The sequence below is a fragment of the Bubalus kerabau genome, chromosome 4 (genome assembly GCF_029407905.1).
Source record: "Bubalus kerabau isolate K-KA32 ecotype Philippines breed swamp buffalo chromosome 4, PCC_UOA_SB_1v2, whole genome shotgun sequence".
Taxonomy (NCBI): Eukaryota; Metazoa; Chordata; class Mammalia; order Artiodactyla; family Bovidae; genus Bubalus; species Bubalus kerabau.
Window position 1 is genome coordinate 163,374,188 of NC_073627.1, and position 71,533 is coordinate 163,445,720.

At 45.8% G+C, this 71,533-nt stretch overlaps 1 protein-coding gene, 1 long non-coding RNA gene and 1 pseudogene across 2 annotated transcripts; 2 read left to right on the forward strand and 1 right to left on the reverse strand.

The window, feature by feature from the left end:
• Window positions 1-6,410: 6,410 nt before the first annotated feature.
• LOC129651748 (rho-related BTB domain-containing protein 2-like) lies at window positions 6,411-18,992 on the reverse strand (annotated as a pseudogene).
• Window positions 18,993-52,195: 33,203 nt separating this feature from the next.
• On the forward strand, window positions 52,196-64,156 carry LOC129651749 (tumor necrosis factor receptor superfamily member 10B-like). Its single transcript, XM_055580330.1, has 5 exons — window positions 52,196-52,465; window positions 61,042-61,141; window positions 61,766-61,879; window positions 62,890-63,001; window positions 63,814-64,156. The coding sequence occupies exons 1-5, from the start codon at window positions 52,283-52,285 to the stop codon at window positions 64,133-64,135; spliced, it is 831 nt and encodes a 276-aa protein (XP_055436305.1). The 5' UTR covers window positions 52,196-52,282; the 3' UTR covers window positions 64,136-64,156.
• Window positions 64,157-65,846: 1,690 nt separating this feature from the next.
• Window positions 65,847-68,605, forward strand: LOC129651750 (uncharacterized). Its single transcript, XR_008714290.1, has 2 exons — window positions 65,847-66,398; window positions 68,301-68,605. It is a non-coding gene; the product is annotated as an uncharacterized LOC129651750 (long non-coding RNA).
• The last annotated feature ends 2,928 nt before the right edge of the window (window positions 68,606-71,533 follow it).

Consider the following 71,533-nt stretch of genomic DNA (forward strand, 5'->3'; position numbering starts at 1 on the left):
CTTGATCGCTCAGAGCTTTTGTGTAATAAAGTTTTATTAAAGTATAAAGGAGATAGAGAAAGCTTCTGACATAGGCATCAGAAGGGGGCAGAAAGAGCACCCCCTTGCTAGTCTTCAGTTGGATGTTATATAGTCACTAGCAGTCTGTTAATAAAAGAAAGAAATGTCTTATAATTCAGAATAGCACCAGGCCCCTCGCCCATAAGATGCATTTTGAGATAATCTTGGGCCATAAAATAATTAACTTGAATCTTAAAGAAGGGCAGACAACCATACAAATAGTTTCATTTACATAGATTAGGGGAACAATATCTGAGTATAACATACTGGTTTGTCAAGTAGGTTTTGGGCCAAGAGGCGGAACCAACTTGGAGACAGAGTTTGGGGTAAAGACATAGTACATTAGCATAGCTTAAGACAAACATTTCCATAAGAAAAAGACATTGGTTATCTCTAGGCTCAAGAATAGCTAACTTCAGGTGAAACCAGGTGTCATTATGGCAACACAGTATTTTAAGAGAAACCTCTCTTTAAATTTGTATAGAGAAGGAAAAAAATATTGCTAGTATGTTTCCTCCTGCCGCTTAAGAGAGAGATAAAAATGTCTGACACTTGTAGGCTATTTCTTCCATTTGGAGACCCCTTGCCTTCCTGCCTGTTACCCTCTCACTAACAGGCAGGGTTGGGGCCCAGTTGGTCCTAGGACAGGGTGTCACCTGCTGTGTACAGGTTGCATCCACAGTCTGCAGGACTGTGGTTTTCTTGCATTCTGCCCCTTGGTGGGTGAGGCTGTCTGGAGGCTAGTGAAGGTTTTCTGGAGGGCAGGGCCCTTACCTGCCCACTGGCGGGGGAAGCTGGGTCTTGGCCCACTGGTGGGCAGTGCCATGTCTAGAGGCATGCCTAGAGGTGGCGGTGGGCTCAGGACGTCTTTACTCAGCTGTCTGATGATGGGTGGGACTGTTAGTTGTTTGGCCTGAAGCATCCCAGCACTGTGGACAGTGACTGCAATCATGAAATTAAAAGACACTTGCAGTTTGGAAGAAAAGCTGTGACAAACCTAGACATTACTTTCCGACAAAGGTCTGTATCGTCAAGGCTGTATTTTTTCCAGTAGTCATGAACAGATGTGAGAGTTGGACCAAAAAGAAGGCTGAGAATTGAGGCTTTTGAACTGTGGTGCTGGAGAAGACTCTTGAGAGTCCCTTGGACAGCAAGGAGATCAAACCAGTCAATCCTAAAGTAAATCAACCCTGAATATTCATTGGAAGGACTGATGCTGAAGCTGAAGCTGAAGCTCCAATACTTTGGCCACCCGATGCAAGAGCTGACTTATTGGAAAAGACCCTAATGCTAGGAAAGACTGAGTGCAGGAGGAGAAGGGGGCAACAGAGAGTAAAATGGTTGGATGGCATCATTGACTCAGTGGACATGAATTTGAACAAATTCTGGGAGATAGTGAAGGACACAGAAGCCTGGCATGCTACAGTCCATTTACATGCTGCAAAGTGTTAGACATGGCACCCCACTCCAGTACTCTTGCCTGGAAAATCCCATGGACGGAGGAGCCTGGTGCGCTGAAGTCCATGGGGTCTCTAAGAGTCGGACACGACTGAGCTACTTCACTTTCACTTTTCACTTTCATGCATTGGAGAAAGAAATGGCAACCCACTCCAGTGTTCTTGCCTGGAGAATCCCAGGGACAGAGGAGCCTGGTGGGCTGCTGTCTATGGGGTCGCACAGAGTCGGACACAACTGAAGTGACTTAGCAGTAGCAGCAAGTGTTAGACATGACTTAGCAACTGAACAATAACAACAACCCAGCAGTGGTGACTACAGGCTGTTGGGTGGGGCTGATCAACCCCACCCAACTCATTAGCTACTGGGGCTATGAGCTAGTGGGAAGATCCCACAATAGTGCCTATGAGCACCCGTGTCCACCAACAGAAGAAGTTTCCAAGTATGGCTGTTACTGTTCAGTCGCTAAGTTGTGTCCAACTCTTTGTGACCCCATAGACTAGCCTGCCAGGCTCCTCTGTCAATCCCCTTTATGGATCACAGTCTTGTCATGGCAAAGGGGCTTGCATAATTCAATGAAGCTATGAGCTATGCTATGCAGTGCCACCCAAGATGGGTGGGTCACGGTGAAGAGTTCTGATAAAACATGGTTCACTGGAAAAGGAAATGGCAACCCACTCCAGTATTCTTGCCATGAGAATCCCATGGACAGTGTGAAAAGTACAGCTGTTACCAGTGTCTATACCCACAGCCTGAGCCACACCCACCCACTGCCCCTCTGGGACACTCTTTAAGACCAGCAGGCAGCTCTAACCCAGCTTTCCATCAAGTGACCACTTTTGCCCTAGGTCCCAGTGCATGTGTGTGCTCTTGAAGACTGAAGTGTCTGTTTCCTCCAGTCCTGTGGGACACGCAAAATTAGGACCCTGCTTGCCTTCAAAGCCAAAGGCTCTGGGGGTTCATCTTGCTGATGCAGGATCCCTGGGCTGGAGAGCCCACCTGGGGCTCAGAACTCTCCGGTGGAAAAACCCTGCAATATAATTCCCTACTTTGTGGGTTGTCCACCCAGGAGTATGGTACTTGATGATAGTGTGAGTCTGCCCACTCCAACCATCTCAGTGTGGTTCCTGCTTTATGTCTTTAGTTGTTGAAGATCTATGCTGGTGGGTTCCTGTCTTTTTTATCAGTGCTTGCTCTGCAAATAGTTGTAATTTGGGCTGCCCGTGAGAGGACCCAAGCTCAGGGTCTTTCTGCTCTGTCATCTTGCCCCATCTGTATTGTGATCTTGTTTTCAGAATGAAGACATGCAAGCGGGCTTCTCCTGGTGTCTCCTCCCCTTCTCTGGCTCCTCCTCCATTTGCCCTTCCCAGTTCTTCGTGGGAGGTCTCCTTGCTTGAGTACTCTTAGTGTGGAAGATGCACTGCAGCACCCTCAGCCCAGGGAGGGCAGATCACTTCCTCTTACTGTAAAAAATACTTTGTAAGCACTTCAGCCCTCCTTCCACCACACCTATCTCTATAGTATTCCAGTCATGGCAGGATGATGTTATGAAAGTAGTACTTCTCAGTTGATCTTTTCCATCTCAAAACTTTGTGTGCCCAAGACTGGCATGGCTGGACCCAAACTAGAATTGGCTGAATATTTAGGGACATTCAGGGTATGGTGCTCCAGTGGAGTTTGGTAAGGGTCCTACCTCAGTGGCCTTGGTGCAATAGTCCTTTCCTCTTCCCTTTCAGAGGTCCTGCCCTACTGCCCCCTGTTCCCTGGAAGTCACGTGTTTCTTGCTTTTGCTGTTCCTTTTGTGGAGGACACTCTGCCTTCATCTTCAGAGGAAGATAGAAATGAATTCTTGTCAATCAAGTGTCAGGTCACTTATCCCTTTCTCAGAGGACTTCCTTAGTGCCCACCTAAAGTATTAGCCTTGTCAGTGTTCATCATGTTTATTTAAGGTAAGCTTGATGAGAGCATGAAGGTGCCTTGTTTTATATCCAATCCAAAGAGCACCTGACCCACGATAGGCACTTAATTGTTTCACTAGTGGTTGTTTATCTTTTCACTCTTCTCTCCATTGGAAGTTCTTATTTTAGAAGAGTTTGTTGGAAATATCAAACAGTACAAGAAAGGCCATTAGGTACAAAATCCTCATGTGTTTATGAATTCATGACCAAATTAAATATGCAGTTTTATATAAAAAGAGGCATGTTTGTGTTTTCCTCCCCCATCCTCCCATTCTCCTCTAGAGTTCTGAGTGATACGGGTGCAGGTGTGTGTGTTCTTGCCGTGTGACCCACTCCTTCCTTCTTGCTTTTATGCCTCAGGCTCAAGCTTGCCCTGTATGAATGTGTCTCCCGCTCTGACTCAAGATTTCTGGGCACCAGGTTCCTGGGGGACTGGAATTCAGCCCCTCCTCCATCCCTCTCCTCCCTGCCCTTCCCCTGACTGGGCTGGCCCAGGTCCCTCACAGCCTCCCCAGGTGGTATCTCTGAGTCCCACCTGGGCTTGCTGGGCTCCTGGAGGTATGGACTGGCTCTGACGGAGCTATTGGGAAGGGGTGCCAAGACCCTGCCTGCTGGAATCCTGCTGTGGCCTCTCACTTGTGAGCCTCCTGCCACCCCTGAGCCGCCTTCCCTTTCTGTCCCTGCTGGCCTTTCTGCATCCTCATCTTTGGGCCAGACGACTCAGGCCTGCAAGCTCATGGAGACCTAATTCCCCTGCCGTTGGATTTCAGGTCCTGGCTCTCCCATCCCCCTAGAGTTCTTTTTTTTTTTTTTGGAACCCCCTAGAGTTCTTGAGAGGCCCCCACGGCCCCTCCTACAGCTTTCCCAGAGTGAAGGGGCTGGTGCAGAGCAGCACACCCCACCTCAGAGGGTCCCCTTCTGTCCCCTTCACCTCAGCTTCAGCCTGAGCTCAGCAGAAGTGAGCTGACCAGCCAGTAGAGGGCAGCACATGTCTGGTTTCCAAGCCTGCCACCTGGAGGACTTGGAGGGGAGGCAGCCACGGCCTTGAAGTCTAGGGCTCAGACACCAAGGGTCACAGCCATTCAAGACCTACTTGACCTGCCACCTCCTGCTCCTTCTCTTGACAAGGCCTTGACCTCAAATCTCTAGGTCTTGGCACCACAAAATTCATGCAGAGGTTCCATTTTGGGGGGGGTTGCTCTATGCCACATTATTGGGGGTGGAGCCCCCCACACTGGGCCCTGGGACCAAAACCCAGTTCCTCTCCCTAAAGCATCTTTCTTAGATGAGTCCTGAGTGCTGAGGACAGGAGCTCAGTCTCTCTGGCTCCACCTTCATCAGAGGGACCCTGTGTTCTGACTCTAACAAGGGTGTGTGGAATGAGATACAAATCAGAATCAGAAAAGGGGGACAGGGTCAGTTGTGGCCCAGCTTTCCCCCATGGGGCTGCAAGATACTGTCTTAATCCTCCACCATCCTCCAGTCTCCTCCCTCCTCTTCTTTGGACTGACCTTGGTTTTGCTCCTGTTCAATTCCCCCATTCTTCCCTGTTATCACCAACCAGCACTGGGTAAGGTCACGTACTTCATTACAATCCTTCTTTGCAAAGACTCCTATCCTCCATGTCAGTGCCCTTTTCCCTGACCTTTGACCCCTACCACATCCCACCCCTTCAACATGGTCATATCCTATGGAGTTACCTGCTGAAGTTGACAACAGACTGATTCTCACGATGGGTCCAACACCATGGTGATTCCCGAGCCCACCCTCCCCGCCCCTGCAACCTCATCCCCAGCATGCTGAAGGCCTGCACCGTGCCCTCCAGAGTCAGTCAGTGGGGCCAGGACGTCCTCGGTCACAGCCGGTGACACTGCTTTCCTGAAAAGCATCGGAGTCAATTCTCCCACCTCGACCATTGCCTCATCCACATGGGGTCCCCTGCTTGGCTTTATAAGAATGAGAGCCATCCAGGGTCTTTTTCTGCTTTTCTTCTTTTGAGGGGACAGAGGCCACAATGTTTTTGTCGGTAGTGATTTTGTTCATTGTCTGCGTATTTTTGCAAAATTTACCCTCTCCCCATTAGAAGCTGTGCTGGCCAGCAGCGGGGGGGAGGAGCCCAAAGGAGCATGGGATTGCTGTACTCAGGTCCCATCACCCTCTACTTTCTCTCCCCCTGTTCCAGTGTTTCCTTTTGTTTCCATTTCCAAACCTGAGCGGTTAAGGATGGGGGGAAAGAGAAGTTTCTCACTGCACCAAGAAGCACTGCTTCCAGGGCTGAAGCTCTGGAAAACCTCTGCCACCTTCTCAGGCCTGGTTGCCCACAGCCCCGGAAGCAATGCTGGCAGAGGGCAAGCCTTCTGCTTGCGGCTTCTGGCAGCTGCACCACAGAGGTGGAAGCCTGGAGTTGGGCTCTGAAGGCTTAATTTCTACCCTGACTTTTCCAGTGAGGGTTTGAGTAGGCTCCACGTGGAAAGGCCCACAAAGCCACTATAACCCTTCAAGTCCATAAATGGAGACGTGGGGCCAACAGAGGTAGGACCCTGCCTGCCCACTGCTGCTCCCTGGGAGGGGGCCGCCTGCGCAGACCAGGACACACAGCTTCCCAGCAGGAGAGTTTCCCCTTTGATGCTAGGGTTCTGCGACCCACAGACAAGATGCCACAGTCCTCAGCTCTCTCCCCGATGCCCGCCTCCAAGAGTTGTCTCCCGGCCAGCCATGGAATCAGGACCTCTGCACAGGGCCACTGCTCTGGTCCACGAGGCCAGGCTCCCTCCTCTCTGTGCTGAGCTATGTTGGCTGGTGAGAGCAGCTCCACCCAAAGGGTCCTGGTTATGCGAGTCCTCTGTCCCTGGGAGGTGGAGGCGGCGATGCGGAGGAGCAGAGGGGCAAAGACAAGTGGGGACAACAGCAGCAGGGTCAGAAGAGGGTGGCAGCATCTCAGACCACAGCCGAGGAGGAGGATGGGGATGCCGAGGAGGCGGCCGAAGAGGACGCCAAGGACGGACTGTTCCAGAACAGCCAGCGCCGCCTGGGCTGCCGCTTCAGGTGCAGATAGTCCTCCTTCTCGCGCTCCTTCCGGGCCCGCTGGTAGTGGTCTTCCTCCTTCAGGTACCAGACGGGTGGCCACCGGTGTTTCTCGAAATACTGCTGGTTTTCTGGGGCAGAACGGCAGTAGGGCTGGGTGAGGAAGATGCAGGAGGAGGGGCAGAGGGACTCCCACCCCTGCCCCGCTGCCATGGAACATGCCTCTGGTCCTCCTAGGCCCACATGCCAACCCCTGGGGACCAGAAGCGGAAGCCCTGCCTTCACTGAGCGCCCAAAGAGAGTCAGTTGCCCAGGGAGTGGAGCCGACAGTCCACACTGGGGAAAGGCATTTCCACTTGCATTTTTCTTCAAAGGCAGAGGGAAGATCCTATCAAGGCTTGGAGAATAAAGCAGGCTGCAACAACAGATGAGGGAGAAATGGTGAGAAGAGCTGTGGGCAAGAAGATGCTCAGCCTGGCTGGGCCAACAGCAGGTGCAGCTGGCAGAGATGAGGTTCTGAGAGGGGAGGTGTGGGGGGTGGGGGTATGCAGGAGGTCAGATGGGAGGGAAGGCTAGGCTGAGGGGTTTGGACTTCTTCTAGAAGGTGTGGGGGCTCCACAAAAGTTTGGGACCAGGGAAGTGAGGCAGTTGGAGCTGTGCTTTAGAAAGAAAATGCTAGAAGGGTGACGAGGAGAGAGCAGGAGTGGGAGACCTGGTAGAGCACTAGTGGGGAGTAGGGTCACAGCAGAGCAGACGGTGCCCAGTGAAGAAACTGGGGGAGGCCAGCCACACCTCTCCCTGGATCCCATGAATCCTGGACCCCTGGATTCCTGTCAGGCCCCAGGACCTGAGACATCAATTAAGCAGAGACCAAGCTGCAGGGACCCCAGAGGATGCCCAGATCTGTGTTGTCCAAGCTGTGACTTGTGCCCATTCCTAGGTTATGAAATTAATGTCATGAGTCGTGAACAGTATTAAAAACAACTGATAAATTTTTCAATATGTGTACTAGGTCACAAGATACAATGTAATTCTTGATAACCTAGAGGGGTGGGATGTGGGGATGGGAGGGAGGCTCAAGAGGCAGGGGATATATGTATAATTATGGCTGATTTGCATTGTTGTTTGGCAGAAACCAACCAACACTGTAAAAATTAACAAACAAACAAAAATGTTTTTCTTAATGTGGAGTTTGGTCCACAAACATCTAAAAAATACCACCTCTAGTCTGACTGTACCTGTGAAAAGCAGAAGCTCAGAGGGGCAGAGTGAATTGCCCAAGGTCTCTGGTGGGCCGGGGCGGGGGGGCCGCCCTCCCCACCAGCGCTTTTTCCAGGACCCCCTCCGCTGGGCTGGGTGCATGTTTGCAGGCTACTCCCCACCCACAAGGGTCTTTGGAAGCCTCTGGGCGCCCTGGGTCAGAGGCTTGGACCCAAGGAGAGGGAGATGACAAATGCCGCTGGGGATGCTCACCTGGGGACATGGCCTTCATGTCTCGGGGGAACTTGCGACACACATTGTTGTAGTTGGTGCAGATGTGGTGAAGACACCAGTCAGCCGACTGGTACGCACAGTGGAACTGGGAACAGACAGGAGCATGTGTGTGCTGGGACTCATGGGCCAAGGTCTGCACACAGATGTCTACTTTGGCCTTCAGAGCCAGAGCTTTGACGCAGGTGGGCAAAGGCCCTGAGTCACAAAGAACCCACTTCGAGAGGCAAGGCCACACAAAACCATGACGGAATGACATGGATTTGCTCCTTGGCCCCACCACCACCACCACCTCACCTGTGACCTGCCCCCAGCAGCCCCAGAAACCCACAGTCCTATGAGGTAGCCTCTTACTGGGTCTGCCCTCCTCAGATCTGACCCCTCATCCTCCATGCTGGACCAGAGCAGCCTGCATTAAGGTGCTGACAACCGGGCTTAGAGAGCTGACCTCCCAGGCATATCTGCCATATTTTAACTTCATAAACTAATCTTTAGAATGTTTGGCACCCTGAGGGCTGGTAGGGGAGATTTTGCTTGCCTGTTTTGGGTGGCTCAGACAGTAAAGAATCTGCCCGCAATGCAGGACACCTGGGTTCAATCCCTGGGTCAGCAGGATCCCCTTGAGGAGGAAATGGCAACCCACTTCAGTATTCTTGCCTGGAGAATCCCATAGACAGAGGAGCCTGGCAGGCTAAAGTGCACGGGGTCGCAGAGAGCCAGACATGACTGAGCAACTGAGACTATCACTTGGGAAAATGGAGGAAGGAAGTCCATCTTAGATGGAGAGTCCCCAGTGTGCCTTAAATGACCCCAGCAGGCAGCAACCACGTCTATACAGGGCTCTGGTTTCCCTCTCCGGCCCAACGGTTGCCTGAAGTCTCCGTCCCTTCCTGCCACAGCCAGCCTCTTCTCTTGGCATGTTGGGGTGAATCCTCTGGCCTGCAGGATAAGATGGGTCTGCCCACTGGGGGAACCAAGTCTGTCAATGGGTTCCCTTCCTACCCACCACCTCCCGAACCCTCCCCATTTGCTGCCAACAGGCAGAGCCCAGAGCTGAGAATGTTGGAGAGATTCCTTCCCTGTCATCCTACCTGAGCCAGTTCCAGGAACACAAGGACGTCCCCGTCGATGTCCACCATCATCTGAGTTGCTTCCATCAGCCCAGTCACTGTGTACTGCTCTGTGACACACACACAGCCAGGAATGGGCTGAAGAACCACAGGAGTGGACAGGCACTTGTTTATCCCCGCCCCGACCCCAGCAGGGGCCCACAGCAGGGCAAAGAGAGGTCCAGAGCAAGTCTCAACAGGCCAGGAAAGGCTACAGGAGATTTAAGTCGGCTCCTACCAGTGAGAAAACCAGGATTGGAGCAAGACTTTCCCACTGGAGAGGAGGTGGGAAGTGAAGGTGGAGACTAGAATAACCTATGAAGTTTTTTAAGCTACATATGTTGCAGCAAGGAGTTATACAGGTGGGGTGAAAGCCCCCAACCCTGAGAATCAGCCATTGATACTGATGGGAGGGGGTATTAAATCTCAAATTTGCTGAGAACTATAGATTAGAACTAAGGATTAAATCAAGTTGTTCATTTTAATTTAAATTTTGTAACAAATTGTGTACTAACCTTGCATTTCATGTTAAGACCTTTCTAGGGAAGAAGTAAACACTTTGAGTTCTGAATTTTAACTGTAGCAGTATAAACTGATAAAGTATTTTATCTTTAAAAGTAATATATCTCAGCTGAGTCCATGGGAAAAAACCTAGAAACAACAGCCATCCCAATAGCAAAAGCATTGCTAATGCAAATGCTGTAGCCTTGAAATCCCATTTCCAACTACAGGAAGCCAAGACTTCTTAGAGAAATGGCTGATACCGGGTATGGGGCAGGAAATGTACACAATGAACCTGGCACATCTTGTCATTCCTGAGCATCGAAAGCTCCTCTAGAGACTTTGCAGCCAACTTGAGAAGACTTCTACAGGTTAAAGGAACAGCAGAGTATCTGAGTTTCCATAAAGCTAATTGCAATGATTTAAAACCGATAGCTGGAATCAAGATTGCCGGGAGAAACATCAGTAACCTCAGATATGCAGAGGACACCATCTTTATGGCAGAAAGCAAAGAACTAAAGAACCTCTTGATGAAAGCGAAAGAGGAGAGTGAAAAAGTTGGCTTAAAACTCAACATTCAGAAAACTAAGATCATGGCATCCGGTCCCATGACTTCATGGCAGATAGATGGGGAAACAATGGAAATACTGAGAGACTTTATTTTGGGGGGCTCCAAAATCACTGCAGATGGTGACTGATGCCGTGAAATTAAAAGATGCTTGCTCCTTGAAAGAAAAGCTATGACCAACCTAGACAGCATATTAAAAAGCAGAGACATTACTCTACCAACAAAAGTCCATCTAGTCAAAGCTATGGTTTTTCCAGTAGTCATGTATGGATGTGAGAGTTGGACTATAAAGAAGGCTGAGTGCTAAAGAATTGATGCTTTTGAATTGTGGTGTTAGAGAAGACTCTTGAGAGTCCCCTGGACTGCAAGGAGATCCAACCAGTCAATCTTAAAGGAGATCAGTCCTGAATATTCATTGGAAGGACGGATGCTGAACCTGAGACTCCAATACTTTGGCCACTTGATGTGAAGAACCCACTCATTTGAAAAGATCCTGATGCTGGGAAAGATTGAAGACAGGAGAAGGGGACGACAGAGGACGAGATGGGTGGATGGTATCACTGACGTGATGGACATGAGTTTGAGTAGGCTTCAGGAGTTGGTGATGGACAGGGATGCCTGGCATGCTGCAGTCCATGGGGTCACAAAGAGTCGAACACGACTGAGCAAGTGACCTGAACTAAAAACCAATAGAGTATGTTCAAGTCCAAAAATTCATAATCACATGTAATATTAATAAAAAATCAACTGGTCACTCTCAAAGGATGATAGGAAACAAATGTGTGTCTTGAAAACTGGTAAACAGGGACTTCCCTGATGGTCCAGTGGCTAAAACTCTACACTTCCAATGCAGGGGACCCAGGTTCAACCCCTGGTAAAGGAGCTAGGTCCCACATGCCACAACTAAAGATCCTTCATGCCACCACTAAGACTCCACTGCAGCCAAATAAGTACATGAATATGAGAGAAAAGAAAAACAACTGGTAAATTAAAATGCCACATATTCACCTGCCTTTCCTACATGAACTATTCTACTGGGAAATCAAACTATAGGTGAGGGAAAGTTTCCCTCCTTTTGAAAGTATTCTAACAGATTAAAAAAGAAAAAAAAAGACCTGGAATATTACCATTTCACAACACTTAATAAATAAATGGATCCAGGCAATAAAACTCAAAGGCTGCTAACACCACAAAAAGAGAGAAAAGCATATGATCTATGTTTCTTGATGAAAAGCAGAAACAGCCTACAAAATGTAGTCTCACCAAAAGAAGACTGGATCTAATCTAGCCTCTAGACCTGAAGGCCAGTTGATAGGAAGGAAACATGGTGGATACAGAAAGGCGATCAGTAAATAAATCTAGGTTCCCTGGATCAGAGGGTTTTTCCAACATATCACAAGGGAAATTTCTGTTTTTGTTTTTAACAGACAAGGTACTTACAGATTAAAAAAAACCTTAAAAGATATACAAAAAATAAAACCATGCTATAGTGTTTCAGGATGCACACTTGGATGACATAACTATGAAGAAGAGTAAGGAAAAGCACTCATCAAATCTTAGCGCATTAGGCAGAACGGTTACTCTGGGGTGGGGAGGGCCTATGGTTGAGAGGGACAGACTGGGGGCTCCGGTGTGGCGAGCAAGGGCCACTTTGGTTTGTAATAATTTATTAAGATGAACACATATTACATGTTTTGTGCAATATTTAACATTTTAAAAATTAAGCTTAAACTAATAACTTCATAGTAAGCTTATATCACAAAACATGTCACTTATTATACAACATTTGGCATTTTCCACTGTTCCTTGACAAGGTACATAGAAACATATTTTTTAAAGATGATTTTTAGTGATTATGAAGCATTTCAAAGGAAAGGCCATTCAATGTTATTTTCTATAAGCCTTTCCATGCAGCAGTGAGAGGTAACATTTTTAATGGCTACCTTGCAAAATCCATCCACGTGTGCTTAACCAGTGTGCCTGTTTGACTTGTTTCTGATTGCTTGCTATGATGAAACAAACTTAAAGAAACACCTGAATACGTTTTTTTTTTCATTTGGGCCATTTCTTTGCAGCAAGTCTTTCAAAAGTTATTTAGTCTAAGAGTTTAGACTGTTTTCTGTGTTCTGGGAATGCTGTACCACTTTTTCAAATTGTTGCAGCTGTGATCTTATTTATTTTTTATTTACTTATTGGTGGCATCACTCAGCATGCGGGATCTTAGTTCTCTTACCAGGGATCGAACCCCTGCCCCCTTCAGTGGAAGTGCAGCCTTAACCACCAGACCACCAGGGAATTCTGCAGTTGAAATCTCTAGAAGCCTCTTACTCCCTGCCCTAAAGCCCTCAGTGTCCCCTGGCCTGCCTCTGCAGTCTCAGCTCTTAATATTTGATTCTGGTCTATCATTTCCACCTCTTCCAGGGACCAGGCGCCACTTTTCAACTCATTTATCATCATAGGATCGCTGCTTCCCTCATAGCCAAGTCCCAATCTTGATCATCTGCCAAGGGACACAGCAGGTCTAACACCAGGTCCTTCCCTGAACCTCAGCTCAGTATCTGAGGCTTTGCTCTCTGCCGCCGACCCACCCAAGGACATTAACCTGGACATCAATGCCAGTACAGGTACCAACACCAACATCAAAGGAACGCACATGCTGACTCCAGCTCAGGAGCTCCACCTGTCGGCGGGCACCAAGGGCTCCAGACGGCTTCTCATCTGCACTGCACCATCTCTCCTCCTGCCCTGGCACCCCAAGCGCTGCTCCTTGGTCTCCCTCCTGCCGCAGTCCCTGCTCCACCCAAGCCTCTGGGGTTGGTCCATCCTGAAACCTGAGCTCTAGCTCACAGGATCTTCCAGGAATCAAAGAATTAGGAGTGACCAACAATAAGGTCAATGTTTACTGTGTTTCTAGAAGAAGAAAGAGAAAGGGAAGGTGGAAGAGAAGAAGGAAATGAGAAAGGGGAAGAAAAAGGAAAGGCAGAAGGAGGAGATGCAAGGGTAGGAATGAGGAATGGTGTTCTGTTCTTTTTGGCTTCTTAAGCTTGCCTGAGTGTGGCCAAGCTGAGAACCTCGAGCCCTGGCATCTACTGGTGCCCACTTGCTGCACCGCAATAACCTCTAGAGAGACCTATAAGGTGACCCCACCAAGCATCCCTCTCACACATCTCTTTACATCCACGTCCTCACCGCAACCCCAATATGCACCGATGTATCTCACGCTATGTTAACATATCCCCTTGGTGCTGGTGGCCTGTCCCCTAGGAGGAGACAGGTGAGAGAAGAAATCATGACTCCCAGGGGATCCCCTGACTCCTCCTCCTCCTCCCTGGAGGCTCTTCCCCTGGGCTTAGCTACCTGTGAGAGTGACCAAGTGCGGCAGGCAGAGGCGGTTGGCCAGGATGATGAGTTTCATGTCGTCCAGGTCAGGGCTGGAGGTGAACATGCCAGTGTACAGGTACTCCAGCACAGCCCGCATGCAGCTTTTGCTTGTCTAAGGAAATACCACCTGTGGATGGGAAGGAATGGAGCAGGCTGCAGCAAGGTCCAGCTTTAGGGAAAGAACAGCAGTTCTGAAGAACTCAGAAGGCTCTGGCCTGGACAGTTGGTCTCCCATAGACAGGCTGCCACCCCTCTGCGGTCCCTGGACCTGCTCAGAACCCCTCCTTCCCTAAAGGCTAATCTCCCACACCAACAGCCTGCAATGAACCCATCTGCTGAGCACCTGTGAGCAGGGCTCCAACAGCTTTTAAAAGGACCTGGACTCGCGTTAGCATCTTTCTGGTTTGGAGGAACCATGAAGGAGTCCTTCTGGTCACCTGCACCCAACCCCACTCTATCCTTCGGGGAGCAGTGCAAATGGGATGTGGATGAATGGAGCGAACACCAGCTGGTCTCTCTGGGCTGCTCAAAGCTACAGCTCTGGGCCTCTGGGATCTCTCCAGAGCAGGACCAACACAAAAACTGCTTTCTCATCAGCCGCCAGCCTCTCCAGGCTGCACTGGGAATTGGCTGGAACTTTACAGATGCTTCTGTGGCTCTGAAGAGTTCCCATCTCACACTTTGCACATCTCAACCCACTCATGCTTCAGGGAGCAGAGGCAACTCAAACCTCGAACTCTCCTCTTCACCTCCCAGAAGGACTCCCTTTCCAGTGTGTGCTAAGTCGCTTAAGTCATGTCCGACTCTGTGTGACCCTATGGACTGTAGCCCGCCAGGCTCCTCTGTCCACGGGAATCTCCAGGTAAGAATACTGGAAAAGGGTGCCCTTCCCTCCTCCAAAGGATCTTCCAGACCCAGAAATCTTAGGAAATCCCTTCTCAGGGTTATAGGATGCTATGCTCTAACATTCTTTGTTCAGCTTTTCATTCAAGTGCTTGCTGAGCACTGGCTAAGGGACCAGAGCTGAGAAGGGTACTCAGCAGAAATAAAAGACCTCATCCCCATACTCAAGGGAAACCTCAGATCAGCTGGAGAAACTTGGTGTGGACCCTTGGAACTTTAAGTAGATTCACAAAGGAGGACACTGTTAACTACAAGGCTGAGGGATGGACAGTCAGTGTCAGAGTTCAGAGAAGGGCAGAAAGGAGATCAGACTTGAACTCCAGTCTTGATTTGGCTAGAACTCCCACTGACTCCTGATGTTTCCTCTTAGTAATTTTCTACCCTCTGACTCCCACCCTACACCTTGACTATAAACCCCACTTGATCATGCTCAATTAAGAATTAAAACCACTTCTATACTGAGGTCTCTCTTCCCCTATTGCAATAGTTTCTGAATAAAAATCTGTTCTTACTGCTTGAAGAAAAAAGTTTTTTCTCAACTATAGAGCTAGGATGTGACCATAATTGTCCATCTTGGTATACTGCAAAGTCCATGACTATAGGAGCCATCTCATAAACTTCTCTTGGGCCCATCACTTGGTGGTTTGTATAGAGTCAAGGCTGAAGGAAGTACTGTGAAGTAACAGATGCCTCAGATGGAAAGGGAGTAAACCTCTCTCCCTCCCAGCCGTTTCCATCCTAGCCTTACCTCCCTGGTGGAACTCTCCACAAGTGGCCCCCCAAACATGGCAGCCATCCAGTCACAGCTAGAAATCAACAGGGGCTTGTGGGCGCTGATGGTGCCATCGTCCAGGATGAAGGTCACATCTGTTGGGTGAGAGAAGATGCATCACGTGAGGATGGGGTGAAAGAATATGGGACAACCAGCCCCACGGGTCGACACTGCTCCAAGATGACTGCTTCCTCCTGAAGCCACACTCTGTGAGCACCACATGACCACAATCTCAAGCTGGGGGCTCTAGGTTTCAGGAGCAGAGCCGCAGTATCTCCAGGACATCAGTGGCTGAGATGACTCAGAATGCTACTCGGACCAACCCAGATTCTGCAGAAAGAGCCTGGAGGGAAGTCCCCTGCCTTTGGGACACCAGCTCCTAAGCCTGTTTCATACCTGAGAAGGTGCCTTTGGCCAAGCACTCCTTAACCCGGTTGGTCCGGCGGACATGGAAGGCCTTGGTGATCTCCTGGTTCATGAAGGCCTCGTTGTTGAGGATGTTGGCCACCATCAAGTGCAGATCAAAGACCTCAAGCAGCTCAGCGATGTGGGCGATGTGCATGAGGTCTCGCTCATTCTCGTCCAGCTCCCCTGTGTACAGGTACTTGAGAACAGTCTGGAACGGCCCTGGCTGGATGGAGTTGTCCATTTTCACCACCACCATCAGCCGGGATTTATAAGTCAGTGGGTCTTCTGTCATCTCTTCCTGGATGCTCACAAAGGCTCGGCTCCAGGAAGACAGCACTCGACCCCGCCCAGGCAGGTACCCTGTCCCATTGCCCCGTAAGATCCCGTCGCTAGTGGATGCCAGGAGCCCAACAGGCCCAGAGCCCCCGCCCTCCTCCACGCTCTCACACACGTCAAAGCTCGCTGCCCGGAGCAGGAAGTTCCGGCCATGGTGGTGGTGGAGGTGGTGGTGGTGGTGGTGGTGTTGATCAGGGTGACCCCGGTGGTCCTCTGAGCGGGGACCCCCTGACTCTGAGGGTCCCCCAGCTCCCCCTCACTCAGGTCCATGAGGAACAGGTCGTAGAACTTGGAGGAGGATGAGGAGAGGTAGATCTTGTGGGCAAAGATGCGCACCCGCTCCTGAAGCACAAGGATGACATCTGCACACAGCGGGTCCTCCAGGAGGTGGGCGGGGCACTCCTCGCTGCTGGGGGGGGGGGGGGTCGGGCACCACAATGAGCGGGGGCGGCGGCCTGGGGGGCAGGAAAGGTGCCTGTAGCAGGGGCTGCTGCACATTGCGGAGGTGGGACTTCCAGAACTGCAGGTGCCGGCGGGAAATAAGCGCTGCCCGGATGGCGTTGTCGAAGACATTCTTGATACCGAACTGCGCCCACACTTGTCTCGTAGTAGGGGATACCCAGCTCCTTGGCCACCTCTCAGCCCTTCTCTGGGGGAAGGATCTCATTGGGCTTCATGGGCCTGGCACGTTCAAGAAGGGAAGCCAAATTCATGTCGGTGGTGGAGGGCTGGGGAGCAGGGAGATGCATTCCCCCGATCCTGTGTGTTTTTCACCTGACTGGGGGCGTCCCTGCCGAGGATCTGGGTCTAAGCCCCGTTCCTGCCCTGCTCATTTCCACTCCCTTTCTCCTCTGTTTGGCCAGATCCTACCATTCTTTCAAGGCTGACTTCTAAGCCCTTCTTCTTCCAGGTAGCCCTCCATGGTAGGTAGGTCTCTATGGCAGGCCTGGGTGATCTCCCCGGCTCAGAGTAGTGGGAGGGCTGACGGCCTCTCTGGCAATTAGCATGCTGGTTTTTAACATATTCACCTATCCAGTTCATCTCCCAGCAAGATTATAAGCTCCTTTCATACAAAGATTACCTCTCCTTCTCCTTCTCTCCTCATGATGCTTAGCCCAGTATTGCCCACTCAGTGTGTAATAGATGGATGGATGGATGGATGGATGGATGAAAGAATGATCATTCTAACTGGCCCCCTATGTGAATCTGCTTCAAATGGAGGGAGAGAAGTGAGGCTCTGTGCATTCTCTCAGGGCTGAGCAGGGAGTTGAGAGACACACAACCTCCCTCCACCCCCTCTTCCCCTTCCCCATCTGCCACCTTTCCCTCCCTAGGCACCAGGACTCCCTACCTAGCCAGGGTCTCCTGGCCCTATTGACAGCATCCAGGTCAGCATAACGCAGGTCCAGCTGGCAGCCCACCAAGATGACAGGTGCTCGGGGGCAGAAGTTCTTGATTTCTGGGTACCACGTGGTCTTGACATGGTGGAGGGAGTTGGGGTTGGCAACGGAGAAGCACAGAACCACCACATCAGATCTGGGGGTGGGAGAGAGTGAGGTTATAGGCAAAAAAAGCTAGTGATAGGTTCCCTGCTGCTGGAACAAGGGAGAACACATACCCAAAGGCACCCCTACACTGCAATCCCACAAATGTCATATGGATCGGCTCACATGATCTTCCCCAAAACATTTAATCATAGCACCTCCTATTTCTATACCCCCAAGTTAGCACTTGAGAGCTTTCAAAGACTCTTGGGTTGACCTCACAGCTCTCTTGAGATTTAGACATGACCACTTTTACCATCTCATCTGAGAAAACTCATCTCAGAACAGCCTTCCTAATTGCTCAAAGTCCCAGCGTTACTGGTTAACAGGGGAGAACTGAAACCTGGCCTCCTGATTGCAAAGCCGGCTCCCTGCCCAGCCCGGGCTGCCTTCCCGTCAAGGGTCTCCCAAGGCTGTTTTCTCCACTCCTTCCTCCCAGTTTCACAGAGTGAAATTCCTTTAACTCAGTTTCACAGAGTGTCCTCATACCTCGGGGAAAAACCCCACCCACTTGGCTCCCTGCAGGCAGCGGGGGCCTTCCCTACCTCCCATAAGCAAAGTGCTGGTCTTTGTGGTGGTCTCCGAAGGTATCCCAGAGGTGGAGAGACACGCTCACATTGTCCACCACGTCTCGGGAACGTTCTAGCATCTGGTGGGGGTGGGGGGGGGGTGGGACAGGGAGGAGGGGGGGAAGCGAAGGCAATGGTTCCTGGGGACCCTGCATGCCAACTTGGGGTGGGGTTAGCTCACTCCTGGGTCCCACAGCATGGGGGCTTGAGGGACAACTAGTGTCTCCCTCTGTGTGTCCTAGAACACCTGAGTCCCCTAACAAGAGCTGGCCAGGACAGAAGAGACTCCAGAGGGCAGACAGTCACGGGAGTGATGCGATCTCCCAAGGAGCCCATCCTTGTTCCCAGCTGTACCTGCCATCAGATGTTTCCCAGCCTTGGGTCTTTGGGTATCATTAGCCAGCAGTTTCTTTTCTCCTGGCAGCTCTCATCTCTCCAAAGCACCACCCCTTTCCCAGCTCCAGGGCTTCCCATTACTGGGGTCTATGTTACACAAGATGCCCCAGGCTTCTGCTCAGACAAACACAAAAGGCTGGGGACTCCTCCCCTGGAGTGGGCTCCCTTCAGGCCTCTCCCAAGGAACTGTGCTCTTCAGCTGCCTCTACTCAACCTTTAAAGGGCTTCCGTGAGCTCAGCATAAGGCCCCTCTGGAGAGATCCCTGGGGAAGAAGCCCAGATGAGTGAGGCCATAGACTTGCAACCTTACCTCTTGGCATACCTGATACTGGTCAATGGCCCAAACCGTGGGCACGTGGGTAGCAAGCAACTGGTACTGGGTGAGGGTGGCATTGCAGGCCCGGGCACAGATAAGCCTGGTCTTGCCCACAGCATTGTCCCCCACCACCACACACTTGATGGTCTCTACGTTTGGCCTTTCATAATCCATGTCAGAATCCATTAATTGGGACCTGAGGGAGAGAAGAGAAGCAGTCAAGACAACTTCGCACACCAGCCCCTGAGGGACAGGGCCAGGGCCAGCAGCTCTTCTCTGCCGGGGCTGCCCCCTCTCTGAGCATTTGAGCAGAGAGCAGGACAAGGGAGTGGGTAGCTTTCCGGGCACAGGCTCCACATGGGCCTGAGGAAACAGGAGTCCCTTCAGGCTGAGAGGCACAGCTCCACTGGGTGAATCTCTGGTCTTCCTCCTGGTGTCTCCATCCTCCAGCAGCAGGGCTTCTGGTTGGGGAATGCCAGAGAGAGATCCCAAGGCGGAGTCTGCTTGGGGGCTGGTCCCCACTCTCCAGGGAAGAGAGGTGTCTGCCTAGGCAGCTCATTTATCATCTGCTCTCCTCCTCCAGCTTTGTCTTAATTTTATTTCTTCTTCAGGTCCCATTCCAGCTCATGTCTACACCCCTTCCCCACAGTATATGGTGATGTATTTTATAACTTAGAAAAATTCTGTATCCCTAAAACACGTAGTGTTTCTTTTGTGGAAAAAATATTTATGAATGAGATTGTATGATATTGTGGCAGGAGGTTGGGTGGAGGACAGTAGAGAAGTATCAGTGAGTATAAATTTCATATTTTGTACCCAGCACATAGCTCGACACTTAGATATTATTCCATTAAAAAAGAAAGAAAGAAATCACCTAGACCTGCATTCTGGTTTCATGTCTATTGGTAAAGAGCTGCAGGCACTCAGAGAGGCAGGTTTCCTCTCAGATTCCTCCTCTGTGAAGTAAAGGTTTCTACATTATGATCTTGAGTTTTTTCCCTAGCTCCTGCTTTCTGATTTTAAATGTAGTATCTCCTGTAAATGTGTGATTGCAGAAATCCTCTGGTTCTGGGGAGTCTGAAGAACAGAGTATCACCTAAACATCAGTGTGTCATGGCTGTGCTATTTCTATACTGATGCCCCAATATGTTTTTGGCCAGATACTGAAGCAGCCTAACTTCAGCCATAAAGTACAAACATTGCAGATATTTCAAACACTGCAATGCCTCTATGATGCACAATGCCCCATGTCATTTCTCCTGCTTATTGACAATGCCTCATCATTGTTGTATAAATATGTATACCCTGTTGCATTCCCCATTTATTTCTAGTTCTCATTCCTATGATTTACAGCCATTAGGACTTGGCAAAAAGAGTAATGAGAAGGAAAATACATTATTCTTAGCTTGTGAGATTTACTAAAAGATGCTTACTCCTTGGAAGGAAAGTTATGACCAACCTAGACAGTGTATTAAAAAGCAGAGACATTACTTTGCCAACAAAGGTCCGTCGAGTCAAGGCTATGGTTATTCCAGTGGTCATGTATGGATGTGCGAGTTGGACTATAAAGAAAGCTGAGCGCCGAAGAATTGATGCTTTGAACTGTGGTGTTGGAGAAGACTCTTGAGAGTCCCATGGACTGCAAGGGGATCCAACCAATCTATCCTAAAGGAGATCAATCCTGGGTGTTCATTGGAAGGACTGATATTGAAGCTGAAACTCCAATACTTTGGCCACCTGATGTGAAGAACTGACTCATCTGAAAAGACCCTGATGCTTGGAAAGATTGAGGGAAGGAGGAGAAGGGGACAACAGAGGATGAGATGGTTGGATAGCCTCACCGACTCAATGGACATGGGTTTGGGTGGACTCCAGCAGTTGGTGATGGACAGGGAGGCCTGGTGTGCTGAAGTTCATGGGGTCACAAAGAGTCAGACACAACTGAGCAACTGAACCGAACTGAACTGAACTGTGAGGTTTACAGAGGGAGAAGGCAGGCTTGTTAATATTCTGTTCAGGCACTGCTGTATTACGGGAGACTTTCCCAATCTCTTTCTTTCCTCTTCCTTCCTTCCTGCTCTAGGCTGGATTAGGTGTCGCTCCTTATCCTTCTGTAATCTTGTGTTCCTATCATTTATTGTGCCAGATTGTTTGCTTTCATTTACTTTATTATTACTGGCTGCACTAGATCTCTGTTGTTGGGCGGGTGGGAGGTTTTCTGTCGTTATAGCAAGTGGGGGCTACTCTGCGTTGCAATGCATGAGCGTCTCACTGCGGTTAGGTGGCATCTCTGTTGCAGGGCACAGGCTCTAGGGGCATGGGCTTCAGTAGTTGCAGCTCCTGGGCTCTAGAGTGTAGGCTAAGTAGTTGTGGCACACGGGTTTAGTTGCTTAGAGGCACTTAGGATCTTCCCAGACCAGGGATCAAACTCATGTCCCCTGCATTGGCAGGTGGATTCTTATCCACTGTACCACCAGCGAAGTCCCCCATGTTGTTTTCTAAGTTTCTGTTTTTGTGCCTGTATCTCTGACTAGCTGAAGTGCCCTCCTGTTACGGACTGTGTTGTTAATTATGTTTGTTTCTAGCACAGTGCCTGGCATATCCGGAGGACTTTGTTGAATGAATAAATGAATGAATTTAATTGACCAAACTCTGAATAAAGAAACAATTTAATCAAATTGTTATCCTTTATTGCATAACAATATTTACCTGAATACAATGTATTAATACAATAGTTGAATCTTTGATCTGTTCGAATGACTGTTTGTTTCTTAGCTGTTTGGGGCCGAAATACCTCTAAATTTAATTGCCTCCATGTTCAGACGGAGGAGTTTGAGCAAAGAACAGGTGTGGGAAATCCCTTTTCTTTCTTCAAAGCACCCAGACCACAGAGGCTGTTGCTCTCTACCTATTAACAGCCACGACTCTTTAGAATGACTCAGTGACCATTTGTGATTCTGTTCAATTTTACTCCAAAGAATTGATCCCTGTTTATTTTTTTAATATTTATTTATTTGGCAGTGTTGGGTCTGAGCTGTGGCATGCAGGATCTTTTGTTGTGGCACCTGGGCTCAGTAGTTGAGCTTAGTCACATGTGGGATCTTAGTTCTTTGATCAAGGATGAAACCCATATCCCCTGCATTGGAAGGCAGATTCTTAACCACTGGATCACCAGGCAATCCAAATGTATCACTTTTTCATCTCACTGTCTTCTCTTCCACTCTTTCCTTCTAAATTGTTCTATATTTCCAGTCCAGCATAAAAGTAACTTGGAAGCCATCATTTTGTCCTAACAAAGATCTGAAAAACCAATAAATGAACAACTCTTAGACCCATCAGAGAACTGAGGTCAAAGGGCAAACTTCTATCACCAAAACTGGGGAAACAGATAAGCTACAGAGAATCACACTTACCAGAGCAGACACCTGCAAGAGAAATCCTCCTTTGAAACCAGTATCAAAGTATCAAAAAACTATATGTGGATAAGTCTGAAAATTAAAAACACCAAAAAGGCCAGTCTTAGAAGGAATCCCTCGAAGTGAGGAGTTTTACTTCCAGGAGCTCTGCCAGGTTCTCACAGTGAAGATTAAAAAAAAATCCTGTTGCTTCCCGAAGGGAGGAGGGGGACTCTAGCAATTTGAAACAGGGTTTAGGAGAAACTTATTTTTGGTGTTCTTTGGAAGGAATGATGCTAAAGCTGAAACTCCAGTACTTTGGCCACTTCATGCAAAGAGTCGACTCATTGGAAAAGACTCTGATGCTGGGAGGGATTGGGGGCAGGAGGAGCAGGGGATGACAGAGGATGAGATGGCTGGATGGCATCACCAACTCGATGGACATGAGTTTAGGTGAACTCCGCGAGTTGGTGATGGACAGGGAGGCCTGGCGTGCTGCGATTCATGGGTTGGCAGAGTCGGACATGGCTGAGTGACTGAACTGAACTGAACTGTGGTTTTATTAACCATTCAAGTACAATAGGATCTGGGAGTGTTAGTCTCAATTGTATCCGACACTTTGTGACCCCCATGGTCTGTAGCCCACCAGGCTCCTCTGTCCATGGGATTTCCCAGCAAGAATAATGGATTAGTTTGCCATGCCCTCCTCCAGGGATTCTTCCTGACCTGGGGATCGAAACTGGGTTTCCCGCATTGCTGGCAGATATTTTACCGTCAAAGCCACCAGGGAAGTAGCATCCAGGAAGATGTGGGCAAAATCAGGATTTCAAAGTTTCAGCATCTTAACAGTATGAAGGAAGTCCCTACATACGCTCCTCAAAAATGCTTTTCTGCATCTTTTGATATGAGCAAACCATTTTCTTCTTTAGCTTGTTGATGTGGTGGATTATGCTGAATGATTTTCCGATATTAAACCAGTCTTGCATACCTGGGGTACATCCCACTTGGTCATGGTGTAGAATTCTTCTTATGCTTGATTAGATGTGCTAATGTTTTGTTGAGGATTTTTGCATGGACATTTGAAAGATATTAGTCTGTAGTTGTCTTTTCTTGTCATGTCTTTCGTTTTGATATTAGGGTAATGCAGGCCTCATAGAATGAGTTAGGAAATATTCCCTCTGCTTCTATTTTCTGGAAGAGACTGGAAAATTGGTAGAATTTCTTCTTTAAATGTTTGGTAGAACTCACCAGTGAACCCATCTGGGCCTGGTACTTTCTGTTTGGGTATTTTATTCATTACTGATTTGATTTCTTTAACAGATATAGGCCTATTCAGATTTTCTATTTCTTCTTGTTTAAGTTTTGGTAGATTTCCAATCTACCAAATGGAAATGGTCCATTTTATCAGGGTTATCAAATTCATAGACATAGTAGTAGTTCATAATATTACTTGAGTATTCTGTCAACATCCTGGGGATTAGTTGTTATGGTCTCTGCTTCTTCCTTGAAATTTGTCATTTCTCTCTCTCTCTCCACCACCTCCCCCCACTTCTCTCTATCCCATGAACCTCATGGGAGATTTCTCACTTTTACTGATCTTTTCAAACATCCAGCTTTGGTCTGGTTGATATTCTTTATTGATTTCCTGTTTTCAGTTGTGTTGATTTTTGCTCTGGTTTTTATTTGTTCTTTTCTTTCTCTTCCTTTGAATTTAACTTGCTCTTCTTTTTGCTAGTTTTCTAAGATGAAATCTTAGACTATTGATTTTAGATCTTCCTTCCTTTCTCACATGTGCATTCATTGCTACAAAGTTGCCTCCATGCACTGCTTGTGCTGCAGCCCACAAAGTTTAATACATTTTATTTTTACTTCCATTTAGTTCAAAATATTCCATTTCTCTAAATCCTTTTTCATGTGACCATGTGTGATTGAGAAATTATTATTTAATTTCCAATATTTTAGGATTTTCCAGTTGTTTCTGTTATCGATTTCTATAGTTTTATTCCATTGTGGTTTGAGAGCAGACATTGTAAGATTTTTATTCTTTAAAACTTGGTAAGGAGTGTTTTATGGCCCAGATGTGATCTATCTTGGTGAATATTCCATGTCAGCTTGAAAAGAACATGTATTCTGTTGGTTTTGGATGAAGTAGACTATAGATGTCACAGATGCAGTTGACTGATGGTGTTGTTGAGCTCAACTAGGATCTTACTGATTTTCTGCTTGATGGATCTATCTGTTACTGATGGAGGCTATCGAAGTCTTTAGCTATAATAGAGGATTCTTTTATTTCTCCTTGCCTTTCTATCAATTTTTGCTTCATGTATATTTTGACACTCTGTTGTTAGGTGCATTCACATTAAAGATTGTTATGTCTTTGGAAAAATTATGCAGAATTGACTTTTTTTTTTTTCATTGCATGTTGCCCCTCTGTAATCCTGATAATTTTCCTTACTCTGAAGTCTGCTTTGTCTGAAATTAATATAAGCATCCCACCTTTCTAGTTTTAGTGTTAGCATATTTTTCTCTACACTTTTACTGCTTGTCTGTATCTCCATTGCCTTTTTTTCCCCCAAACATCATGCAGTTGAGTGTTGTTTGTTTTTATCCACTTTGACAGTCCCTGCCTTTCAGTTGGGGTATTTCGACCACTGATGTTTTAATTATTATGTATATAGTTGAGTTATAAATCTAAAATATTTGTTACTGTTCTGTATTCATTGCCTTGTTGTTTGTTTCTTGTATTGACTTCCACTTTTTCTGGCTTCTGTGGGTTTAATTGAACACTTTATGTGATTTCATTTTTAACCTCTGTTGGCATATAAGTTTTACTTCTTCTTTTTCTATTTGTACTTTCTAAGTAGCTGTCCTTTGGTTTACAAAGGGCAACCAAGCCTGTGCACCAAAACTACTGAGCCCACCTGCTGCAACTAAGACAGTGCAGCCACATACACAAATGACAAGAACTTAAAAATAAAACTAATCCAAGTCCTTTTTCTAATAACACTATCACTTCACAGGCAGTACAGGTACTCAACAGCAATGCCATCCCAATCCCTCCCTCCCATCCTTCATAATACTGCTTTCATTCATTTCACTTATCAAGAAGTTATCATCACCACATACCTTTTGGCTAGTATCATTTGGAGCAAATTATTATCTGTGGCATCAAATGGGCTTCTCTGTGGCTCAGACGGTAAAGACACCTGCAATGTAGGAGACCTGGGTTTGATTCCTGGGTTGGGAAGATTCCCTGGATACGGGAACGGCTACCCACTCCAGTATTCTTGCCTGGAGAATTCCATGGACAGAGGAGCCTGGTGGGCTACAGTCCATGGGGTCACAGAGAGTCATACACAACTGAGTGACTTCACTCCAGAGTTTTTGTTGGACCAAACGAGAATAAGTAATCTTAGAATGTCATTTGTCTCTAATCTGGATTAAATAGTCAAACTTCATAGCAATATAATTAATATAGTTTTCACTGAAGAATCAGAAAGTGGTTTGTGGATATATTTACTAGTGGATAAGCTCCAGGATGACATTCTGGCTGTCCAAAGTCTAAAGAGTTACTGGTTCATAGTCGGTGTTCAATAAAGAACTGTTGAATATATAGACCTTCTTTCAAAAAACTAAGTACAAGATTTTAATTTGCCTTTTTAAAAAATTTGTCTTATTTTATTCCTTCTCTAAAGCTATTTTCTTTATGCAAATCTTAGTGTTTGACCTCTATCATTTCCTTTCTTTCTGGAAAAAAAAAAAACAAAACACCTTCCTAAAAGCATATCTTGCAAGGCCCAAGTTTCCTCAATTTTTGTTTGTCTGAGAAAGTTGTTACTTCTCTTTTACTTCTGAAGAACAATTTTCTTCCACAAAGAACCCTGGGTTGGTGGGATTTTCTTTCCTTTCACACTTTAAGTATTTTACCTCACTTTCTTCTTGGTTTTTTTTTTTTTTTTTACAATTCTTATTCTTCATCCTCTGCAGGAAAAATGCTTTTTCCTTCAGGATTTTTCTTTTTTAGAATTGAAATTCAGTTTATTCACAATCAATCATGAAACCATATAATTAAAAAAATATTTTAATTGGAGTATAATTGCTTTACGATGTTGTTAGTTTCTGCTGTACAACATCTTGAATCAGCTATCTATATATATGCATATATCCCCTCTCTCTTGAGCCTCAGGCCTCTTTTAAGATTCTCTTTTTTTTCTTTGGTATTTTGTAGCTTGGGTATGAGATGCCTATGCATAAATTTTTTTTTAACATTTTTCCTGCTTGGTGTTCTGCTTGTTTCCTACATATGTGGTTTGATGTCTATCATTTATTTTTGAAAATGTGAAGTCATTATTTCCTCGAATACTTCTTTTTCTTCTCTTTTCCTTTTCTTTCTGGTATTCCCCTTATGTTTATGTTACTTCCTTTTTAAATTGTCCCACAGTTCTTGAATATTCTGTTCTGCCCTTTTAATTCTTTTGTTTTCCCCTTTGTACTTAGGTTTCTAAGTTTCTGTTGACATTGATTCAAGCTCACTGATGCTTCCCCTTCCGCTGATTCTATTCATGAGCGCATGAAAAGCATCCTTTTTTTCTGTTACATTGTGGGGGTTTTTGTTACTAGAATTTCTTTTGAATTTTTTTCCTGAAGTGTCCATCTCCCTGCTTACATTTCCTATCTGTTCTTGCATGCTGCCCACTTTTCTATTAGAATCATTAGCATATTATGCCTAGTTGTTTTAAATTCCCGATGTGATAATTCCAACATCTCCACCATATCTGTGTCTCATTCTGGTGCTGGCTCTATCTCTTAAACCTCAATGAGTGTTTTTGGCTTTGGTCTTTTAGGATGCCATATAATTTTCTGCTTAAAGTTAGACATAATGTAACTGGTAAGGGAACTGAGCTAAGTAGGTGTTTAGGGTGAGGTTTTATTTATTTTTGTGATAGCGGTTGCTGTCAGAGACTAAAATTCCCTTGTTGTGCTTGTTTATCTATTCTCTGTTGTCTTTGGGTTTCCCTTTAGACTTCTTTGTCAATCAAGTATAATACCTTCTCTGTCGACTTTCCTGGTGGTTCAGACAGTAAAGAATCTGCCTGCAATGCAGGAGACCCAGGTTCAGTCCCTGGGTTGGGAAGATCCCCTACAGAAGGAAATGGCAACCCACTCCAGTATGTTTGTTCGGAGAATCCCATGGACAGAGGGATTTTAACATTTTCTGCTACCGATACTTCCCATTACATATCTCTTCCTTCCGGGTAAAGTTTATATCTTTTTACTGGTTCTCACCTCTAATTCATAATAGAATCTCTTTTGGGGAGCTTTAAAATATATGTTTGGCCTGTAGAAAAGTATTAAAATGAACAAAGTTAGGATATCTCAGCACAGAAGTGATAACTATAAAACAAGAACCAAAAGGAAATTTTAGAACTGAAAATCCCATTATCTGAAATTAAAAATTCACTTGAATGTTATTAACAGAGTTTGAACACTGCAGAAGACATAATGAGTGAACTTGAAGAGAGATTTGATAGATCTAAAGAGCATTCAATCTGAAGAGCAGAGGTTAAAAAAAAACTGAAAGAAAACAAGGAACAGAGTCTTGGTGACCTTCGGGACAACACCATGGAATATGTTTGGGATCGAAGACTGAAAAGAAATAACTGAACAAATGAGGAAAAAAATGGCCGTAATTTTCTCAACTGTAGTACAAAACACCAATTTACAAATTCAAAAAGCTTAGAAAGCCCCAAAGAAAGATAAATATAAAGAAAACACCACCTGGGCACATCATAGTAACAAAGAGAAAATTTTGTGCATAAAAAAATTTTTTTTTGCATTCAAAAGACCAATGAATGACCTGACGTAAACAATGGAGCTAAGAATTAAAGTGGTGAAAGAAACCTGTTGACTCATTACTCATTTATACCCAGTGAAAATATTGTTAAAAAAACAAAGGCAAAATGAAAAAATTGTGGCAAATCATATATTCCGAATAAAGCTACAACAATGAATGTAACTAGAATAAACATGTCATTTATAAGGCTAAGATTCTCCAACTGGAAAAAAGCAAGCTGAAATTATAAGCTGTCTAAAACATGCTCAGTCAGTCACGTCCCACTCTTTGGGACCCATGGACTGAAAAGAAAAACCAATCATCTCAACCATTGCACTGAAAGTAACATCAAAAACATTTGGGAATGCATTTAAAAAAGATGTATACAATCTGTACACAGAAAGCTTACCAAATGTTGTCAAGATTAAGTAAGAAAGGTCTAATATAAAACCATCTCATTGATTGCAAGACTCAATATTGTTAAAATGTTAATTCTTGTCAATCATCACTTTCAATGCAATATGGATTAAAATCCCAGCAGGACTTTTAAAATTATTTTATATAAAACATATCGAAACGCAAACAATTTCAGAGGAAAAAGAGAACAATTGGAGGACTTAAACTACCTGATTTCAACACTCACTATAAAGCTATGGTAATCAAGGCAACAGGCTTCCCAGGAGGCTTACTGGTGAAGAATCCGCCTGCCAGTGCAGGAGCAGCAGGAGACGCGGCTCCATCCCTGTGTCAGAAAATCTTTTAGAGAAGCAAATGGCAACCCACTCCCGTATTCTTGCCTGGGAAATTCCACAGCCAGAGGAGTCTGGCGGACTCCAGTCCATGGGGTCGCTAAGAGTGGACCACGACTGAGCACACACACACACACAATCAAGTAACGTGGTATTGGCACAGGACAGAAAATGAATAGACCCATGGAACACAATATAGAGTCCAGAAATGGAACATACAGATGGTCAATTGAATTTCAACAAAGGCAGAAATATTATTCAATGGGAAAAGAAAGTGTTTTCAATAAATGGTATTGGAACCGCTGGATAAACATATGGAGGAAAAAGGAATTTTAATTCCTACCACACCGACCTCACAAAACGGATACAAAAGGGTGGAGCTGGAGGCTCCCGGTTCGTGTCTCCCCTGCCCAGTCCCCAGCCCACAGTCGCCCTAGCCTTGTAGGACCTAGGCTTGAGCCGCTTACCCAATACTGGACTCCCCACAACCTAAGTCCAGCAGAGCGCAGATGTTTCGGGACAGCTGGACGCGCCTGACCCACGTGGGGACCTCCTCCTCCTGGCCCGTTTGGTTTCATATGCCAATTAGCGTCCAGCAGTTCTGTTTCCCAAAGGCTTTAAAGAATCTACGGGGAAGAAAAATTTCCAAGAAAGGCTGAATGGAGTGGATTCCTCTAGCTTGCCTGACTGCAAGAGCAGTAGGGTCGAGAGGAGATCCTATGAAGTCCTGCGTGTGAAAGGCAGACGTTGACCCTGGCATTACTGCAACGCACAGGTAGTGATGGAGGACATCCGAAGCCTATTTGTGACCTGAATTCAGACCCACCCATGGCCGTCTCTGTGACCTTCATTCTGTCCACCCACCTGTTCATTGAGTATCTACTCCAGTCAGGCACCTGGCTACTAAGATGCTAAGAGCAAACCTCTGATTCAACAACTTTCCCCTGGGACAGAGCTGCCATGTGACTCTGGAGACAGTGATACCCCTCCCTTGCACCCACACTGTCAATGAGCCTGGGAGGAGCAGAAGCTGAGAGCGGTAGTCAGAGGACCAGAGGTAGCTCAGGAGGGTCGTTGCCCCTGAGAAGGGATCCGGTTCAAGAAGAACCTTTAATGCCAACTCTGCGTGCTTCGGCCTTCCCAGGTGGCTCCCTGGTAAAGAATCCGTCTGCCAATGCAAGAGATGCAGGACAGGAGAGTTCCATCCCTGGATCGGGAAGATCCCTGGAGGAGGAAATGGCAACCTACTCCAGTATTCTTGTCTAGGAAAGCCCATGGACAGAGAAGGCTGGTGGGCCGCAGTCCATGGGGTCAGCAAAGTGTGGAACACGACTGAGCGACTGAGCACGCACAGGCTGCGTTCAACTCGCCGTCTAGAGAGAGAGACGGAGATTCTTATTTTTCCGGCACATCCTGAGTAAGACAAGGCGGGGCCACCTCTGCCTGCTTTCTCTGAAAGCGTGAGTACAGTGCGCGGGAGCGGAGGTATACAGAGGAGCTCCGCGGCGGCATACAGAGGAGCTCCGCGGCGGCATACAGAGGAGCTCCGCGGCGGCAAACAGAGGAGCTCCGCGGCGGCATACAGAGGAGCTCCGCGGCGGCATACAGAGGAGCTCCGACGTCTGGCCATCAGAGGCGGGTTTCCAAGTTCCACGGACGACCGTGAAGATTCCTCATGACTGTGCCATCAACCTGCGGGGACCTCGACAGCGAACGCTGCCCGACCGCAAGCGGCAGCGGGGACGGAAGGCACCGGCCTCCTCGAGCGCCGGTGCAGGGCGCCCCGGTGGCCCCAAACTTCGGTTCGGGTACCTCGTCTTCGTCATGGGTGTCGTGTTGTGGGTGAGTACCACCGCGGGTACCACTCCGGAACGCGCGCCGGGTGGCCGGTAAATGGCGGCGGGAAAAGACCCGGCGGTGCGCATGCCCGGGTCAGCTGCGGCCGGGGCATGTCCGAGCGAGATCTACCGTGGGCTGCATGCGGGGAAGGAGCAGGTTCAGGGCCTGGCGGGACCGACCCGGGCCCAGAGGGAGAAGAGCCTGTGTTCTCCGTCCCGGTCCTAGGCTTGTCTGGCTGTCCCAGAAGTAAATTCCAAAGGAAAAAGAATGGAAAACTCTTTTGCAAGCTTCTCCGCTCCCCTTCCTTCCCCTCTCCTCCCTCCCGTGTCCCTTGTTCTTTTTCCTCTCCCCTCCCCTTTTTTGTTGAGATTCTAGAATATGCTCATCGCATTTATTCTTCCCCTCGATTTGTACAGAAAAGTAGCTTTCCCACCCTCCCTTGCATTCAGCACCCCTTCTGGGCTGCTGTCAGTCATTTTGCAAATTCCTTCCACTTTCTTCCGCAGCAATCCACAGGGCTTACAGGGTAAATCCCCAGTAATCAGGCGACTAGCCTCAGGGGCTCTGTCTAGTTTAGGAGGAAAGGGTCTGAAGATGTTCTTTTGATTTCTGTTTTGAGTCTGAAACAGGTGTGGCATGCATCCTGAAAAAACTATTTAATGGCTGCCCTGAACTCCAGGCGGAAGGGTCTACTGTTAACCTAGCTGTCTTTTTACTTGTAAAAACAACCCCACAGCCACACCAATCTTAGAAGAAACAGGTCTCAGAGCACAGGAAGACCTTGAGAACAAGTCTGACACTATGGCTTTGTCACAGCTGATGAGGTTTAGAGTAAAAGAGAAACCCTGTATGATGTTACTTACACGTTACTTACACTTGCACGTGCAATAGAAAAATTACAACAAACTAGTGAGTAACACACAAAAAAGAAGCAGACTCAGGGATACAGAGAAAACCTGGTGGTTACCAGTGAGGAGAGGGAAGCAGGGAGGGGCAAGATAGGGATGAGGGGAAAAGAAGAGTTATTGTGAGATTATATGAAATCCTGTGTGTGAATCGCTTGAAAATTGTAAAGCACTATAGAATTTAAAGAATCTTTTGTTCAAAAAAAACCAAAACAAAACAAACAAAAAAACGAAACGGTGCAGCTTTTAGGGCCCATTTGTCCCCAGGGAGGAAAGAGTAGTGTTGTTTTGGGTGACCTATCAAGGGATAGTGAAAATCAAGCTCGACCCTAAAACAGTTACGTCAGCTCCGGGAAGTCACATGGGAACACAGCAAGGTCCAACTAGACTCTGCAAACCCAGCTAACAGTATTGCATCACTTGCGGGAAGTAAGTGGTAAGAAGCACGAAAGGAAATCCCCACTCGGGACTCAGCTCTAACTTCACCAGCTTGGTAGCGGTGGACAAATTGCTGAGCCGAACTGAAGACACTTCCACGACCCATCCTCCGTTCTCAGTTCCTTTCTTTCAATTGGCCAAGGCTCAAAGGCTGCAGGAATCTTAGTTCCCAACCTAGGATCCAGCCTTGACCCCCGCAGTGAAAGTGCGGCACCCTAACCACTGGACCGCCAGGGAAGTTCTCTCGTTTCCCTCTCTCTTTTGTCCCACGCTGCTGCTCCACCGCAGCCCTCCTGTCTCCCTCCTCTCTCTCTCTCTCTCTCACACCCCCAACCCACTCTCCACACACACACACCACAAGTCTGTGAGTGGCAAAGTCTCACATCTCCACCGCACCTGGTGCACCCCAGTGTTTGTCTCTCAAACAGCCCGAAATGGACATTACACACCAGGAAGCCTGCTCCTTGTCCATCCCAGCCCCACCCCCCCCCCCCCACTCCCGTTACTTTGACTTCGTTCTTGTCTGTGATCCTGGCACTGTGGGACTTTTCCCTCCATGTCCACACCTGTTCTCTGCCACTGGGAGTCTTGTCCCATCTGCCTTGCAGCCCTTCCAGGCTCTTTTCACCTTGGTGACTTTACGGGAATCGCTGTCTTTGCCTCAGGTTCCTGTGGCCAGAACTGCCCTGAGGAAAGCAAGGACCTCACCTTGTCCCCAGTGCCCCACAGCCCCTGCACAGGGCTACTCAGCAGGCTGCAGACAGGACTCCCCCTGAATGCGTGGGTGGTGTGGGTTCTAAGATGCCTGCACTAATGTTAGTGTTGTGTCCTGCTCTGAGGGGCATGGAGGGTATTGATCTGGGTGGTGGGAAATGTGACCGGCAAGCTGGGGACAGAATAGAGATAACTGAATGTCAATGTTGAAGGATTGCCCAGGTCCATAGAAGACTATTTCAAGTTTTCATCTGATTACATTGCTAGTCAAGAATGATCTCTAGAAAAGGACTCCAAAATTTGAATATTAAGCGACATCCTTCAAATCATTATGGTTCTTAGATGAAATCAAAAGAATATTTTTTTTGAATTTAAAAACAAATAGTAATGAATACATACTAAGTGGAAACTTGTGAAAAGCTGCTAACACAGTGCTTAAACTGCAGTTTTCAATTAAAGTGTGCTACCGCTGCTGCTGCTGCTAAGTCCCTTCAGTCATGTCCGACTCTGTGCGACTCCATAGACGGCAGCCCACCAGGCTCCCCCATCCCTGGGATTCTCCAGGCAAGAACCCTGGAGTGGGTTGCCATTTCCTTCTCCAATGCATGAAAGTGAAAAGTGAAAGTGAAGTCACTCAGTCGTGTCCGACTCTTTAGTGACCCCATGGACTGCAGCCTACCAGGCTCCTCCGTCCATGGGATTTTCCAGGCAAGAGTACTGGAGTGGGGTGCCATCACCTTCTCGGAATTAAAGTGTGAGTGCATGCTAAGTCACTTCAGTTGTGTCCTAGCCTTTGTAACCCTATGGACTGTAGCTCGCCATGCTCCTCTGTCCAAGGGATTCTCCAGGCAAGAATGGAGTGGGTTGTTGTGTCCTCCCCCTGGGAATCTTCCCGACCCAGGGACTGAACCCACATCTCTTTAAGTCTCTTGCATTGGCAGGTGGGTTCTTTACCACTGGTGCCACCTGGGAAGCTCTTCCAATTAAAGATGTTCTATTAAAAAGAATAGGGGGTTGGGAGAAGTGGGGAGTAAAATTTTTTTAAAGTAAAGAAAAAAAAGCGACCTGAAGATTCACATTTTTAAATCACCATAAAATAAGTGTAAATTAAACTCAGAAGAAGAGGGAAAAAATAATAATATGAGTAGAAATCAATGAAATAGAATACAAATAATGAAAGGAATTGACAAACCAAGTGTTGATTCTCTGAAATGATTAACAAAATTAACAAACCAAATTTTAAAAGAAAAAAGGCCAAAAAAACAAAAAATACCAATATCAACAATTAACGATAAGATATTATAACAAACTCTGCAGCCATAGAAAGGACAATAAGGGGAACTTAGGAATAATTTAATGTCAAATAAATTTGACAACTTGAATAAAATGGACAAATTCCTTGAGAATACTACTTAGCAAAACAGATACAAGATGAAAAGAAAATCTGATTAATCCTATATCTTTTTATGAATTAGAATTCATCACTTAAAATCTTACAGCAATGAAAACTGCAGGCCCATGTAGTTTCATTGAGGAATTCTATAAATATTCATAGAAAAAAATAATATCAGTCTTATACAAATTCTTTCAGAAAATATGAACAGGCAACAGTTCTTCACTGTTTTATAAAGCCAGCACAACCCTGGTATCTAAAACTTACAATCACATTACCAAAAAAAAAAAAATACTGACTAACATCTATTATACACGCAAAAATCCTTCATTAAGGAACTTCCCTGGTGGTCCAGTGGTTAAGACTCTCCCTTTCCAATACAGGGCTTCCCTGGTGACTCAGATGGTAAAGAATCTGCCTGCAGTGGGGGAGACCCAGAGTTGATCCCTGGGTTGGGAAGATCCCTTGGAGAAGGGAATGGGTACCCACTCCATTATTCTTGCCTGGAAAATTCCATGGACAGGGGAGCCTGGCTGGCTACAGTCCATGGGATCGCAAAGCTGGACACAGCTGAGCGACTAACACTTTCACTTGCATAGTTTGAAAGCAAGAAGCAAGATGCCACCAGCCTTCCTCATCTTTTCTAAAAAATTACTTTGGCTCTTCAGAGTCTTTTATGGTTCTGTAAAAAGTTTAATTCTTTGTCCTATTTCTGTGAAAAGTGCCATTGAAATTTTGATAAAAATTGCATCGAATCTATAGATTTCTATGGGTATATGGACATTTACAAATATTGATTATTCAAATCCATAAGCATGGACTATTTTTCCATTTATTTGTGCAGTTTTCAATGTACAGGTCTTTGACCTCCTTGGCTAAATTTATTCAACTTCTTCATAGGAATTTTATTTTTTTGATGCCACTGTAAATTAGATTGTTTTCTTATTTCTCTTTCTGCTGGTTTGTTATTCATGTAAAGAAATGCACCATATGTTTTCATATTGATGTTTATATCCTGTAACTATACTGGCTTCATTTATTAGTCTTAAGAGGTTTTTTTTCAATGGAGTGTTTAGCATTTTCTATACATAATATCATGTCACCTGCAAAATGTGACACTTTTAGTTCCTCCTTTCCAAGTTGGATGCTTATTTCTTTTTCTTACCTAATCGCTCTGGCTGGGACTTCTAATACTATGTTAAATAAAGATGACAAAAGTGAGTGTCTTTATCTTGTTCCTGATCTTAGAGGAGATAATTTCAGTTTTTCACTATGGAATGTGGTGTTTGCTGTGGCCTTGTCACATAGGGTTTTATTTGTTGAGGTGTATTTCCTCTATGTCTGCTTTGTTGAGAGTTTTATCATAAATCAATATTGAATTTGTCAAATGCTTTTTTTGTACCCATTGAGATGATCATATGATTTTTGTTCTTCATTTTACTAATGTGGTATATCACATTGACTGTGATTTTTTTTTTTTTGATTTGTAAATTTTGAACCATAGTTTGCATCCTTAGAATAAATCCCACTGATTATGTTGTGTGGTCCTTTTAATGTATTGTTGAATTCAGCTTTCTAAAATTTTGTTGATGACTTTTGCATTTGTGTTCATCAGGAATATTGGCCTGTAAATTTCTTTGTGTGTGTATGTGGCTGACTTCCAGTCAACCTGAATCTAGGCACTGAGATCTTCCTCTTTGGGATAGTGTTACTGCAAGTGTGTGTGTGGGTCTGGCTGCTCTCTGCCCAAAAGCCAATAAGCAGGCCAGGTTGGGGGTAAGGAAAGTTTGCTTTATTTCAGATGCTTACAACTGGGGGGCGAGAGTGGTGAACATCTCTCCGAAGGCCGACTCCCCGCCCCCACCGGCAACCTGTGGGCAAGAGCTTTTATAGACAGAAGTGAGGAGGGAGCCACATACAGAAACAGCAGAGTCAGCTCTGATAGTCATCTTCAAATTGATCATCGGTGGTCTGACCAGCATCATCTTGATTGTTTTAGGTACAGTTCCAGGGTCCATTTGTTTCCATTTCTCTGAGGCCAGTTCTTGGAATTGTGGCAGCTCATATCCTGGGCACAGTCTGGTCATCATGTAGTTAACTTCCCCACTTGGGGTTTCAGTATCTGTAAGACAGCTCACCATGAAGATGCTCAACATCACTCATTATCAGAGAAATGCAAATCAAAACCACAGTGAGGTACCATCTCACACAGATCACAATGGCTGCTATCAAAAAGTCCACAAACAGTAAATGCTGGCGAGGGTGTGGAGAAAAGGGAACCCTCTTACACTGTTGGTGGGAATGCAAACTAGTACAGCCACTATGGAGAACAGGGTGGAGATTCCTTTAAAAACTGGAAATCGAACTGCCATATGACCCAGCAATCCCACTGCTGGGCATACACACCAAGGAAACCAGAATTGAAATAAACATGTGTACTCGAATGTTCATCGCAGCACGGTTTACAATAGCTAGGTCATGGAAGCAACCTAGATGTCCATCAGCAGATGAATGGATAAGAAAGCTGTGGTACACAATGGAATCTTACTCAGCTATTAAAAAGAGTGCATTTGAATCAGTTCTAATGAGGTGGATGAAACTGGATCCTATTATACAGAGTGAAGTAAGTCAGAAAGAAAAACACCAGTACAGTATACTAATGCATGTATATGGAATTTAGAAAGATGGTAACGATAACCTGTATGGGAGACAGCAAAAGAGACACAGATATAAAGAACAGACTTTTGGACTCTGTGGGAGAAGATGAGGGTGGGATGATTTGAGAGAATAGCATTGAAACATGTATATTATCATAGTTAACTAGATCTCCAGTCTCGGTTCGATGCATGAGACAGGGTGCTCAGGGCCGGTGCACTGGGATGACCCCGAGAGATGGGATGGGGAAGGAGGTGAGAGGGGGTTCAGGATGAGGAACACATGTACACCCACGGCTGATTCATGTCAATGTATGGCAAAAACCACTACAATATTGTAATTAGCCTCCAATTAAATTAATTAAAAAAAAAAAAGACAGCTCACAGGATATGGCTCAGAGTATTATCTATAGCCCTTGAGAAAGAAAGAAAGATCCTTGACTAAGCTTAATGACTACATTATTATTATTTGGTCTCCTTTGACTATTTTCTTTAGTTTCTGCATTTCTCACTTCTTTAATGAAACTTATTCTTGGACTGAAGTTTTCCATAGGCAAGAGGCAGGCAAAGGACGTAGTCGGGGGAGGGGCAAGGACCATAGTGTCCTGCTCCGTTGCAATAGGACAGGTCTTGGCACATGCTCAACTACTGGGAACTCTTAAAAAATATAGTAGGCTGCTTCAACAATCCCAAGAGTTTGAGAGATGACTAAGAGCAGGCTGAATGAAAAATTCATTTCTTACACAAGGCAACTCCTTCAAGACTGGGAGAGAGGGGGTTTCATCTACTGTATAGAAAGAAACACAGAGATCAAGCAAAATGAAGAAACAGAGAAACCTGTTCCAAGTCACTAAATGCGATAAAGCCTTAGGAAGAAGCCTTAATGAAATGGAGATAAATAATTTAGTTGATAAAGAGTTCAAAGTAATGGTCATAAAGAAGCTTGCTGAACTGGGGAGAAGAATGGATGAACACAGTGAGAACTTCAACAAAGAGATGGGAAATATAAGAAATTGTCAAATAGAAGCCACAGAGCTGAAACATACAATAACTGACCTGAAAAACAATAGAAGGGTTCAGCAGCAGACTAGGTAAAGTAAAGAAAGGATCAGTCATCTCAAAGACAAAGCAGTGGAAACTTCCCTGGTGGCCCAGGGGTTAAGACTCCAGCTTACAATGAAGGGGAAAGTGAAAGTGAAAGTCGCTCAGTCCTGTCTGACTATTTGCGACCCCATGGACTGTGTGGATCACGATAAACTGTGGAAAATTCTGAAAGAGATGGGACTACCAGACCACCTGACCTGCCTCTTGAGAAACTGTATGCAGGTCAGGAAGCAACAGTTAGAACTGGACATGGAACAACAGACTGGTTCCAAATAGGAAAAGAGTAAGTCAAGGCTGTATATTGTCACCCTGCTTATTTAACTTCTATGCAGAGTACATCATGAGAAAAGCTGGGCTGGAAGAAGCACAAGCTGGCATCAAGATTGCCTGGAGAAATATCAATAACCTCAGATATGCAGATGACACCACCCTTATGGCAGAAAGTGAAGAGGAACGAAGAAGCCTCTTGATAAAAGTGAAAGAGGAGAGTGAAAAAGTTGGCTTAAAGCTCAACATTCAGAAAGCGAAGATCATGGCATCTGGTCCCATCACTTCATGGGAAATAGATGGGGAAACAGTGTCAGACTTTATTTTTTGGGGCTCCAAAATCACTGCAGATGGTGATTGCAGCCATGAAATTAAAAGACACTTACTCCTTGGAAGGAAAGTTATGACCAACCTAGATAGCATATTGAAAAGCGGAGACATTACTTAGACAACAAAGTCCGTCTAGTCAAGGCTATGGTTTTTCCAGTAGTCATGTATGGATGTGAGAGTTGGACTGTGAAGAAAGCTGAGCACCAAAGAATTGATGCCTTTGAACTGTGGTGTCGGAGAAGACTCTTAAGAGTCCCATGGACTGCAAGGAGATCCAACCAGTCCATCCTAAAGGAGATCAGTCCTGGGTGTTCTTGGGAAGGACTGATGCTAAAGCTGAATCTCCAGTACTTTGGCCACCTTATGCGAAGATTTGACTCATTGGAAAAGACTCTGATGCTGGGAGGTATTGGGGGCAGGAGGAGAAGGGGATGAGATGGCTGGATGGCATCACTGACTCCATGGACATGAGTCTGAGTGAACTCCGGGAGTTGGTGATGGACAGGGAGGCCTGGCGTGTTGCAATACATGGGATCGCAAAGAGTTGGTCACAACTGAGCGACTGAACTGAACTGGACTATACAGTCCATGAAATTCTCCAGGCCAGAATGCTGGAATGGGTAGCCGTTCCCTTCTCCAGGGGATTCTCTCAACCCAAGGATCAAACCCAGGTCTCCCGCATTGCAGGCGGATCCTTTACCAGATGAGCCATCAGGAAAGCCCAAGATTATTGGAGTGGGTAGCCTATCCCTTCTCTAGCAGATCTTCCCGACCCAGAAATTGAACTGAGGTCCCCTGCGCTGCAAGTGGATTCTTTACCAGCTGAGCTACCAGAAAGCAATGCAGAAGATGTAGGTTCAGTCCCTGGTCAGGAAACTGAGGTCCCATATGCCACAGTGCAACTAAGCGCACGCTGCGACTGCTGAGTTCACACACCACAACCTGAGAGTCCATGCACTGCAACAAAAGAGCCACGTGACAAAACTAAGACCTGATGCAACCAAATAAATAGACAAATATATATTTTTCAAAATGTTTTAAAAAAAGACAAAGCAGTGGAACTTGCCCAGTCAGAACATCAGAGAAGAAAAAGAATGAAATCAAGTGAAGATAGCTTCAGGAACTTATGGGACAACATTAAAGGACATTATAGGGCAATACTACATTATAGGGCTCCAAAGGAGAACTAGAAAGGGGCAGAAAACTTATTTGATTAAATAATGGCTGAAAACTTACCTAATGTGGGGAAGGAATCAGACATCTAGATACAGGAAGCTCAGAAAGTTCCAAATAAGGGCCTTAAAGAGATCATTGCTGCTACTGCTGCTGCTGCCTTAAAGAGATCCTTACTAAGACACATTATAATTAAAATGTCAAAAGTTAAAGATAATGGAGAGAATATTAAAAACAGCAAGAGAAAAACAACTTGTTACATACAAGGGAACCCCCATAAGGCTATCAACAGACTTTTCAGCACAAAAATTGCAAGTCAGAAGGGAGTGGCACAATATATTCAAAATGCTAAAAGGAAAAAAACCTCTAACCAGTAATACTCTACATGGCAAAGTGATTATTCATTAATCGAAGAGAGAGAAACAGTTTTCCAGACAGCTGGCCCTAAAGAATGGTCAAGAGTGGTAAAGAACTCGCCTGCCAATTCAGGAGACTCGGGAGATGCAGGTTCCATCCCTGGGTGGGGAAGATCCTCTGGAGGAGGACATGGCAACTCACTCCAGTGTTCTCTCCTGGAAAATTCCACGGGCAGAGGAGCCTGGTGGGCTCCAAAAAGTCACACATGACTGAGCACATTTTGGTTATGGTTACCAAACAAAAGCTAAAGGAGTTAATCACTAAACTGGCCTTAAAACAGATGTTAAAAAAAATTTTTTTAAGCTGAAAATAAAAGCCATTAAATAATAACAAGAACAGATAAGAAAGAATAAATCTCACTGGAAGGTAAATATTTAGTAACAGTACTGGTTTGATTACTTATAAAGCTAATATGAAGCTTAAAGACAAAAGCAGTAAAAATAACTATGATTACAATAATTAACAAAGGAATATTCAAGAAGAAAAGATGTGAAAAGTGACATCAAAAATGTACAATGTTGGGGGTAGGAGACTAAAAATGATGAGCTTTAGCATGGGATCGCACTTGTTATCAACTTAAAATAGACTGTTATAGATATAAGTTGTCATATGTGGGGCTTCCTGGGTAGCTCAGCTGGTAAAGACTCCCCTGCAATGCAGGAGACTCCGATTCAATTCCTGGGTTGGGAGGTTCCCCTGGAGAAGGGACAGGCTACCCACTTCAGTATTCTTGGGCTTCACGAAACAAACCCTATAGTTAATACACAAAAGATCAATGTCTTTTAAAACCTGAGGATAGTTCCTTAACATTTGATCCTGTAATCTGATTTTTTGTTTGTTTGCACTATGTATAATGCTTATTTGTAAAAGTGTGTGTGTGAGTGTGTGTATGTGTGTGTGAACTGCTTGAGGAGGGAGAGGGAGTCTCCTCATGGGCCAGGGTACCTGATTCTTGGTCCACACACTTGACATTGCTCCGGGGGTATAGGCCATGGCCACGAGCTTCCTCTCAGGGCACCTGGGTACAGACACAGGGATGACGTAGAGGACCCATCAGGGACAGCTGGCTGGATGAGGAGAAGGAAGGGGCAACCTCCTGTCCCAGGTCTCCTGACAAGACAGTGGAGAGGGGACAGGCTCCTGCTGTCTGCAGGTCAGGATCCCTTCACTCCCCCTCATTGGGCGGGAAGAGGATCCAGGCTTGTGCCCTGCAGCCCCCAGGCTCCTGCTGAGTGTTCAGAGCTGTCCTTGCAGGGCCTCTGCAAGGCCCACCCTGGCCTCCCTGGGCTGCAGGGGGAGTCCTGTGAGGGGAGGCCTCATCTAGGTCAAGGGTCACAAGGGTGTGGGCACAAGCTGAGCTTCATGCTTCAGTCAAGCTTTAAATACGAGGCCCTCGCGTCCTCCACCTGTTGACTCTTCCTGCCAACCTCAGCCAACACTGGAGTGTCAGAGGACTGCGAATTACTATTGACCTTCAAGTCCCTAAATAGGAAAGATTCAGGTGCTACTGGGGAACAGGGCTGGGTGTGAGGCCAGTCAAGTTGGCTCAGGGTTTTATGGGAACCTTGAAGGAGCACACTCGTGGCCTCATTATGACTTCTGTCTGCTGTCAGCACCTTTGGTCTTTCTAGGCCCCTTCTTGCTTACAAAAACAATTAAAGATTATATTTAGGACTCAATAGGTATAAAGATGAATATACCTGAGACTGAACTCTATGCAAATAGTTTTGTATGATTTCAAGATTTTTTAAAAAATTGGAGTATAATTGCTTTACAATATTGTATTATTTTCTGCTGTACAATGAAATGAATCAGCTATATGTATACACATAGCCCTCCCTCTTGGACCTCCCCAATCCTCTAGGTCATCACAGAGAATGAAGCTGAATTCCCTGTGATATACAGCAGGTTCCCACTAGTTACTTATTTAACACGTGGTGGTGTATATATGTCAATCCCAATCTCCCAGTTCATCCCATCCCTCCGTCCCCCACCTCCGCCTCCGTCCCGTGTCCAGATGTGTGTCCTCTACATCTGTGTCTCTCTTCCTGCCCTGCAATAGGTTCATCTGTACCATTTCTCTAGATTCTACAAATATACTGAAAAATTTTTCGTGGGCCACTGATGGGATCATGGGCTCTAACCTGCAGCCTGCTGTGCCCAGTGGAGAAGCTAGCTTGGCCTAAGGGGAAATGTGTTGAAGAGGTGTGGGGATGGACACTGCAAGGGGCAGTGTGGGGCCACACAGTCGGATGAGGAGGGGCCTCTGCAGCCTCAGAAGACCCCACCAGCATGGGAAAGCCTGGGGGCGGTTGGGGCTCTATAGGAAGAGGGGAGAAAATGGGGTACAGGGAAGCTCAGGAGTTTCCCTGGTGGCTCAGATGGTAAACAGTCTGTCTGCCACCCGGGAGACCCAGGTTTCATCCCTGGGTCGGGAAAATCCCCTGAGAAAGGAATGATCCCCTGATCCCCTGGAGAAGGCAGTGGCTACCCACTCCAGTATTCTTGCCTGGAGAATCCCATGGATAGAGGATCCTGGCAGGCTACAGTCCATGGGTTCGCAAACAGTTGGACATGACTTAGTGACTAAACAACAACAATCAATATAAAACATTGCTGGACTTTTTTTTCTTAAATACTGTCTTTGAAATTCAGAATGTATTTTTCACTTGCAACACATCTTGATTCAGAGAAGCTGTTTGAAGTGCTCCATTCCCATAAGGACCTGGTGATTACTCTATTGAACAGCACCACCTGGGCCTCTAGAACTTAGAGAAGGAAGTCCTAATTCTGGTTCTCAAGGAGCTCCTAGTCATTAAGAGACACAAAGAGGCACAGAAAAAATACAGTGATGAGGGAAGAGCCTTCAAACAAAGCTCATGCCATTGGGCCCTGGCGGGAAGACAAGAGGAAAAATGGGTCCGACCTGTAGCGAGTCAAACAGTGACCCACAGGAAGGGGCTCTGTGATCTGGAACTGAGCTGAAGACGTGGAAGAGCTGTCACAACCCGGGACCCCATGTCCCTAGGCTTGACCTTCACCTCCCGGGCTCTCCTCCTTCAGATGACCTCAGTCTTCCTTGCAGGATTTGTCTCTCTCATCTAACTCATATTTATTAATAATGAAAGATGCTCTTTAAAACACCCAACCTTTAAAACCTTTCCTTAATAATGTGTTATGGTGATGACACTTCCTATTAATGATAAAAAATTCACTCTTCAATAATGATGATACAGCAACTAGGATGCCTTCTGAAAAAGAATGATGTTTCTTCCTCATGCCCCTCTTATTGGATAATTAAAAGTAGGTGGATCAATGAATGAATTGTAATATATGAAACCAGAAGAGTACTGCAAAAATATGAGAAAAAATGTCTTACCACTTTGGAGAGGGGAAGAACTTCTTCAGTATGAAAACAAATTATAAAACTTGCCCAAAGCTATATAAAAATTAAGAAGAAAGCCAAAGGGAAGAAATCATGACAAAGATAAAAACAAACTAGAAAAAAAGTACTCAGAACACAAATCACACTTAGAAATGTAATTTCCTTAATCTGTAAGGATTCATAATAAACTGAAAGAAGATCAACGGGAAAATAGTCGACTTGAACAACATTATAAAACAATTAGACCAACAGACATCTATTGAATACTCCAGTCAATAACAAAATACATTCTTCTCAAGTGTGCATGGAACATTCTCCAGAATAAACCATATACTAGCTCATAAAACAAATATCAATATATTTAAAAGGAGAGCCATAATAGAACACATACCCTCCCACCACAATGGAATGAAATTAGAAATCACAAACAGGAAGGAATTGGGGAACTTCACAGCTATGATCAAATTTAAACAACACACTTTCAAATAACCAATTAGTCAAAGAAGATATCAAAAAAGAAATTGTAAAATCTTTTAAGATGAATGAAATTGAAGATACCATATACCAACACTTATGGGATATAGCTAAAGCAGCTGAAAACTTAGAAAGAAATTTATGCCTATAAATGACTGCATTCAGGAAGAAGAAAAATCTCAAATCAATAACCTAATACTATTCAGTGACACACTAGAAAATGAAGAACATACTAAAGGTAAAGTAAACAGAGGAAGGAAATAGTACAGATTAGAACAGAAAGTAATGAAACTAAAGCTAGAAAAGCAACAGAGTCCATGCTGATGAGCGTGTGGTGGACCTTGTGGGGCCCTGGCCCTTCTGCTTGCCCAGGACTGCAGTAGAAACAGGAAAAGGCCGTTCTGGTCCCATCTTGTGCCCCAAGAGGAAGTGGTAAAGGAGGGAGATCAGGTTCATGGAGGGGAAGGGAGCCAGCTGTGGTAGACTGGTTGCTCTAAGAGATGTTATGTTACTTATCACCTGTCTTGTTTTCACTAGCTGTCAATATATTCCTGAAACCTAAAGCAGGCAGCACAGAGCGGGTGCTCCTATGGTTGTTGAATGATTGAATAAAGGCTGCATGTATTCCACTGTGTGGTGGTTATAATATTTAGTAATAATCCTCCTAAAACTAAACATTTCTGATTTTTTTCAAAATTATTACATTGAATATATTTGAAAATAAAACCATATATGTTTTCTGATGACGTTAGTAGGTGACTTTCTAGAAGTGTAGAATCTGGGTCAACCCACGAAGCATATTTTGTATTTGTAAATATACAAGTGTATTTTTACTGTAACCCAGCTACACACACACTTGGGCACAGGTGCATCCAGCTTTGGTTCCTAGAATTCAGTAGCTTTGATCTGATGCTGTGGGTCTTTCTTTGTTTTATTTTCTTAACTGTGAAAAAAAATTTCATATGATCCATTTATTTATTTATATTTTTGGCTGCGGTAGGTCTTCATTGCCGCACGCGGGCTTGTTCTAGTTGCAGTGAGCAGGGGCTGCTCTTCAGTGCAGTGCCCAGGTTTCTCATTGCAGTGGCTTCTCTTATTAGGGAGCATGGGCACCAGGCACGCAGCCTCAGTAGTTCCAGCACTTGGGCTCATTAGTTGCAGTTCGAGGGCTCTAGAGCTCTGGCTCAGTAGTTGTGGTGCATGGGCTTAGTCGTTCCACAGCATATGAGATCTTCCTGCACCAGAGATCGAGCCTGTGTCCCCTGCATTGGCAGGCAGATTCTTATCCATTGTGCTCCCAGGGAAGTCCTAAATTAAGTTTTAAGAAAAGAATGAGGTTGGATCCTAGTTTCATGTAGAAATTCTTATCATTGTGGATGCAGCCTCCTGTTTTGAGATGGTTTCAAAAAATCAAAATTGGTACTTAATTTTATCTTTTCACCTTCCCTGGAGACTATCGCATGCTTTCATTTCCTTATTTAGACTACTGATAACGGTGCAAAGCATCTCCGCACTTGTTGAATAACTATTACTTCCGTTTTCCTAAGTGCCCTCATATATAGTCCTCATTTGAGTCACATATATCCTGGGATGGAGTGCCTGTCCTGATGGGGTGGGTGGGAAAGGACTACTGGGGCAGAAGAGACTGTGTGGGGTGCTGGGAGTGTTCTGTGTCTTGACTGGGTGATGGCTACTCAGCTGCATACAGTTATCAAAGCTGGAGCAGATACTTAAGGAGTGCGGATTACTGCAGGGAATGGTCTGTAAAAATAGAAACTATGAAAAGGAATCAACACAAAATTGTAGGGCTGAAAAGTCAAATAGCTGAAGTGAAAAATCCACACTACACGTGTTTAACTGTGCAATTGACCTGTAGAAGAAAGGAAAAGAACACAGGACAGATAGCCTCTGCATGTGCATTTCCTAAAGAAAGCACCGAGTCCCTGGTTTATCTCTTCTCCTAGAAAGGGAAACAATTGGAGATCCCTTTGAAGAGTTTGTTGATATTATCAAACAATACAAGAAATAGCTAATTATCCACTAGCTAGAAGAGACTCGTGTATTCATGAATCCATGACCTAAATACATAACTTTATATAAAAAGAAGCATGTGTGTACTTTCCTCCCCCTCCTTGCAGTCTCCTCTGGAGAAGCTGTGAGTGGCACAGGGGCAGGGGTGTATGTTCTTGCTGGGTGATTCACTCCTTCCTTCCCCTCTTTATGCCTGCATGGGTGTGTCTCCTGCTCTGACTCAAGATTTCCAGGCACCAGATTGGAGACTGGAATTCAGCCTCTCCTCCGTCCATCTCCTCCCTGCCCTTCCCCTGGGAAAGGGGCCCCAGCCGGGCCTGACTCCCCACAGCCTGCCCCAGTGGTGTCTCTGGGTTGCACCTGGGCCTGCTAGGCTCCTGGAGGTGCAGACTGGCTGTGACAGCTGTCAGGAAGGTATCTTGCTTGCTGGGGTCCTTCTGTGGCCCCTCACTTGTGAGCCTCCTGCCACTCCGGGGCCACCTTCTCTTTCTGTCCCCACTGGCCTTTCTGTATCCTTCTCAGTAGGCCTGGTGACTCAGCTCTGCAACCTCACAGAGACCCGTTTTTTTTTTTTTTCCTCTCGTGGACCTTAGGGCCTAGCTGTTCTCCCTTTTGAGTTGCTGGGAGGCTCCACAGTCAGGTTTCTGTCCCCTTCCCAAAGCCAAGGTGCTGAGTACAGAGCTGTATCCACTCCCAGGGGCTGCCCTTCTGCCCCTGCCCATTGGCCCCTCTGCCTCACCCTGAAGCCATGGGAGCACAACCTGCTGTTTTAATCCCCCACAGTCCTCCAGTGCCATCTGTCCTCTGCTCCACAGTCTGCTCCTGCTCATTTATCCCCGCTTTCCTCCAAACCAGCACCAGATGTCCTGTGACAGCTCACAGTAGGAAACTCCCATCCTCCAGCTCTGTACCTTTTTTCCTGACATTTCACTTTTTCCCCAATCTCCCCACCCCAACATGGACACTACATCTCCTGTGGGGCTGTCTCTGACAGGAAGATAACCGTGAGAAGAGAAGTGCATTCCCAAGATGGCATGTAACTGTTGTTATGTTGGAGCCCTTCAACCACCCTTTCTCCCAAAAACCTCAATCACCAGCATCCTGAGAGCCAAGAACTTGTGAATATATTTGAAAATAGATTATATTAGATTCTTGATCATCTTCTTACTAGAACATGAGGCTTCCTAGAAGAAATAGAATATCTGGGTTAACCTAGAGTGGTATTTTTTTCTACACACACAAATACCCACGCACTGTTTTGGTTCTTACCAAGAGTTTGTTCATTTCGGTCTGGAGATTGGGGGAGCTATGATGTCAGGGTTGCTCACAATTGATTCCGTGTACTTGTTCTGCCCCATGATGGAGAAAAGTCAGGCCCAGGACTGGAGTTGAGAAGTCAGAGGGTTTTATGTTTGGGCCGGGACAGGGGCAGGTCTGTACAGAGCTCTTCAGAATTCTGCAGGTGAATGAGGGCAGACCCTGGCAGAGTGTTCACACCTTCAGAGGGAGCATGAGATCCTCAGAGGGGGAATGTCATCACCGTAGGGAGGGAAGACCCCGTGGAAGGGAAGTGGTCCAGACAAAGCTCACCCCCATCCTGTATGCCCTGGTCTGTAGCGGAAAGCAGGGACCTGCATTTCCTGGCTTCCCTGGTGGCTTAGATGGTAAAAAATCTGTCTGCAATGCAGGAGACCTGGGTTCAATGCCTGCGTCAGGAAGATCCCCTGGAGGAGGGAAAGGCAACCCACTCCAGGATTCTTGACTGGGAAATCCCATAGACAGAGGAGCCTTGCAGGCTATAGTCCATAGGGTCGCAAAGAGTTGAGCAAGATTGCAACTAACACTAACGGTTATAGAAAATAAACATACCATTATGGCAACACTCAGATAATACATAAAGGTTCCTATGAGCAATCTCTCTCCAGCACTGTCCTGTTTGGCTCTTGACTGCAGCTAAGGACAGGGAGAAATCGCCCATGAAAAGATGCCCCAAAAAGGTGATGGGGTGACACATGACATCACCCATACCATTCTCAACTTCCCCAGGAGAAAGAGTAATGGCGGTTACAATGACTTCTCCCTCCAAAGCGCATGCATTCTGGTGTCTTCTTGTGTCCTTCCTCAAAAGGGGAGGATCCCACAAGTGACTGGGCTTTTGAAAGCTTAACTCCTTCACAAGAGAGCTCTGAGAGAAGCCTAGTGGTATTTGAATCTTGTTTGACATTTTTTGATTGTAACAAAAGGGCAATAAGAAGTACCCTTTGCTGATCAAGAGGTGTCTTCCTTATCTGGAAGTGCTCTGAGTGGCATAATTCACAGGAAATCTGAAAACTTTTCCCCTAAGATCAGGAAAAAGACAAGGATGCCCCACTGACAACTTTTATCCACATAGTACTGCAAGTCCTAGCCAGAGGAATTAGGCAAGGAAAAGAGGCATCCAAATAGGAAACCAAGAAGTAAAACTGTCACTATTCTCAGATACATGATATTATATATAGAAAACCCTCAAGACTCCATCAAAAACTCTTAGAATAAATGAATTCAATAAAGCTACAGGATACAAAATCAGCATGAAAAAACCTATTGTATTTCTTTATGTTAATAATAAACCAGCAGAAAGAGAAATTAAGGAAATAATGTCATTTACAGTTGCATCAAAAAGAATAAAATTTCTAGGAATAGATTTAACCAAGGAGGTGAAAGATATGCATATTGAAAAGAGGACATTGAAGAAGACACATCTGTGACAACATGGATGGGCCTTGAGGGCATTATGCTAAGTGAAATAAACAGGACAGAGAAAGCAACTACAATATAATCTCTATTATATGTGAAATCTTAAAGAAAAATCAAGCTCAGAGATACAGGGAACAAATTGATAGCTGCCAGAAGTAGGAGGCAGCAGGGTGGGGTGGGAGAAATGGGTGAAGAGGATCAAAAGGCAAAAAGAAAAGGAAAAAGGACTGGATGTAAACTGAGAGTTAACAGACTCAAGAGAGTGCATGGCTGCAGGCTTTAGCACAGGGACGGGGGAGGGTTTTGGGGGGCTGGTTAAAATGTCTCTTGCTTGCTCTTGGTTCTCAGTGTCATGGTAGGTGATGAGGCTGGGGGTTCACAGGACCTCCACCCGCCCGAGTCATCAGTTGCATCCAATCTGCCTTGGGTTCTCTCTGGCAGCTCCCCTCCCCAGGACCAGCTTAGACTCCCCTCTCCCCTAGTTGGACTGTTACCAAAAGACCTGCCTCAGGCCTCAGGGGTCAAGGGACAAAGTGTACATTTTTTTTTTTAAATTTTTAAATTAAAAACAAAACACGGGGATTCCCCGGTGTCCAGTGGTTAGGACTCTGTGCTTCCACTGCAGGGGCACAAGTTTGCTCCCTGTTCATGGAGCTAAGTTCCCACATGCCATAAGGCAGCCAAAAAATAAAATGAAACAAACAAAATCTTTCTCCGACTTCCCTGGTGGTCCAGGGGTTAAGAGTCTGCTTGGCAAAGCAGGGACAGGGATTCGATCCCTGCTCCGAGAAGATTCCATATGCTTTGAGGCAACTAAGCTTCTGCACCACAACTTCTGAAGCCTGCGCTCTAGAGCCTGTACTCCACAACCAGAGAAGCCTCGGCAATAAGAAGCCTGCCCACCAGGACCAGAGAGTAGCCCCTGCTCTCCGCAACTAGAGAACAGCCAGTGCGCAGCAATGAAGACCTGGCACAGCCAGAAATAAATTAATTAATTAAAAAAATTTTTCCAAACAAAACCCCAAACTTTCCTCAAGTCACACAGGGATTTATTGACTCTGGATGATCAGAACTCAGAGCTCTTAGTGGACATGTTGGTATTCTGGTCCACAATTAAAAAAAAGAAAAAAACAATCCAATACAGGGTCTGGCTGGGGGGGCACTGCTGTGACAAACAACACATACAAACGCTCTTCCCCACCCTGGGCCCCCACCAGGCTTCTGAGGGGGTCAACTTCGAGAACACCTCTCAGGGCTGCCCAGCAGCCCAAGACAGATACCCTTGTTTCCAGTCTGCGACATTCTGACAGGAAGCAGGCCTGTGGTGCTTCCTGTCCAGAAAGCAAAGGCAGAGAGGGATTTAACTCCTTTTGGAACCAGGCTGACCTGTGAGTAGATTATTCCTTTCAGTGGGAGAGGTTTTCATAATAAGGGTTCCTTTCTCTTTTATGTTGCATGACTAAATCTGAAAGGTGCTGTAACAGACTTTGATGGAACCTTTTTTTAAAAAGCAAACTATTTGTACTTGCCTTGCTGTCATAAGTACTCACACCCTCGTAGGATAGAGAGCCCAGCACCAGTGAAGTATGGGGGACAGACTTGGGCTCGGGAACAGCAGTATGGAGTCCATGGGAAGAGCTCACACATATCAGAGACCCTCTGGGAGGTGAGAGGAAGAGTAGAAGAAGATACTGGGAACCCTGAGGAGTGAATGCTACCTTTTTAGGTACCATCAAAGGCAGTATGCTACCTTTTTAAAAATAGATTTTATTTAAATGCCAGTATTTATTGATTTGTCTGCCTTGGGTCTTTGTTTCAGCAGGGGGGATCTTCCTTCCATCCTGTGGGTTTCTTTCCTTGTAGTGCATGCACTCTCTAGTTGTGGAGGGCAGGACTCAGTAGTTGGGGGTGTGCCAGCTCAGTAGCTTGAGGCATGTGGGATTTTCGGGGAAGGCGATGGCACCCCACTCCAGTACTCTTGCCTAGAAAATCCCATGGACGGAGGAGCCTGGTAGGCTGCAGTCCATGGGGTCGCAAAGAGTTGGACACGACTGAGCGACTTCACTTTCAGTTTTCACTTTCATGCATTGGAGAAGGAAATGGCAACCCACTCCAGTGTTCTTGCCTGGAGAATCCAAGGGACGGGGGGAGCCTAGTGGGCTGCCATCTATGGGGTCACACAGAGTTGGACACGACTGAAGCGACTTAGCAGCATCAGGGATCAAACTGGAGATCCCTGCATTGGAAGGCAGATTATTAACCACTGAAGCACCAGGGAAATCCTGATTTGGTAACTTGTTGATCCTGGCAAACTAGAGAGATGGGACAGTCCAGGGTGACTTGGACCCTTCTCTGAGCCTGATGATAGGAAGTGCTGCATTGCCTCAATGTGAATGGTGAGCCCAGTTTGTGAAATCAGAGACATTCAGAGTTGTTAACATAAAATAGGACTTGGTGGATGTATTCATCTGCAAATAAAGTGTTTCAACTACATAGTCACAGCCAGGCCACCTTCTTTCTCCTGGATGCCACTTATATTGGGGCCGGGAGTTATTCACCAGACTCCAAAATGTTCTGTTGGGTAGAACTTCAGGTTTATAAAATAAAAGTGACAAAAGTAAACTTATAAACCGTGTTAATGATACTTCAGATCTTTGAAAAGTAGAGTTCACAACAGGAAAATATGGTGTGTATCCTTTGCCTTTGGGGGCTTCCCTGGTGACTCAGTGGTAAAGAATCCACCTGCCAACGCAGGAGACTTGAGTTCCATCCTTGGGTCGGGAAGATCCCCTGGAGAAGTGAATGGCAACCCACTCCAGTATTCTTACATGGGAAATCCCATGGACAGAGGAGCCTGGCGGGCCACAGTCCATGGGCTCGCAAAAGAGTTGGCCATGACTTAGCAACTAAACAACAATTCTTTGCCTTTAAATAAATACTTACTTATAATTCTGTAGTAAAGTGATTATTAACACTATTTATATGAGATAGGCCCAGGGCAAAAAGGTTCACCAGGTTTGTCTCATTTCCTAAGTACTTAAATCTCAGAAAGTGCAAGTGAGTCTGGCAACCTACTCATTTTTCTAACAATTCAAGATTTCTTAGTTGACCCATCACTCCCCTACAGTACAGTACAGGGCACCTCTTGGATCTCCTTCTTGGCTGTCCATGTTCTCTGGCCTCCTTGGGGCCCTGGTCAATGAAGGGCGGGGCGGGGAGGAGCAGAAGCTGGGAGTGGGCAGAAGGCAGTAGTTAGAAGACAGGTGGTTCATTCCTTTTTTCAACCCGTGGGGCATTAGGACCTGGCTGGAACGCAGATTCTGAGTCTCTCCGGCACGTGGGAGGTGCCCTGCCCCCCCCCCTCCCAAAGGCACAGACCTGCCTGGCGCTGAATGAAAAACCGGGTCACATGCTGTTCGCTGGCGGAAATTCCCCTTTTGGTAAAGCCCGGGCTCCTCTCCTGAGCCACGCGTGATTGGTTGGAAGTGGTAATGATTATATCAGCAAGCACTGGCTCATTCGCTACCGCGGGTGACGCGATCCCAGGGCGGGGTGGTATAAAAGTAGAGGCACGCTCAGATTAAACAGCAGAGCTCCCCTCCGCGCAGCTCGCAGGGGTAATCTCGCGCCCCACGAAACACACTTTCATTTCTGATGGCTCTGGAGGCTGTCACCCCGCGGCAACCTGGACAGCGAACGCTCCCCGACCGCACCGTGCAGCGGGGACAGAGGGCAGCGGCCGCCTCGAGCTCCCGGGCAGGGTGCACCCAGGGCCCCAGGCCTCGACTCCGGGGCCCCTGGGCTCTCATCTTCACAGTCTTCGGTGTCTTGCTGTTGGTGAGTTCCCGCCGCGAGTCCCGGCTCCAAAAGGCGCTCTTGGTGGCCCGGAAAAGGCCCGGGCGCGCCTGGCTGGGCAAATCCTGGTAGGACCTGCCCGGCCAAGTCCAATACGCGGCGTGTTGGTGGGGGGCGCTAGAGTAAGGACCCCTGGCGTCTACTTGCTGCCTGGAAGATCTGGCTCCTTGGAGAACCTGACCTCTGGATTGGCCCCAGGCCCAGCGAGCATCAGATCGTCATTTCTTTCCTTTCCCTTCCCTTTTCCCTCTGCCGACTCTCCTCTTTTCTCTCTCTTTTGCTATTTTGCACTGCATGTATCTTCTAAAACGTGTCCTTTGTAAATCATTAAGTGTAGGCTCCATCTTCCCCCCTCCACTGCCTTAAGCACCCTTAACATTTCCTTTTCTCTGAAAGGAGAACAACTTCAAAATTGCTTCCAGCTCCTTACACTTTATGAATAGAAACCACCAATCAACTCAGCTTGGGTCAGAGTCTCACCACTTTCTTTCAGAGGGGAGTTGGAGGCTCTGGGTGTGGTTCAGCGCTGCTGCTGCTGCTAAGTCGCTTCACTCCTGTCCAACTCTGTGCGACCCCATAGACGGCAGCCCACCAGGCTTTCCCGTCCCTGAGTGTGCATTTTTAAGAAACTCACCATGGGGAAAAATGTGCACACTTGGCACCGCTTTCTTGCATTGTTTGAGGCTCTTTTCAAAGCTGCTTAGAGGGTCAAAGGAAAAAAAAAAAAAATTAAGGGTCTAACAAAGTTACAGAAATCGTGAAAATAGGCATCTTTCATTGAACAAATTAGTACCAAAAATCTGGAAAGAAATAGCATTTTGTATTCACAAGAAGTCTAGAATTCGTTTTTAAAGTATCGGTTTGTAATAGGTAGGACTCATGTTGAACACTACTTGATGAATGGGTCTGGGTGCCTGTCAAGTATCCAGTGTAGCCATGTGCATTGTCTGTTGGGTAACTCCTTAGAAGTGGAATTGCTGGGTCAGTGGGTTAGATGATTTTACACTTTTGCCTAGATAATGACAAACTGTTCTCCCAAAGAAGACTGGACCATTTTAAGTCACACCAGGAGTCCACAAGGGTGCCCTATTTCCCTGCACCCTTGCACACTGAGCTCAAACAGTAAAGGATCTGCCTGTGATGCAGGAGACCAGGGTTCAATCCCTGGGTTGGGAAGTTCCTATTGAGAAGGGAATGGCAATCCACTCCAGTACTCTTGCCTGGAGAATTCCACAGACAGAGAAGCCTGGCGGGCTACTGTCCATGGGATCGCAAAGAGTCGGAGACGACTGAGCGACTAACGCACGCACGCACTTGCACACTGAACTTTAACACTTTCCCAGTCTAAGAAGTAAAGATGGGGCACCATAGTGTCATGGTTTTGATTCTTCCATTCCAGTAGAGTGTTTTAAGGATCCGTGAGATTGCTGAGACTGGGAGTGGATAACCAGGAGACCCCAGGTTAGGACATAGGGGAGGGCACAAAAATTCAGACAATAAAAGAGCTAACAAAAATCTTTACACAAATTCTTTCGGACAACAGGAGTTCTTCACTAGTTCTTCTAAGGCCAACATAACCCTAATACCTAAACCTAACAGAAACATTTGAAAAGAAGAAAAAATACTTTTAAATACCCTTCCTAAAAACAGAGGCAAAATTCCTTTACAAAGCAAATAGTTAACTAAATTCTAGATCTTTAAAAACTATGGCAGAAACCATCACATAAAGTAACTATCCTCTAATTAAAAATTTAAAACACACACACACAAACCAGTGTAAAGGAGAAAAGCTGTATGAACAGCTTAACAGATGCAGAAAAAGAATTTGAACTGACACTTAACCCCCTGTAATGAAAAGGGGAAAGTGTTAGTTGCTCAATCGTGTCCCAACAATTTGCAACCCCATGGACTGTAGCCTGCCAGGCTCCTCTGTCCATGGAATTCTCTAGGCAAGAATACTGGAGTGGATTGCCATTCCCTTCTCCAGGGCATCTTCCTGACGCAGGGATTGAACCTGGGTCTCCTGCATTGCAGGCAGATTCTTTACTGTCAGAAAAAAGTCTCATTTTTTCAGGGTAGAAAGGACCTTCCTCCATATGATGAAGGCCACTCCCTCTTGGAGTCACATTAGAGACTAGGATAACTGAGGAAGGGGCATGAGGGAATGTGTTGAAGCAAGCTAATTTCCATGATCTAGATAGACGATTTGGATTTCCCAAGTGTATGCATTAAAAAAAAAACAAAAAAAAACTCTTTGAATGGTACCCTTAAGATTGTGCATGTCTTTCTTTGGAAATTTTTTTTTTTTTTTCTTTTTAAACTTTACATAACTGTATTAGTTTTGTCAAATATCAAAATGAATCTGCCACAGGTATACATGTGTTCCCTGTCCTGAACCCTCCTCCCTCCTCCCTCCCCATTCCATCCCTCTGGGTCGTCCCAGTGCACCAGCCCCAAGCATCCAGTATCGTGCATCGAACCTGGACTGGCAACTCGTTTCATACATGATATTTTACATGTTTCAATGCCATTCTCCCAAATCTTCCCACCCTCTCCCTCTCTCACAGAGTCCATAAGACTGTTCTATATATCAGTGTCTCTTTTGCTGTCTCGTACACAGGGTTATTGTTACCATCTTTCTAAATTCCATATATATGCGTTAGTATACTGTATTGGTGTTTTTCTTTCTGGCTTACTTCACTCTGTATAATAGGCTCCAGTTTCATCCACCTCATTAGAACTGATTCAAATGTATTCTTTTTAATGGCTGAGTAATACTCCATTGTGTATATGTACCAAAGCTTTCTTATCCATTCATCTGCTGATGGACATCTAGGTTGCTTCCATGTCCTGGCTACTATAAACAGTGCTGCGATGAACATTGGGGTACACGTGTCTCTTTCCCTTCTGGTTTCCTCAGTGTGTATGCCCAGCAGTGGGATTGCTGTGTCATAAGGCAGGTCTATTTCCAGTTTCTTAAGGAATCTCCACACTGTTCTCCATAGTGGCTGTACTAGTTTGCATTCCCACCAACAGTGTAAGAGGGTTCCCTTTTCTCCACACCCTCTCCAGCATTTATTACTTGTAGACTTTTGGATCGCAGCCATTCTGACTGGTGTGAAATGGTACCTCATAGTGGTTTTGATTTGCATTTCTCTGATAATGAGTGATGTGGAGCATCTTTTCATGTGTTTGTTAGCCATCTGTATGCCTTCTTTGGAGAAATGTCTATTTAGTTCTTTGGCCCATTTTTTGATTGGGTCATTTATTTTTCTGGAGTTGAGCTGTAGGAGTTGCTTGTATATTTTTGAGATGAGTTGTTTGTCAGTTGCTTCATTTGCTATTATTTTCTCCCATTCTGAAGGCTGTCTTTTCACCTTGCTAATAGTTTCCTTTGATGTGCAGAAGCTTTTAAGGTTAATTAGGTCCCATTTATTTATTTTTGCTTTTATTTCCAATATTCTGGGAGGTGGGTCATAGAGGATCCTGCTGTGATGTATGTCAGAGAGTGTTTTGCCTATGTTCCCCTCTAGGAGTTTTATAGTTTCTGGTCTTACGTTGAGATCTTTAATCCATTTTGAGTTTATTTTTGTGTATGGTGTTAGAAAGTGTTCTAGTTTCATTCTTTTACAAGTGGTTGACCAGATTTCCCAGCACCACTTGTTAAAGAGATTGTCTTTAATCCATTGTATATTCTTGCCTCCTTTGTCCAAGATAAGGTGTCCATATGTGCGTGGATTTATCTCTGGGCTTTCTATTTTGTTCCATTGATCTATATTTCTGTCTTTGTGCCAGTACCATACTGTCTTGATAACTGTGGCTTTGTAGTAGAGCCTGAAGTCAGGTAGGTTGATTCCTCCAGTTCCATTCTTCTTTCTCAAGATCGCTTTGGCTATTCGAGCTTTTTTGTTTTTCCATACAAATTGTGAAATTATTTGTTCTAGCTCTGTGAAGAATGCTGTTGGTAGCTTGATAGGGATTGCATTGAATCTATAGATTGCTTTGAGTAGTATACTCATTTTCACTGTATTGATTCTTCCAATCCATGAACATGGTATATTTCTCCATCTGTTAGTGTCCTCTTTGATTTCTTTCACCAGTGTTTTATAGTTTTCTATATATAGGTCTTCAGTTTCTTTAGGTGGATATATTCCTAAGTATTTTATTCTTTCCGTTGCAATGGTGAATGGAATTGTTTCCTTAATTTCTCTTTCTGTTTTCTCATTATTAGTGTATAGGAATGCAAGGGATTTCTGTGTGTTGATTTTATATCCTGCAACTTTACTATAGTCATTGATTAGTTCTAGTAATTTTCTGGTGGAGTCTTTAGGGTTTTCTATGTAGAGGATCATGTCATCTGCAAACAGTGAGAGCTTTACTTCTTCTTTTCCAATTTGGATTCCTTTTATTTCTTTTTCTGTTCTGATTGCTGTGGCCAAAACTTCCAAAACTATGTTGAATAGTAATGGTGAAAGTGGGCACCCTTGTCTTGTTCCTGACTTTAGAGGAAATGCTTTCAATTTTTCACCATTGAGGATAATGTTTGCTGTGGGTTTGTCATATATAGCTTTGATTATGTTGAGGTATGTTCCTTCTATTCCTGCTTTCTGGAGAGTTTTGATCATAAATGAATGTTGAATTTTGTCAAAGGCTTTCTCTGCATCTATTGAGATAATCATATGGTTTTTATTTTTCAATTTGTTAATGTGGTGTATTACATTGATTGATTTGCGGATATTGAAGAATCCTTGCACATTGATTGATTTGCGGATATTGAAGAATCCTTGCATCCCTGGGATAAAGCCCACTTGGTCATGGTGTATGATCTTTTTAATGTGTTGTTGGATTCTGATTGCTAGAATTTTGTTAAGGATTTTTGCATCTATGTTCATCAGTGATATTGGCCTGTAGTTTTCTTTTTTTGTGGGATCTTTGTCAGGTTTTGGTATTAGGGTGATGGTGGCCTCATAGAATGAGTTTGGAAGTTTACCATCCTCTGCAATTTTCTGGAAGAGTTTGAGCAGGATAGGTGTTAGCTCTTCTCTAAATTTTTGGTAGAATTCAGCTGTGAAGCCATCTGGACCTGGGCTTTTGTTTGCTGGAAGATTTTTGATTACAGTTTCAATTTCCGTGCTTGTGATGGGTCTGTTAAGATTTTCTATTTCTTCCTGGTCGAGTTTTGGAAAGTTGTACTTTTCTAAGAATTTGTCCATTTCTTCCTCGTTGTCTATTTTATTGGCATATAATTGTTGATAGTAGTCTCTTATGATCCTTTGTATTTCTGTGTTGTCTGTTGTGATCTCTCCATTTTCATTTCTAATTTTATTGATTTGATTTTTCTCCCTTTGTTTCTTGATGAGTCTGGCTAATGGTTTGTCAATTTTATTTATCCTTTCAAAGAACCAGCTTTTGGTTTTGTTGATTTTTGCTATGGTCTCTTTTGTTTCTTTTACATTTATTTCTGCTCTAAGTTTTAAGATTTCTTTCCATCTACTAACCCTGGGGTTCTTCATTTCTTCCTTTTCTAGTTGCTTTAGGTGTAGAGTTAGGTTATTTATTTGACTTTTTTCTTGTTTCTTGAGGTGTGCCTGTATTGCTATGAACTTTCCCCTTAGGACTGCTTTTACCGTGTCCCACAGGTTTTGGGTTGTTGTGTTTTCATTTTCATTCGTTTCTATGCAAATTTTGATTTCTTTTTTGATTTCTTCTGTGATTTGTTGGTTATTCAGCAGCGTGTTGTTCAGCCTCCATATGTTGGATTTTTTAATAGTTTTTCTCCTGTAATTGAGATCTAATCTTACTGCATTGTGGTCAGAAAAGATGCTTGGAATGATTTCTATTTTTTTGAATTTACCAAGGCTAGCTTTATGGCCCAGGATGTGATCTATCCTGGAGAAGGTTCCATGTGCGCTTGAGAAGAAGGTGAAATTCATTGTTTTGGGATGAAATGTCCTATAGATATCAATTAGGTCTAACTGGTCTGTTGTATCGTTTAAAGTTTGTGTTTTCTTGTTAATTTTCTGTTTAGTTGATCTATCCATTGGTGTGAGTGGGGTATTAAAGTCTCCCACTATTATTGTGTTATTGTTAATTTCTTCTTTCATACTTGTTAGCATTTGTCTTACATACTGCGGTGCTCCCGTGTTGGGTGCATATATATTTATAATTGTTATATCTTCTTCTTGGATTGATCCTTTGATCATTATGTAGTGACCATCTTTGTCTCTTTTCACAGTCTTTGTTTTAAAGTCTATTTTATCTGATATGAGTATTGCTACTCCTGCTTTCTTTTGGTCCCTATTTGCATGGAAAATCTTTTTCCAGCCCTTCACTTTCAGTCTGTATGTGTCCCCTGTTTTGAGGTGGGTCTCTTGTAGACAACATATGTAGGGGTCTTGTTTTTGTATCCATTCAGCCAGTCTTTGTCTTTTGGTTGGGGCATTCAACCCATTTACATTTAAGATAATTACTGATAAGTATGACCCCGTTGCCATTTCCTTTATTGTTTTGGGTTCGAATTTATACACCATTTTTGTGCTTCCTGTCTAGAGAATAGCCTTTAGTATTTGTTGGAGAGCTGGTTTGGTGGTGCAGAATTCTCTCAGCTTTTGCTTGTCTGAAACGCTTTTGATTTCTCCTTCATACTTGAATGAGATCCTTGCTGGGTACAATAATCTGGAAATCTTAACATTGAAGTAAACTGTAAAGAAATATTGAGCTCGAGTTACTGACATAATGTTGATGTATTAAGAGTTACAGATATGAATTTCATCATAAAAATAAGACACTTAGAATGGCCAGAGGGGGATGGTTAGAGAAAGAAATATGTGATACACCTAAGTTACAGAACTTAGGTGCTGAGCATGTAAGAGTTTAGTGAATGAATCTTAGAACTTTGTTGGATGTTTGAAACTGTTCGTAACAAAACAATGAGGGAGAGAGTCTGTGAGAGGAGAACCAGGGAAGAAAGGAAGGCATAGGATTGTTAGGGCCGGGAAAGGAGAGTCCACCAATTTGGGGTGACTCGGAGGAGGCCCAGACTGGGGAAGGGATGATTAGGGGACACATATGAGCTTAGCTGTCCCCAAATACTTAACAGGTGGCATTTTATCTTGTTTAGATCCAGGCAGTTGAACTGGGCTCAACATAAGCTGTTTCCACTTCAACTTTGTTTTTCTTTCTTTTTTTTCCTCTTCATGTCACTTTCTACTTTAAATCACTCCCAGATTAAGTTACAAAACTATACAAAACCCTTTGTTTCCTGTATCATCTGAAACATAGCTGCTGACATGACAGATCCCATGACTGGACACTTGAATGTATATTTCCCACAAATGAGGACAGTCTTCCCCCAAATGACAATACAATCCTGAACATCAGAACACTATCATCAACACATTAATCCTGGTGGAAGCCTCAGGCTCCAGTGATTTCAGACTGGCCCCATTGTGTCATTTTTAGCACAGCTGCTAACTGCTGCTGCTAAGTCGCTTCAGTCGTGTCCGACTCTGTGCGACCCCATAGACGGCAGCCCATCAGGCTCCCCCGTCCCTAGGGTTCTCCAGGCAAGAACACTGGAATGGGTTGCCATTTCCTTCTCCAATGCATGAAAGCGAAAAGTGAAAGTGAACTCGCTCAGTCGTGTCTGACTGTTAGCGACCCCCTGGACTGCAGCCCACCAGGCTCCTCCATCCATGGGATTTTCCAGGCAAGAGTACTGGAGTGGGGTGCCATTGCCTTCTCTGTTTTAGCAGAGAGACTTGGCTAAAAGCCCTGTATTGCTATTTCTTCTTTCTCCATGTGATTCTGGTATTTTGTGGAACACTGACAGCTTCCTTTTGGGGACCGCTTGTTGGATTAAAGCCACAAATCCATTACTCAATATGTGATTCTATATCCTGATTATGAAAAATTGTATGCATGACAGAACCCTCATTTGTGAAAATGTGTGTGTGTGTGTGCACGCACATGTGAGAAAGAAAGAGAGAGCCTAAGAATATTCACACATATGGTCAAATAGAAGTCAAGACACAAAATAATGGATGCTTTCTCTAATCAAGGGGATCTTTATGGTTTCTGTATTCTTATAAAAAAAATTTTCCTTGCCCATACTTTCTGGGCTTCCCAGGTGGTGCTAGTGGTAAAGAACCAGCCTGCCAACACAGGAGATGCAAGAGACTGAAGTTTGATCCCTGGGTCGGGAAGATCCACTGGAGGAGGAAATGGCAGCTCACTGCAAAATTCTTGCTGGGAGAATCCTATGGACAGAGGAGCCTGATGGGCTACAGTCCATGGGGTTGCAAAGAGTTGGACGTATCTGAGCACCTACTTTCTGGAATAAACATATTTTAAGAGGAAGGAATACAGGGGAAAATTAAATGTACATTACTTGCTGGCACAAAAGGCCAAAGAACAAATATGAATGAGAGTTTAGAGCTGGGAAGAAAGGTCCCAGTTCTGTTTCATTTGCAGGTAGTGGTCAAGGAAATGGGGGGTGGATCCTAGAAGGGGTGAGAGTGTGGAAGCCACTCATGCCTGTCCCTGCTTTGTCTCCATAGGTCAAACCTGCTTCAGCCATGTCTGTAAGGAAGGATGAAATTCACCAGCAGTCATCAGCCGCACTGGAACGGAGCCCCCAGCAGAAGTTATGTCCACCAGGTAGATTCTAAGACTGGTCTCCAACCCTTGTCTTCATGTCTGTATATTTATTTTTGGCTGTGCGGAGGCTTTGTTGCTGCACGGGCTCTCTCTAGTTGTGGAGAGTGGGGCCTGCTCTCCAGTTGCGGTACTTGAGCTTCTCCCTGGGGGGCTTCTCCTGTTGCAGAGCACAGGCTCTCGGGTGCACGGGCTGCAGTAGTTGCAGCCTGTGTGCTCAGTAGTTGTGGCTCCTGAGCTGTAGAGTGCAGGCTCAGTATTTGTGACACGTGGGCTTAGCTGCTCTGCAGCAGGTGGGATCTTCCCAGACCAGGGATCGAGCCCATGTATTCTGCATAGGCAGGCAGATTCTTTACCACTGAGCCACCAGGGAAGCCCCTGACCTTTCTTTTTACTGTTTAATGTGCCAGCTATGAGTGTGACTTGGATGTGTGGCTTGTAATATATTTCTGTTGGCAGTGCTGGTCTAGGGTATGTGGTAGATGAAGAATCAAAAGATGAGAGCCCGGTTGAGGAGAGTTCCCCTTGTGGATTCCACAGATGGCCAAAAGAGGCCTCCGCAGCCACACTGCCAGCCTCAGGGAATCCTGCGGGGATTTTCTCACCAGTTTTTCCCTTTCTTCCCAGGATTCTATATGGAAGAAGCCATTGGAGGTTGTGCCCCATGCACCGATGGGATAGACTACACCAGTCATTCAAACACCCTCCCTTCTTGCTTACCTTGCACGACTTGCAAATCAGGTACAGAGCCTGTGGTCCCCCATGCCTGCAGTTAGAGTGCTGGGTGACGAGATGGGATTTAAATGGGACGAGGAGTCAGAGACCTGATTTCCAGCCCAGCTAAGTCTTCATCCTGTCTTAGGTCAGTAGAATAATGAAAACAGAAGTTATTTGCATAACGCATGCCAACTGGTAGGGAAGTCTTTCAGAACATCAGCTGGAAAGAGGAGAATAACGTGTCCCCTGGTGGAGGGGGCTGGATGGTAACAGTGCAGAAGGCCTGGGGGAGTGGGGCAGGGCTGGGTTTGAGCTGTGTGATGTGTCTGATTCTGGGCCAGGCTCCTGCGGGCGCCATGCCCTCTGCTCTGGGGTCTCAGCCTCTCTCAGCCTTCATGACCTGAGGTCCCTCTGCCTCTCCAGCAGGCATCACCCGTTGGGACATCACCCAAGGGTTCCTCTCCATCCACAGCGTCTCAGATTACACCTCACCCCAGCCCACTTCTTGCTCCTCATTTGTGATCTAAAACATTTTTCTTCCCAACCCTGATGCAATCTGTAATGATGCACAGTGCCTTTTGTATGCCTCTGTTGGTGACACGTGAACAGTGGCTGTTCTATGGATGGTGTATGTATGTTGCCACAGAAAATGACCCCAAAATTATTTAAGAAAAAAAAAGATTAATTCATTTATTTTTGGCTGTTCTGGGTCTTTGTTGCGGAACAAGGGCTTTCTCTAGTTGTGGTGAGGGGGGCTGCTCCTTGTTGCTTCTCATCGTGGTGCACAGGCCCTAGAGCACAGGATCAGTAGTTGTGGCACACGGGCTTAGCTGCCCCGCAACATGTGGGGTCTTCCCAGACCAGGGATGGAACCTGTGTCCCCTGCTTTGACAGGCGGATTCTTAACCACTGGACCACCCAGGAAGCCCTTCGAATTACTTCTTCAACTGAGTGGATGGAGATCTGGGTGGTGAAGAAGGGTTGAGAGACATATGAGGGAAACACACCCTCAAAACCTTATCTTTGGTCTCTAGGAGAAGAAGAAAAAAATGGCTGCACCCCGACCAAGGACACTGAGTGTCAGTGCAAACCTGGCACTTTCCGTGGAGAAGATGCACCTGAATTCTGTCAAAAATGCAGCACCGGGTGAGACACAGGAGCCTAGGGGGGCTTCCAACCCACAGGAGACCCGAGTTTCCTTGTACCCATTTCTCTCTCCTGCTTCCGTGAAGCCCCTCCCACCTCCCAGAGCTCCCTTGTGCCTGTGGGGTCTCCTGAGCCTGCAGCAGTGCTCCCTACCACCACTGTTTGTCCTGCACGGCTTTCCCAGTGGCCCCTTCCCACGTCTCCTCGGGAGGGGCCTAGAAAGACCGAAGTGTTGACAGCAGACAGAAGTCATGAGGAGGCCACGTGTGTGTTCCTTCAAGGTTCCTATAAAACCGGAGCCAACTCGACAGGCCTCACACCCAGCCCCTTGTTCCCCAGTAGCACCTGAATATTTCTTATTTGGGGACTCGGTGGCCAATAGTAATTCACTATCCTCTGATGCTCCAGTATTGGCTGAGATTGGTAGGAAGAGTCAACAGGTGGATGAGAGGGCCTTATATTCCAATTTAACTGGAGGATGAGTCAAACTTGTGACTCTTGACCTGGATGAGGCCCTCCCCACCCCGCACAGAGCTTCCCGTGCAGCCCAGAGAAGCCAGACGGGCCTTGCAGAGGAAGCCCAGCTCCTGAAGGGCAGCTCTGAACACTCAGTAGGAGCCCGGGAGCCGCAGTACACAATCCTGGATCGTTCTCCCGCCCAGGGATGGGGAGTGAGGGGACCCTCCCCTGCAGACAGCAAGAGCCTGTCTCCCCTCCACTGTCTTGTCAGGGGACCCAGGACAGGAGGCTGCCCCCTCTTTCTCCTCATCCAGCCAGCTGTCCCTGATGGGTCCCCCTGTGTCTGTACCCAGGTGCCCTGATGGGAAGGTCATGGTCATGAAATGTACCCCCTGGAGCAACATCAAGTGTGTGGACCAAGAATCAAGTACTCTGCCCCATGGGGAGGCCCCAGTTCCTGGAGAGCTAGCAACCATGAGCCAGAGACTACCCATCACTCCCTCTCCCTCATCAGGCCCTTCAAGGCTGGTGATTAAAATTGTATCTGTAATTGCCGCTGTCCTAATCGGATGTGTATGGTGCTACTTTACAGGTGAGGTTCTAGAAGGGAAGGAGGAGGTGCTGGCTCCCTCCTCCATCTCCCCAATCCTCCTGTTCCTCCTGGCTTGTCTCTGATCTTGTTCCCCAGGAAACCCCTCCTCCTCCCACCTCACCTGGTCCTACAAAACTGATCACATCGGGCCCCCAACTCAGCTGACGGTCCCCTCTTCCCCCTGGCCGAGTCTGGTGGGAGGAGGCAGGAGAAGAGGGTGGTTCAGTAGCACTGCACAGAGATTTTACATGGGTTTCATTTTACTTCATTTTCTCCCTTCTCTTCTCCTCCCTGAGGGTTCTCCAGATTTAGAATATCCCGCTTGCAGTCACAGGCCCGGGGTTGTTTGTTCAGTGTCTGAGCCCCCACCCTGCACCCTGTCCCTAGGAAGGGAGGTGTGGCAAGAGCGCCCTCCCCACCACTCAGTGGATGTCTCTTCTCTTCTAGGTCTCTTTAATGAGTGCTGGCACAAGGTGATCGGTTTCTCCAGCATCTGGTGGCCTCAGACCCTCAGTTACTGCATCACAACAAAGCCCAGGGTGGACACGGTCCCCGGTGTGTCCTATGCTGTTGTCCCTGAGTCTCTCAACTGGCCTGGGGGCTCTAGGCTGAATGTAGAAGGGAGACTGGCCTGCTGAGAGCTGTCCTAAGGCTGGTTGGCAGCGCTGGCCCTGTCCTTACTGTTTGAGACACCCTCACTCTGTAGCCCTGGGGTGTGGGGGGTGTCAGGGGTGCTCAGTTCCCCTTAGCATCACACCAGAGTCTGGGTGCCATCAGCAGAGCCCAGATGTGCTGCGTCTATGCCCACTTGGGCATAGCACAGGTGTAGGTGGGAAGGCAGAACCTACTGTGTCCCCTCAGAAGCTGTAGGGGGTTGTGGGTTTGTGACTCCTGGGTCAGTGCCTTGCTTTTTCGAGGCCCTTTTCTGGCACTTATGTCCCCCAGGAAGGTCTGGGGCTCTGGACCATGCACACAACAACAGGCTGACCAATGGAGATTGACTTTCCATTCTGGTCCCTTGGCAGAAAAAGAAGCTGCAGGAAACAACGCCCAGTCCCGAGATGCAGCAAGCAGACTGCCTGTTGTTGAGTGTGGGGCTCTGGCCCTTCTGCTTGCTTGGGACTGTGGTAGAGACAGGGAGAGGCAGTGGGTCAGGTCTCCTCTTCTCTGGGGAGGTGGTGATGGAGGGAGACCGCGGCATGGAGAGAAGGGAGCCCACCCCGTGCTCTGGAAAGAGACCAGGGCATGGACGGGAAGGGAGTCCCAACCCCTGTTCTGGTCCACTGGCAGCTCTGATGCTACTTCTCATCTGTCTTGTCACCACATCCCTCGTCTAGAACAGGGCAGGCGAAGGGTAATCACTCCTCCCATGACTGACTCAGTGATGGAGTCAGAGCTACATAATAATTTTCTATGTGACTGTTACATACTTTTAAGCCATTCCTCATCATAGTGGGAATTTCACATTTATTTCAAAAGTATTGTTAAGTTGAATCTACTTGAAGTAAAATTTCTTTGTCAACATATAGAAGTATTTTCACTATGTGTATGTGTGTGTACATATATATATATGTATGAGGAGGGCATGGCAACCCACTCCAGTATTCTTGCCTGGAGAATCCCCATGAACAGAGGAGCCCAGCAGGCTACAGCCCATGGGGTCGCAAAGAGTCAGACATGACTGAGTGACTAAACATACGTATATTATATATGTATACATACACACACACACACACACACATACAGAGACGTTTACAATTTGGGGTCATATCATTTCAATAGTTTTGAGGTTTTTGAGTTTTACCTTAATTTATAAATTAATCTAGGAGGAATTGAGATCTTTTAGCTATTCTATATTTTTCTTATGAAAAGAGTTAGCATTTTAAGTTAAGAGTTTTATAATACCTCAACTCCATGTGTGTTTTCCTTTGGTAAATTGCTCATTTCTTGTTGAGGCTGTATCTTTGTATTACAATGTTCTATAACCTTATGAGTTTATCCAACTCATAATTCATTATAGAATTTATTGTCATAATTTTTAACATTCACCATCCACACACTCACATTTACGTATTATTGTTGAACCATTAGAGTTTTATAAGAATACAATCGTATATAAAATAATGACTCTTCTGTCCGCTCCCTTCAAAGATCCTGCATTGGTTTTGTTTTGCTTACGGCTGCATCTGCCAGAATTTCAGAACAAGGTTTACTAGGCTCAGTTCTGTAACCTAGGACCCCCGGTTAAGACCAAGGCTGCTCTCCATTGTGTTTTACAGAAACCAGCAGCACCTGAAGGATCTCAGAGGAGAAGATGGCTGCTGGTTCCAACAGACGCCACTGAAAGTGAGTGTTTGTTTCCTGGGTAGGGGATCAGGAGTAGAGGGAGGAGGGACAGTGTCCTAATTTCTGTCTCCATAGCGGTTAGGGCAACTCAGAGAGGGGATGGCTTGTCCCTGAACCATCGGGACTCTAATTCCCTCCCTGCCCCCTCCTCTGTTTCCCACCCTGCACCCCTCTGTCCTCTAACAGTGGCCCCTAACACCTCCCTGTCCTTCCCTCCTCCACCATCCTCTCTCCTCCCTGGTTGCTCAGGGCCAGGTTGACCCACTCTGAGACATCCGAGAGGTTGTGCTGTCCAGCAGGGCACCTCCTGGCCCAGGGAGGCTGTGGAGCCCCTGTCCATGCATGCTAAGTCTCTTTAATCATGTCTGGCTCTTTGCAACCCCATGGACTGTAGCCTGTCAGGCTCCTTAGTCCATGGGATTCTACAGGCAAGAATACTGGAGTGGGTTACCATGCCCTCCTCCAGGGATCATTCCAACCCAGGGATCGAACCCACCTCTTACATCTCCTGCATTAGCAAGCAGGTTCTTTACCACTGGTACCACCTGGGAAGCCCTGAGGAGCGCCTGAACTGTGGCTAAATCTGATGAACTGTAGTATATAACTCGATACTGTAGTTCAAGGACTTGGTAGAAAAAAGGACTGTAATTTGTCTCGTTAGTTTTTTTTTGTATATTGATTACATGTTGAGGGGCTTCCCTGGTGGCTCAGATGGTGAAGAATTCGCCTGTAATGCAAGAGAACAGGGTTCAGTCCCTGGGTCAGGAAGATCCCCTGGAGAAGGGAATGGCAACCCACTCCAGTATTCCTACGTGGAGAATCTCATGGACAGAGGAGCCTGACAGGCTACAGTCGATGAAGTCACAAAGAGTCAGACACACAACTGAGCAGCTAACACTACATATTGCAGTGAAAAAAATTCTTAACTTACTTTTAATTGGAGGATAATTGCTTCACAATGTTGTGCTTCTTTCTGCTGTACAGCAACCTGAACCAGCCATAGGTACACATATATCCCCTCCCTCTTGAGCCTCCTTCCAACGCCCCCATCCCACCTCCCTTAGGTTATCACAGAGCACCGGATTGAGCTCTCTGTGTTATAAAGCCACTTCCCATTAGCTATCTATATTACATATTGAAATGAAATTTTTTAGAATACTTTGAGTTAGTACCATATTTCATGAAAAGTAGTATTGTTATGTTTCATGTTTTCAGTGTAACTGTTAGAGAATATAAACTTGTGTCGGGTGCCCTCCTTATGTACTGTGGATGGTGGTGTGCACAGCATTTCACACACACAGCGTTGAATCTGCAGCACAGCCCATGAGGCAGGTGGTGTTTGCTCCATTTTAGGGTTAAATTCTTGCTCAGAGTCTGTCCCCATCCAGCTGTACCGCAGTGTCAGGCAGTGAGGCCGAGCGGGGTGTGAGGCCGGAGACCTTCCTCCCTCCAGGCCTTTGCTTTGTCCCCAGCGCAGAGGTGGCAGCCAGGGGGCCTCACCCTCCTGAGAAAGGCAGGTGCCCCACCCTCCTGAGAAAGACAGGTGCCCTCCTCTGAGGTCTGTTGCCCCTCGCTGTCCCACCCTCTGTCTCCTCTCACAGATGCCTTCTCCCTCTGTGACAGCAGTCTCCTCTTCCAGATGCGCCCTCATCCCCTGCTTGGGGCAGGACTCTCTGCTGACCTGGACTGTCCCCACCTGCTCTGGGTGCTGGCGAAGTCCAATGCCCAGTGCCTGTGTGGCTTGTTTGCTGCTGGGAAGCAGGTCAGGGGCGCAGAGCAGCAGGCTTACCAGCAGGGGGAGCTCCTCAGGTTCCCATCCTGAAGTCTAGGCCTGAATTGAGGGTCCTTGGCCTTTGTGGAAGCCTGTTCCAACTCGGCCTCTGTGACTTTCCCCCAACCTAGGCCTGAAGCTATTCTTCAGTGACTTTGCAGCTATCTTTTCCTTGTGATTTCTGTGATTCGCTCTTGATGCAGTTGGGCCTCACATGAAATGAGATCCTTGTGACCAGAGAATAGGCCTGGGTCTCTCCGGATGCCTTGTGTGAAATGCTGCCAGTCACCAAGAAGGGACAGGGGACCTCAGTCAACACCCTTATGGATGCCTTGGAAATGCTGGGGCAAAGGTTGACAAAAGAGACAATTCAAGAGCGCCTGCTGAACTCAGGAAAGTATTAACATGTTTATGAAGAAAGGGAGACAGGCTCTGCTGTGCCCTGACTGTTTGAGGATGTCAATCTTTCATTTCAGGACACACTCCTAATAGACTTCTAGTTTTTATTTGTATTTGTTTGAAATTTGTCATTCATGTTAGTATGTATGCATTTAATGATGTAACTTATAATGAAAGTGTTAGTCACTGAGTCATGTCCAACTCTTTGTGACCCTATGGACTGTCGCCCACCAGGCTCTTCTGTCCATGGGGTTTCTCCAGGCAAGAGTACTGCAGTGGGTTGCCGTTTCCTTCTCCAGGGGATCTTTCCTACCCAGGGATGGAACCTAGGGCTCCAGTTTTGACCACACCAGTCACATCAACCTTAGGGAATTGGGCAGGCAGACTCCTTACCGACTGAGCCACCAGGGAGGCCCTGTAACTTGTAATATACATGATTAAAGTGCAAACATCTTGTATGTCTTGGTACTTTTATGTTTGTGCATATATTTATATGTGTAGAAAAACATTTTGCAAATATAATTTCTAGGTTTATGTGGGCTACCTGGTTGAGTACTGGCAATCCAAAGCAATTAGAAATACAAAAGGAGGGCATTCCCTAGCTGTTCAGTGGTTAGGACTCTGTGCTGAGAGCCCTGAGTTCAATCCCTGGTCAGAAAGTAAGATCCCACAAGCCATGAGGCAAAAAAAAAAAGTAAGATCCCACGAGCCATGAGGCAAAAACAAACAAACAAAAACCTACAAAACAACAACAACAATAAAGGAGAGCAAGCCCACTGCTGGGGGAATTTGACCACTTTGGGATTGCCTGGCGACTTCTTTAGGGTCCAGGCTTTAAACATGTCAACTTTATAGTTGGGTGAATATTTGCATTTTTCCTAGGGAGATGTTAACAAGTGAGCAGAGAGGGAGGGGAAGTGGCACCCCCGTGCTGTGTCTGGTGACCGTGAACTGGGCTGTCATTCCCCGGGCTTCCTCCTGCTCATCTGGGAGGTTAGGGTGGGATGTGGGTTAGATATGAGTGTCAGATAGTTTCTGTGTCACGTCTGCTCTTATCAATGACCTTCATTGCATCTGGGCTCAAGGAAGAGAGGACAGGGATCTGCCATAGTTTCTGGGAGGAAGAATGGACGGGCTCCTGGGTTATGTTCAGGGTTGGCTTGCTCCGCACTAGATGGGCCCCCCTTGATACTGGTGCTCTGAGCCCAGAATTGCCTTTTTGTGTTTGAATTGGCTGATTAAGGATCTCAGCCCCTCTGTAAGCTTTGATGTTCTGCAGAAAAGACACAGAAATGCTGATTCTTAAATACTGTGAGAACTGACCTAAAATGCCTGCTATATTAGGTTTTTTTTTTTTTTAATTAAAAAATTTTTTTTTTTTTACCTTCTGCTAAACCCTTCTCTGTAGTATTCCAATCACTGCAGGATAATTTAATGGCAGAAGCAATTCTCAGGGAGGTTTTTGGTCTAGTCCATCTCAAGGCTTGTATGTTGTCTTCCCTAAGGTTGATGTGACTGGTGTGGTCAAAACTGGAATTGCCTAAAATGTAGGTACAAATGGATACAGTGTGTGGAGTTCACTTGTGTTTTGAGAAGGGCTGACCCCCGTGGTCTTGGTGCTACATCCCTCTGGCCCTGATGTCCCTCCCTTTCCTGGAAGTCAGGTGTTTCCTGTCTTTGCTGTTCCTTCTGTGCAGGACACTCTGCCTTCATCCCCAGAAGGAGATAGAAATGAATTCTTGGGACTTCCCTGGTGGTTCAGTGGTTAAGACTCTGCACTCCCAATGCAAGGAGCCCGAGTTCAGTCTCTGGTTGGGGAACTGAGATCCCACATACCACAACTAAGCATGTGCTCCGCAACTGAGCCCATGTGCTGTAGAGCCTGCACATCACAGCTAGAGGAGCCTGTGTGCTGCAGTGAAGAGTCTGCACAGCTAAAATAAATAAGATACAATAAAATTTGAAACTGTCACCTATATGTTACAAAAAGCACGTGCATTTGTAAAACAGTTTAAAAAAATAAATAGTCAAGTGTCAGGTCACTTGTCCCTTTCTCAGAAGACTTCCTTGAGTGCCCATCTAGAGTATCAGCCTTGTCAGTATTTGTCATGTGTATTCATTTGTACCCGTTTATTGTGTGTTTTACTAATGAGAACCTTCAAGAAACGTGAAACTTGACTCCTTTGTTGCTTCCCGGTGGGTGCTTAGTCGCTCAGTCGTGTCTGACTCTTTGCGACCCCGTGAACTAAGCCTGCCAGACTCCTCTGTCCATGGGATTCTCCAGGCAAGAATACTGGAGTGAATTGCCATTTCCTACTCCAGGGGATCTTCCCGATCCAGGGATCGAACCCGCGTGTCCTGTGTCTCCGGCACTGCAGGCGAGTTCTTTGTCTGCTGAGCCATCCGGGAAGCATTACTGCTTTATGCCAGTGCAAATGTGACAATTTAAAGTTTTACTTGAAGACTGGATGCCTGTTCAGGTTTCTCCTCAGTAATGAGTTTGTGACCAATTTTAATATGTTATGTCCACGTGTACACCCGTGGTGGATTCATGTTGATGTATGGCAAAACCAATACAATATTGTAAAGTAATTAGCCTCTAATTAAAATAAATAAATTTAAATTAAAAAATAAAAAAGCAACCATAATACTATATCTCATCTAAAAATTGGATAATTAAAATTCATTAAATATAAAAAAATTAATAAACATGCAATGTCATATACAAATAATTTTATGTAAATGTGCAATTTTATGATTTTGAACCAAATTGAATATTCAGTGTTATATACAAATTTTGCAATTTTCTATAAACATGCAATTTAAAGAATTTGTGGCCAAATTAAATATGCAATGTTATATACAAATTTTATAATTTTATATAAATAAGCAATTGGATGAATTTGTGACCAAATTACATGGCAGTTACATAAACATTTTGCAATTTTATATAAATATGCAATTT

Bases quoted from the DNA above. Each gene is read 5' to 3' on its own strand.
- LOC129651749 (XM_055580330.1), top strand. From the start codon at position 52,283: ATGGCTCTGGAGGCTGTCACCCCGCGGCAACCTGGACAGCGAACGCTC. The intron at 52,466-61,041 runs GTGAGTTCCCGC...TTGTCTCCATAG, and splicing joins TCTTCGGTGTCTTGCTGTTG to GTCAAACCTGCTTCAGCCAT. The intron at 61,142-61,765 runs GTAGATTCTAAG...CTTTCTTCCCAG, and splicing joins GCAGAAGTTATGTCCACCAG to GATTCTATATGGAAGAAGCC.